Here is a 72,089-nt window from a genome sequence, read left to right on the forward strand (position 1 = left end):
TTCTCAATAACGTCCAGTGTTATGGTAAAAAGTTATGTCTCTGTACTACACTTATCCTCAAGGCCAAATAGTGTAGGAGCCATGAGAACTTCTTGAAATTCCTCAGAGCACATCCCGAGATTCTTTCCCTAAAATTTTGGTTTTAAAAACACCACGTAAGAGTTTTTAAGGTCATATGGCAATTTTTTTTTGAAAATTAAAACAGAATCATTGCAGAATGACCAGCCATTTCTACACTTTAAATAAGCTGTATAATGTCCTGATGTTATTGAAGGACCATCATGATATATAATTGCTACAGTTACAAAAGTCCTTCCTGATATTGACAACTGTGAAGCCACAAAATTTTTAATTAAAGTTGTCAATTTTGTTCCATCAGGCCTACATCGTTGGAACATTAAAATGACATACTGGCCATATGTTCGTATAAATAAAGTGGACATCATTTCAGATTTACATTGGCTACACTCCATGTTGTGTTCAGCTGCTTTTACTAGCTTATTAAAAGAGACTGATTTACTGTCTGGCAAAGTTAAATATATAAATCTTTCTGAGTCTACACTAGTAGTAGCTGATACCCTACAGTTCTCGCAGTCATGCTGCCATTGATAAGAAAGCCCAAACAGGTGATCTACATCTACACCTTCATCATGCAATACATCAAGCATATACATTAAAAACTCCTGACAATCTTGCTGACTATTTTGAGAGAATTGTGTTTGGCCTGAACATCTGTCTAACAGATTTCGAATTTCAGACACACTTTCTATGTTTGTTCTATCAGTGCTACATTTCTCTAACACAGAATTTAACAAACTGCAAAATCTTTGATCCGAATTGACCACAATCTGTTCTTTTAAAGTTTCTAGAGAAAAGACAACATTAACCACTACATTAGCATAGCAGTTGACACCAGAACTGTTTTCAAATTGAAAACCAACAACATCTTCAACAGAATCCTTTTTGTTTCTGCTTATAATTTCAGGTTCATCAACTTTTCGTCTTTTTGCTACAACCTCCCCAGTATTGGTCACATTTCTTCGTTTCCGGCCTACCACACGTTTCTCAAACAAAGGATACTGAGGCAAATGTGGCGCATACTCTCTTCTCAACCTATTGTATTCCTTAACACAATCTAGATCCGCACAAATGTTTGTGACATCACACTCAATCAAGTACAATCCCGATAAAGTCCTAACCTGTGACAATGCCACATATGCCATACCCTCCTTGAACACAGAACTGCCAATATTCACCAATGCACAGTCTACACTTAAACCTTGCGATTTATGGATTGTCACCGCATATGCCAAGCAAACAGGAAACTGCTTACGACGAACATATAAGTCTTTTACAAGCAAAAATCTAGCAGAACAACGAGCAATTAGCTGTACTTCCTCAATGCCATCAAATTTAATTTTTAAAAATTCAATTCCATCTCTATTTCTGTATTTCACAAAATCAACAACATTACCCATTGATCCATTTACCAGACCTCTTTCAACATGTAAATTCCTTCTTAAAATTATACGGCAGTTCAAGCACACATTCAGAGTCTTTTCAAAACCCGCAGTTTTAGATATACTCTTCTCTAATGAATCCAATTTTGTTTTCAGATTCTCAGACAAAATAATTGTTGATCCCATATGCTCTACTCTGTCAATAGCTTCCAATTTCACAATCTCTTGCTTTTCTAAATGCAACATTTTGTTGTTGAATTTGGCACATTCTGCAAGAGTTGGCATCAAACATATTCCAGATTTTTTCTCAGTAACTTTCTGAAAAATATTCTCAGGCACAACATCTTCGTCTGGATATAAATTTGTCAGTAATCGTGCATGTAAAGCTTCTTTCCCATGCTCGGTCACTTTTCCAATTCTAACATCTTGTAGAATAGTCTTGTAAACTTCATCCTTTGCCTGACGCATATTTTCATGCAGTTCAGCATAATTGAAGTTTAACCATATATTGACGTTGCCAATACTCCCTAAGCACTTCCTGGTATCTTCATGCGTGAGCATTTTGAACACAGGTTGCCCTTTCACTGGTGTCAGCTGCAGAAGATCTCCAAAAACAATGATGTGTTTGCCACCAAATAACACATCATACTCTGTTTTGAGAACTTCTTGCATTCTCAAATGCACAAAGGCAAGCATGACATTGGAAACCATGCTTACTTCGTCAATGATAAGAAGTTTCATTTTCCTCAAGACTCTTGAAACTTCAAAACAAGCATCTCCAGATAGCTTGTGATATTCTAATTTGTTGTCATGCTCCACTGGCAGCATCAGTAAACGATGTAAAGTAATCCCTTTAATGTTATGTGCTGCCAGTCCAGTTGGAGCGGTGACAACACAAGACAGCGATGACTCTGTCCTTTCCTGCAAATAACATGAAATTGCTTTAATAAGGAAACTTTTTCCAGTTCCCGCTTCTCCACTCACGTACAGTCGGACAGGCTTCAACGACGTACATGAGCACTCTTTCTTATCATGACTTAATCCATGATCAATTTGCATGGTAAGTTCGTCATATATTTTCCTCTGCTCAACGTTGAGTTGTCTTTCCAACTCTTCTAAGTTAACCGCATCCTCCTGAGCATGTGCCATGGCTCTTTCCAATTCATTCATAGCAGTGGCAGCTTCATTTTCGATAAGAGGTCCTCCTAGTGGATCCTGACTCAATGAAGCAGAACTCTGACTGTCCTGAGAACTGTCTCTGGCAATCTCGGCTGCAATCGTTGCTTCCTGCTCAATTTCCACATTCAACATTTCTACATATTTGGAAAAAGCAGGACATTCTATGGTCTCCTTGGCAGCATTGAAAGAGTCTTCGTAACAGAGGAAATCTCCAAGCAGTTCCTCTTCTGCACGCCAAGGCTTAAAAAGTTGCAAAAGTGCTAAATAGAAAAACTCCTTTTTTTCAGGAGATTCGCCACTCAATTTTCGATGGTTTATCAAGTGGCATTTTCTTTGCTTGACCAGACATCCCTCACTTCCTATTACAGCATACACTCCTTTCTCAGTATCTTCTTTGATGTTCCTCTTGAATATGTAATTTTGCAGAACCTCATACAGACAAACATTCTCGAGGTGACTGCTTCGATTTGGATAATATGTATCCAACATGTTGCTCTTCAAAATGTCGGTACTGTTTGGCTCCTTTTCCGCCAAATACTCAATTTCCCGCACAGGTTTCAGAACTCGATTACACGTTGCAGCAAGACCAACACTCGCCCAAACGATACTCCTGGACTTGGCATAGAGACTTGCTGAAGACAACCGGTCAGAACATTCGTAAGCTCCGATTTCTCGATGCGACAACATCTTCAGACTGAAACTGTACAACTTCTTGCTGAGGCTCTTTTCATGGGAAATGTCCTCCCACATATCCTTCAATTCTGTCTTCTCTTTTTTGGTGATGTAAGATGTCACATACCTAGCCACAGCCATACAGTTATCAGCCACAAACTGTATATCCATGTTAGCATTCCACATGGACAAAATCACCGGGTTGTAGTCGTTGATGTACTTAGACTCTTCGTTCCTCTTCAAATTGTATGTGTTTTTAGGTGATTTCTTCATCACATTATGTCGCAGCGAAGACATCAAACTGTTCACTCTTCCTTTAGAAATCACCGATCGTGGAAAGCCGAAACGACATTTGGTGTAGAACTTGTCTTTGTTCCGGAATTTACGACGACAGTACTTTCCACATCGATGGCTTTGGAAACGTAGAACTTTTTCTCTTAGGCTTTTTTTCTCCTTTGCGTTTGGAACAGCACACGTAGAATACTGTTCTATGAAACTCATCACTGAGTCGTCTGCATCCGTTCCAAATTTAGGTGCATCCTTGATCCACAGCAACATATGTATATGAGGAGCACCTCTTGCTTGGTACTCCTTCCTCCAGAAGAAATCCAACACCTCTCCAAGAGGTGGATTCTTCTTATTCATGATGAAAGACATCATACCTTCAAATCTATGATTGAAGTACCTACATACATTGACTGGATCCAAAGAGCACAGTTCTCCGGGTGTCTTGAATTCGATGTTTTCTACGTTAGCATTTGCCTCTCGTAGAAATTCAAGTAAGTCTTCCCAGCCATACTCAGCACAGCTCAAAGTGAGGAACCATGTGGGAGTTCCTAAGTTCCTCAGCATACATTTTAAATCACCATGACGACGGTACCAGTACTCATTAGTACCACGCTGACACGCCATGAGATTAATCAGGTGAGAATCCAAAATACTGTCTTGGACATTGACTTTATCCATAAAGTCACTTGCCGAGATGTTTTGCATGTGTATACCACTTTTCAAGATGTGGTTCACTGCATATGACAGTCCAGACAGATCGCTTTCAAACAGGAGATGAAACAAATAAGGAATGCATTGTCGAAACCTAGGATCTCCTGCATACAATCGCAAAGTCCGGTATTCAGAAGCAGGAATTTGATGAGGTCGCTCATCATATCTTCCTCCCTGACCTGTTGGAAAAAGCTGTGGGAAACACCGAGCTTCCAAACTTTCCTCCCAAACACTAATGGGACTCCCTTTCGCTTGTTTCATTTGAAACAACTCAATAGCATTCCCCATGACTTCCTTGGAATGCAAAGGATGAACACTATAATGTTCATATATTTCTTCACTAGTACAGGGTTCTACTTTCTCAATTTGACCAGCACACAAATCGCTATCCTCTTCCTCACTTACTTCCTCTTCTGCAACATATACATTTTTATAGTATTTATTATATTTTTTCAAATACAATGTTGCCCTTTTGACTTTCCTAACATCTACTAAATCTTGCCATATTTTCTTATTCTTTGTCGGAACCCCATTAACTAAGATAACCAGAGGTTCCTCTTCCACTTTTTCTACTCCAATTGTGTTAATGTTTTTCTTCAAATCTAGAGGCAAATAAACAACTCTTCCCTTTAATCCTCTCTGTAAATCTGATGGAGGCAATTTCCCTGTCTTTGGCTCCATTCTTACAATAGCCTGAAAGGGATGGATACTTTGAATCAAAATAGATTCATAAGTATTTAAATCCTTCAATTCAGAAGGAATTTCAACCAATTCCAGATTATTATGAACTGCTCTAGCAGGCATCTGGTTTTGATTTAATTTGTTACAACAATAAGTACACACACGTTGATCCAATCCCAAATCAAAACAATTTTCTACCATCAAGTATGTTGTAAAATCCTTCCATTCACTATTATTTTCCCTTTCACTTTTTCCATATAAATCCACTAACTTAGTCTGATTCTTATAATAAGTGCGTCGACAACACACACAAGTGAAATTTGGCCTCTCACTTGATTTCACCTCAAACGTCGCAATTTCCCTCTGGAAATTATCTGTACTGGAAACCTGTACACTATCTTCCACATTACTCTCTTCTTCTTGGTCAATTTCAACATTCTCCTCTTTACTTCCAAAGTAACAAAACTCAATTTCTTCACATATATTCTTCACATCTATTTCAGAACCATGCAAAAGAGCAGCGCATAATTGTTTTAGCATAATTGCTGGACTCTTAGCATAATACAACATTCTAACTAATTTCCTCACTTTATTATGATGCACTGCTAGCATCCTGAAATGATGAAAAACACTCTGGCATACTCTCCTGGAAAGACAAGCCAGTGAATGACCATGCAAACCTATCACTTCTCTCACTCTGCAAGGATCTAATTCTTGCAACAACTTCATTTTCTGCTTCAAACTTTTCTTACTAAATGACCGTATAAAATCACAAAGCAAATTGATGGAATCCTGTCGTACACTGCAAATACTACTACACTTCCAGGTGTACACAGGACCCTTAGGACGTCTCCCTAAAACCTCATTACCTAACACCTCTTCTATCTCTGTTCTCACAAGTTTTTCTTTTTCAACTGGACAACCATCTTTCACTTCATAAGCTCGACCACTGGTGTCAACTGCATGCACCAAATCATTATCCTGGAAATACCTCTCCTCATTAAAAAATGCCTCAGAGCTTGAACTATGCATCCATTCTCCAGAAAAAACTTCACAAAAATTACTACGATTAACTATTCTCTTCCATCTACTATTTCTTTTGAAATCATAAATTACCTTGTTTAGCTTCCTAATTCTATTGATTGTCAAAATAAATAACTTACGTTTAATTTCAAATGCCTGATCAATAACTTTCTCAACTATTTTTTTTCTCTTATAAAAAACCACTTTCTGCTGACCTTTCTTAATATTTTTTAACAAATTCCCAATTATCCTGTTGCGGAACATTCGTTTACGAATATCCCTAAACTGTTGTTTCCTTCTACTTTCATGCATAGAGTTATCTCTTACTCTAGCAGTAACATTTCTCATTGGCCTTTCCTTACCATTTGAATTCATTCTCCTTTTCTGGAGTGAAACATTTTCTGTAGTAATATTTTTTTTACTACACATATTTCTTATGACTGTTTTTCGACTCTTACCCGGTGCTTTCTTGGTGACTTGACAAATCTTTTTGTTAGAGGACTGCTGCAATATTCCATGCTCCTGCTGTCTTTGACGTTTTCCAGCCTTTCTTACTCTTTCTTTGCTAGGCATCCTAAAATCTTGAAATAATCTGCAGTTGAATCTGTGGTAAAATATAATAAAAAATGTTATTAACCACTATTACCCAACAGTAAATTAATAACAGTCATCAAAAACTTAACACACTACTTAAGTATATAATATACTGAAGCCTATCTCCAATTTTTCACTGAACAGGACTCATCTCTTCTTAACCTTGGATAAACCTCACCTACTCTGTGTCCCCTGCACATAATTAAATGTAAAGGGGCAGATTTATATTAACTAGCACATCCCCAGGGATGCACCAGTTAACGTGCACCGCTGCTCTGCCACCCACGGTGTGCCGCATTTACAATCAGATAGGACAAAGCTACATCAAAACCCTGCGCCTGCTTGAAGCAGGCATAGATCTTGACGCAGGTAGGCTGAAAGCTAAAGCAACAACTAAGTGTCGTGTGCAGAAGTTACAAAAAAGGAAAAATGGCGTTTAAACCAGTAATGAGACCATGCTAACGTAATACAGAGTAAAAATATCCAGGATCTACATCAGTTTGGGGTTCACGAACCTGGCAGGTACAAGGCACTGAGGCTTTCCACCGTGCATGTCTCATCCCAAAACATATGTTGTTTGTGAATGAAACAATTTCCCAGACCAAATGCTTTGGATTGGCTACTTCTAAAAAATTAAACACCCCTACTATCCCGGAGTTAGAGGAATACGATGGTTGGAGTAATTTTACTCGTTGTCTATTAAAGATTTACAGGCCCTACTCCGTAATTCTTCCTTTAACATTTCCAGTATAAATCCAAAAGGTTGACTGCTTTGGCAACGTGCCTTATCCACGGTTTAATAACGCTGCCTTTTGCTTTATATAAGTTTTCAAATTGTATGAAATATATACCAATAGGTCGTTATTAACCTTTAGGTAGTGGTTTTCTTCATCAAGTCTGGTCGCTTCCATACACATACAGATTTTCAAAGATGATCAAGAACTTTATCTGAATGGAGAGGAATGCACTGAGACGCCAGATCATTCACTAATGTGTAGGCACAGACAGTTACACGGTTCATGCAACAAACACCGACCAAATATGGCTTGCGTGTTGCAAGGCACGCCAGTTCCTGCTATCATCCCCACGTTCAAGTTCTTGGAAAATGGTAGTTATTTGATGCTCAATAATGAAGATTGTTCTGGGTTAATTAAAAGTATTCATTTTATCGTAACAGTAAATGAACGGGTTATTTGCTGCAGAAATGTTCTATTTCCTCCCACACATGAACATAGGGAGTTTTCAATCTGGCCACAAATACCAACCTTGGGAGCACATTTCAACAGCATGGCAAGAATAAGAGCTCTTTTGTCTCAGAGAGAGGTGGCCTTGAGTTCGGCCCGTGAAACTTTCGTGCTTCACATAGCGAACACCCGTACAGAGGTGCAGACCCTTTTAAATACAGATTCGACTTTGCATTTCAGCAAGATTACCCATTCATTTCCATGCAGCAGGAGGCCCATAGGAATGAAGGTGCAATTTGCGATTAGCAATTACCTCATCGCAAATTACGAATTTTTCCGACGGTGCAGGGGTATCTCAAGAACACCCTGCTGCACCCCTGAAAAAAAAATTTGGGGTCATATGGCGCACATAAATTTTGAAAACATTCCTTTACCTCAAAAACGATTTTCAACTCATAATTTGAAAACACTGCACATGGGGAAATGACTTAAAATGTCCTTAAGACACATAAAAGCATTTTTTGATTGCCTTTGCAGCATGTTTCAGTCACCTTTAACATGCCTATGTAACGGAAACATTCAAAATCTAAATTTGCCATGCACAGGTGGGAGCATATTTACAAGCAATTTGCTCCACAGACAAACTTCTTACATTGAAATGGGAAAAATAACATCAGAGACTCTCAATTACCTTATAAAGAAGCAGACACCATTATGTCCTTCTCATCAATATTAAAACCATTGCTTTTTCTCAAAAACGATTTACAAGTCATAATTTGAAAACACTCCACAGCTCCTATGCACATAAAAACCCTGTCAGTACTAATACTTCACATTTTCTCCAATTACAATTTCTCAAAGAAACAAAATCTATTTGTGAAACACTTGAGACAAAGCAACATTTGAAAAACACAACTTTCTTCATAATTTTCTCCTTAAAGCACACTATTTTCTATCTAAATTAAAGACATTTTTTCTCACCTTAGCAAATACTTTGAGTTTCAAAACAGTCTCAGAAACACACCAATTTGTCTTCAGCAGAGCAAAAGGTATGCACTCCAGAGTCTGCAGCTATCAAAAGCACAGAAATGCTGTAATTCCTCACACAGATCTCTCATGTCACCCAATCAAAACTCTTCCCTCACTTTTTTTCAAAGCAAAACCCTTCCCCCCTCTGCCCCCTCTCTGCTTTTTCTGCATAGCAACCACCTCTTGCAAGACCTCTCACACAACAATGTTGCAATTGAACTCTGAACTCTCAGTGCACCTGCATATCCAAAGCATTCTTTCATTTAATGATTTTTTCTTCGCCACTCAAAATACATCTTTCAACGAACTCATCCATGCACACTAACTTTCTGTTTTCAGCAATCAAAATCCACCAATCACTCTTACTGCTTCATTAACACAGAAACTCCTCAGTTTTTTTCATTTTACACTCTCATTTTTTCAACTGCCATTTCATTGCCACACTTCATCTGACTGCAGGAGAACCTTCTCTCGCCATGTTTTCTGTCTGGATTGTTGGACATAGCTACATCTATTGGGCTCAAAGGTACGCTGAAAACAGGAATTTACCTAACCTCAATTTACAAGATGTGGAAATTAAGTGGTTTGGCCACAGAGGATTAAAATGTCACCAATTGATACCATTGGTGAAAACCTTTATGCATTTGCCAAAACCTGACCTGTTAATTGTGCACTGTGGAGGTAATGATTTGGGCACTTTGACTGGGGTAGGTCTGGAAATGCTTTTAAAGGACACCTTTGAGCAATTGATGGCACTTTTTCCTCAGACTGCCTTGGTATATTCAAATATATGCCAAAGACAGAAATGGAGGTGGTCGAACCAATTTTGTCCACAAATTGAGAAATCGAGGAAGCATGTAAACAAATCTGTTTCAGCTTACATGAGAGACCATGGAATGGGCTCCCTGTACAACAATAACTTGCGTTACTACATGCAAGATATCTACAGAGGAGATGGAGTTCACTTCTCAGATGAGGGCAACAGAGTTTTCACTCTGAATTTAAGAATGTGCATTGGTACCTACTTATAAGTACCTAAATGTACCATAAACCCAAAAGCTCTTCTCAGAGCTACCCTACATCTGATCACTCACAATTATTATTGTACTCTAACTTTTTTCACTAATTTTCAAGAAAGTACGCTCCCCAGAACGCTTCCCGGTTCGCGAACCGAGCGCACTCCACGCAAAAAAACTAAAAAAACGGTATATATTTTTTTGCCCTGCGAGAACCTTTCAAAGCCTCCACATCAAACCTAGGGGGTCAGGGACGATCTACTATGCCCCCTTATGGTCATTTGCCCCTTCGCTTTGGCCTCCTCTTGTCTCTCGATCCTACCGAGAGACAAGATGGCGGCCGCTACGGACTGTTTGGAATGTTTACAGACGCCGAAAAACCAATCAGCTTCGCAAACCTCCGTAACGCGAAAAGTACGCGAAGCGGAGCGCTGTTACAGATATATATCTTTTTTTGAACGTTAATTTCTCAAAATCCACTGGAGCACATATATTGAGACCTAGCAAAGGCACATCGGGCTACCAGTCCCTACAATTTTGCCAAGTTTCGTGCAAATCCATTCAGCCGTTCGATTATTATTATTATTATTTTTTTTGCCCCGCGGGGCCCTTTTAAAACCTCCACATCAAACCTAGGGGGTCAGCGAGGATCTACTATTCCCCCTTATGGTCATTTGCCCCTTCGCTTTCGCCTCCTCTTGTCTCTCGATCCTACCGAGAGACAAGATGGCGGCCGCTACGGACTGTTTGGAATGTTGACAGAGGCCGGAGAACCAATCAGCTTCGCTTCACAAAGCTCCGTTGCGCGAAAAGTCCGCGAACCAGACCGCTGCCTGGTCCGCGCTTACAGATATATATCTTTTTTTAAACGTTAATTTCTCAAAATCCACTGGAGCACATATATTGAGACCTACAAAAGGCACATCGGGCTACCAGTCCCTACAATTTTGCCAAGTTTCGTGCAAATCCATTCAGCCGTTCGGGCTAAAAGTGAGGCCAACCGCCCTATGGAAATTAACATGGGAAAAACGCGTTTTGGGACCCCCCTTTTTTCTCGGCCCCCCCTTGACGAACCCCCCCCAAATTTTCAAAGGCTGCTCAGAAACAAAATGTGCCATTTTCCTGAAAATTTCAGCCAATTCCGTCCACAAACGGCAAAGTTATTAGACATAGAATTTTCAAAAAACCCATAGAGAAAAAATCCTAACTATATATACCTACTGGCGACCGCCAGTAGGTAATATATATATATATATATATATATATATATATATATATATATATATATATATATATATATATATGTATATATATGTATATATCGTCACTCTCTCCCTCCAGTTAGAAAGGATAAATGGGCGCACTCCCTTCGAATTGCCACAATTTCATTTATTTTAAAGTTGCTTTAAGGCAAAGGAAAGCATTCGATCAACGCGTTTCGATGCTGCAAGCATCTTGGTCACGATCAACTTCCTGCATTTTTTCTAAACCATTTAAAGCATTCAAATGACTGTTACATCATTTCCTCTTTACATTCGCTGGGCATTGTGGTTATTGTAGTTTTTCATGTTTTTGTTATATATACATATATTTTTTATAACGTTTTTTTCTTTTTATATAAAATTAGTCTTTTTTGACAGTTTAGTTTTCAGTTCATCAGGAGAATAATAACAGCTTATTTTCCCAAATTGTTCATTCAACATGGGGTTTTCATTTTCCATGCTCATTTCCCTCCAGTGGGATTAGTTCCCTTTATGTCTTTGTCATCCCATTGACATTTTTTTATATATATACATATTTTATAGGCTTTTAAAGGGTAAGAACGGAACCGGCATGCCGATGCAAATAACAGCTTTCAAGTTGAGTTATGCATGCCTGACGCGTTTCTGTGCTGCCGCACTTCATCTGAGGCTTCGACAGTCTTTCGTGCTGTTCTGACCCATACACGCACAAGGAAAAAGGTCACCCTTCGATGGGATGCTCTTTTGAGCGTATTGACTTGTGGGTATTGTAGTCTGGATCAGCGAACTCTACCCTAATGGGTGCACTTAAATATTGCTGTTGCAAAAAAGTTCTGTAGTTCACGGAGCCACTATGTGGGACATCTGCTTGGGATATTGAACGGCACCTACATGCGGAGGCTCATCTGTGGGCTCGGAACATTTTGGCAACAGCAATATTTACGTGCACCCACTAGGGTAGAGTTCGCTGATCCAGACTACAACACCCACAAGTCAATACGCTCAACAGAGCATCCCATCGAAGGGTGAAATTTTTCCTTGTGCGTGTATGGGTCAGAACAGCACGAAAGACTGTCGAAGCCTCTGATGAAGTGCGGCAGCACAGAAACGCATCAGGCATGCTTAACTCGACACGAAAGCTGTTATTTGCATTGGCATGCCGGTTCTGTTCTTACCCTTTAAAAGCCTGGTGCTAGCGGATGTCTGAGTGCATCTTTGTTCCGGTGGGGAACTTTGGAGCTTTCATATATATCTATATATATATATATATATATATATATATATATATATATATATATATATATATATATATATATATATATATATATATATATATATATACATATATATATATACATATATATATATATTACTTACTGGCGTTCGCCAGTAGGTAGTTATAGTTAGGACCTATTATCCATAGGAAAACTGCAACATTCTATTGGCAATAACTTTGGCGTCGATTGATAAATCTTCTTGAAATTTTCCAAACTTTTGGCCAGCCCAGTTCCGCTCCTTCCCTGAAAGTTTGGGGGTGATTGGTCAAGCAGGGGCAGAGAAAAAAGGGGATCCCAAAATGTGTTTTCCCCATGCAATTTCCCATAGGACCTTTAGGCATGGCTACAGCCCGAACGTCTGAACGGAATTACACCAAATTTGGAAGAGAGGTAGTCCTCAGTTCCAACTTGTGCCTTTTGCTTATATGGTGTCAATCTGTTCAGTAGTTTCTGAGAAAATTACGGAAAAAGTCATTTATATATCTATGGGCGCGGTGGATCCGCGGATTGTGCGAGGATGGACATCGTAGCATAAGCGCACCGTCCCGATCACGCGCTCAATACTAATTGGCTGTCAAGTGGTTCTAAACATTCGAAACCAGGAAATTTTGGCAGCCATTTTGTGCCTCGGTAGAAGCAAGGGTGAAGAAGTCTGTGAAATATGTGTGCAAAACGTGGACAGGGGCAGGGTAGACACACCCTGGTCCCCTAGGCCTGCTCAGGGGGTCACATAAGGACCCGTAGAGCAAAAAAAGTAGGAAAATATATAGGATGCACGCATTTCGCCACCGAAAAAAACCAAAGCATGTATTTTTGAGATATACATCAAGTTTATTTACATACTCGTACTCCCATCATCATCGCAGGTTCTTCACCCACTCAGTGCTTCTGATACCACTAACTCAGTGACCAAAGAGGCCACACACGTAGTGGTGGGCCCCCCTACTCGGTGGTTTGGGTCTACATGAGGCGTTTGAATCACTAGGACGGGCCATCACAGCATGGATTCATAAAGGGGGTGGTGATGGACAGAGTATCTGAATTAAGCAGAACACTCCTACCCAGTCAAAAGATCAGGGCTTGATCCATCACCGTTTTTTAGCTCACTGCACCATCCCAGCTCAGAACCTGGCTACATGCAAATTAGTCTGACCCTGGCCCAGTGCATCATGGAAGCAACTCTAAATGGCGTAGAGCAGGTACGTCCCGTTTTTGGGGGGGGGTTAGGGTCACGTGTTTGTGACGCAGGTGCTGGATGGGTGTGGTGTGGGTGTATACCAGCCATGAGGGAGTGTGTGTGTGTGTGTGCCGTTCGGACAACTAGACCTGGAACTAAGAAATCACTACAATTAAATCTGGGCAATGTTTCGTTGTTGTATTTTCCTGGAAGCGTAAGTGTAATGGGCTGGACTGACATATACCAGTTGTGCGCAAGGCTCTGAACCATGATTCCAGAGCTATGGGCGTAATCCCGTTGTGAGCTATATGAGAAATGAAGTGATTGGGGTGTCCGTTTTGTAGTGCTGACGTCACTCGGGTCTTAAAAGCAAATGTGTCATTATATCTGTAAAGTCCCACAACTTGGCCAACATGGAAGGTACAGGGTATCACTGACTCTATATTCTTTCATAGTTGCATACATAAAAGATGGTAGACATTACGTATTTCTGCGATTATGAATCTTTGTTGTACATTCAGTGGAGTGTTGTAGCTGTAGTAATACAGGGCTGTGAAAGGTAAGGTTTAAGTTGAAGTTTTTGGCACATGAAGGGCAGCTAATATATATATATGTATATATATATATTTATAAATACGTATGTGGTTATTCAGGTACACTGTAGAATTTGGTGCTGGAAATCATGGTTCGAGCCTCGGAGTTGCGTCAGCATCCTGTTATTGTAGAGTAATGACGTAATGTACGCCTGCCCGAAAATGTATTAGTTTTGGGTTGATTTTGCACTATATAAATATGCTAAAAATAAAAAAGGAGGAATAGCCCACACTTACTGTCACAGGTAAGATGGTTGCATACATTATTTATAGCACAATATAGTGTTGTAGGGCGGAGGAGCAGCATTTTACAAACACAATAAATACACAAACACAGATTGATAGTTGAAGTGGGTACGGGCACGTGTGCTCAACTCCAGTTTATTACGTTGTTGTTGGTAAGAAGTAGAATAATAATCATGATAGCATATACAGATAATTAATCATAAATGGTTTATGACTTCTGCTGTACAAAGGTAGGAGCATTGTACGTCAAATAATACACAGAAGATTCTATCGTAAAGAGTTCATGAGTTGTGGTGCACGGAGGTAGGGGCAGTTTGTGTGGAGCCTGCGATGATGCGTGATCCAGGCAGACCGCACTGGTAAAAATGTGTTTTGACTATTGAATTTTGCTTTAACAAGGGCACTTGGATATTACTTACGGTGTACTGAGTTAGTGGTATGTCTGGTGTTTATCGTGTGCTCACCCTGCGATGATGAGTGGTCTGAACGGGCTGCACTGAAATCATTCTCTGTTGCATACTGGAGTATATGAACTTTGAGGGGGGAAAAAATAAACCAGCATCAATGGTTATCAATTGCTGTGAAAACTAGGTGTACTGATTGCTCCTCATAACAAATTACACAATTCCTCTTTACGCAGTGCATTATAACTTTCACAAATTGGGAACGTATCTTTGGTGGCGATCTTGAGCGTTATACCTCAGAGGTACTTGGTATTGCTGGTGGTTGAGGTACATTTTGGCGCAAACTTGTACATTGTTTGTTATCACAGTTCACATGATGCAGCTATTGAAGGTGCTTGCACATACTAGCAGTGCAACAGCACAATTTTTTCTCTGCTTTAAATAAATCGAGGCTGAATTTAATGCTGTCTGTTGTGCTTATGCGGCACTGATATCAAGCGGTAAACTCTTTAGATCACAGTGTACATTTGAAAACAGAACTCACAACAGTCATTGAGGAATGTTTTTTGTGGCGTCCTTTAAGAAAATATTTGTTGCCTTACATAAATCAAGGATATCTTGAAAGCTGTCCGTAGTGTAGATGGAAAGCTGAATGCAAGTTGTAAACCCTGTTGTACGAAGTGTAGATTTAAGACAGTAGTCGACACAAAGATCGAAGCATGCTATTTTGTTACAGAATCTAAGGACACAGTACAATTGTGTCTGCCTTAAATAAAGCAAGGCTGGATTCAATCCTGTCCGTAGTGTTGATGCAAAGCTGAATTCAACTGGTATCAAGTTGTCAACTCTACTGACCGCAAAATAGATTGTAGGCACTTTTCAGCACAGATACTGAAGACAAATTTAGATCCAAAGTTGAATTCAAGTTGTGAACCCTGCTGTCCGCAGTGTCGATGGAAACCACTAGTTGATACAGACATAAGTCTGCGGTGGTGTGGCGCTGAGTTCTTAATCGGCCTGTATCAAGGACGCACGCGATCATGGCGGCAGCCACGTTGCAGGGTGCGGACCTTCGCTGTGGCGCAGTCTCTTCTCTTTGCAGAAGTGAACCACCCCCCAAGGTGTAGCGTAATTATTTATAGTCTTACATTGACGTTGTGTACGTTGAATTAGCCCACTCTGCTTCTGTTTCAAAGGAGGGGGGTGAACACAGCTACTTGACCGAAATATTCCCTAGTGTCTTAGAAAATATGGTTGCGTCCACTATTCAGTACACTACACGTATCAATGTACACACTGAAAAGTTTTTGATTTCTATAGTGAATTGTGTATAGTATTTCACCAGTAGTCTCAGCGTTGTGTAAATTATTGTTGATGTTTGAGTTTTTTCCCTTATACATACTTGGTTGCCACATCTCTGTAGATTGAGCTAGTGTACTGTTGAGGAGATATATTATTTTGGAAAGGTCCGTAGTACTGTTTTACGCTGCCTCTGAAGTAGTAGGAAGGAGAGGACCGTGGGGGTGGTTGTAGTGGTAGTGGCGCTGAGTGTTGTGATTTTGTTGGGTGTCGGAAGTGTATAATTACAATCTGTAAGACATTTTGCTCTTTATACATGTGTGTGAGTTTGATGTAATTCACATAGTACATGTTCGACGTTCTTACAGTAGTTAAATCTTGATGTTAATTTGTTAGTGGTAAGTGGAACTATTGCCTGATTTTTTACGTAGCATTGCAGATTTGGTTTCTGGTTGAAAATATGGGGAAGAGTTCATCATAATAAGTAGAAATTGTCATTTTAAAAACCTTTGAAATTCACTGAAAAAAACATAGGTTTCAAGCAAGTAATAGTTAGGAATTAGCATTTAAAAAACCTTTGAAATTCACTGAAAAAACCATAGGTTTCAGGCAGGTTATAGTTAGGAATTAGCATTTAAAAAACCTTAGAAATTCACTGAAAAAAACATAGGTTTTAGGAATGTTATAATTAACTGGACATTTTACTCATACAAAACCATTGAAATTCCTCTGTTATAGTTAGTTGTACTAACTGTAACTCTCGCACACACAATCCACTGGTGATGATGTCACATATTACATCATTCATGACATGGTCAGTGACATCACTGATGACACTTCAAATGACATCACTGATGACATCATCCACATGACAATCAGATACACCTCATCATACACTACTATAATCTTTCATCACTCCCTATAAATAATAGAGTACCATATTTGAATCCATTGACACACTAATACAAGTATCTAAAACCCTCTCAGTCATTCTTAGATGTACACAAACATGTAATCAATTATCTATAGATTCATTCTTACATGCTGTCAATGATCAATAGAACACTATACACTTATATTGACTTTACACAGCAGCACACGTCCTATTTACTTATGCAGTTATCCTGCTCACTTATGCAAACAATGGATCATACTTATATTTACTGAGCTACACACTTACACAAACACTACCTTATTTACTCATATAGATAGTAACTCATACTTAGGGGTCGATTCCGATTCGGGAAAAACTGCTCCGAATAGCCGTACAGAGCATTTTTCCCGTAGGAATAGTACTCTGCAACGTCCCCCGTACGTACAACGAAGTACGATTCGTACCAGGAGCTGGACTCTGTACGAATCGTACAGAGACCGTACGAATAAAAACCCCGTACGAATCTGCCTCGGAACCCTCTGTACGCGACATCCGGACGGTTCGCGGCTGGTTTTTCCGACCCAGCAAGTACGATTTGTGTCAGGTACGCACCATACGACACTTTTTCTACGGAAGCCGAAAAGATGCGGAGAAGCAGAGTTCGCCTCGAAACAGGTATGGAACGCCCCCCCGGGTACGGTGCGTACACCCCATGATCACAGGGGTACGGTGCGTACCCCTGCGATCATGGGGTGTATGTACCAGACCCCGCTATCATGGGGTGTACGCAACGTACCCCATGTTCGCTGGGTGTATGGTGCGTACACCCTGCGATCGCGGGGTATGGTGCATACACCCCATGATCTGAGGGGTACGCACGGTACCCCTGCGATCATGGGGTGTACAGACCGTACGGTGTGTATGTGTGCTTTTCCGTACGAATCGCCCTTACCTGACATGGACAGTATGAATCTTGTCCTCATACCACGGTCCGGAATGTACTCGTCGGGTCATACGGCATGTTTACGATTTATACGGAGAGGGCTCCGGATACGAATCGTACGGACATTTTTTTTCCAGGATCTGAATCGACCCCTTAGTGTGTTATAAAATTACTATTACAAGTATACAGTTATCTATACAGTCCCTCACGCAATCACTGAGTCTTATGTATACTTATTTATATACAGCATATGTCATATACACTGCCTTTTATTATTCTAGTTTTTTGGACATGTACCATTGAGAGATATATTTGCTCATCAGCACATCCATACACATATTCACTCACCCAAACAAGTATTATAACATGTAGTCTTAACATTATATACCTACTGAATCAACTACTGACACATCTTTGGGCAGTCACAATCACCCCACGAATTACACACAGATTCACTCTCCCATACAAATAATCAGTTAACTAACCAATAAACTAATATAGACTTTCAGGTAGCTAGTAACTAACTGGTGCAGCAGTTTACACAACAACTGAGAAAGTAATACAGCTATTCACACAGTTTAGTCACTATCCAATATATTTAGTGAGACACTATAAATTAGTCAAGTAAATAGTCAATCACACTGCTACTAAATTGTCCTTCTAGACACTTATACATCCACTCATTCTTCAATGCAGATTGCTATATATATATAATACATATTTAAATATGGATCCAAACCACATTCACTGGATGATGTCATCAGTGATGTCATTTGAGATGTCATCAGTGATGTCATCAGTGATGTCATTGACCATGTCATGAATGATGTAATATGTGACATCATCACCAGTGGATTGCGGGCACGAGAGTTACAGTTAGTACAACTAACTATATCAGAGGAATTTCAATGGTTTTGTATGAGTGAAATATCCAGTTAACTGTAACATTCCTAAAACCTATGTTTTTTTCAGTGAATTTCTAAGGTTTTTTAAAAGCTAATTCCTAACTATAACCTGCCTGAAACCTATGTTTTTTCAGTGAAAAAAAATAATATATATATATGTATATGTACACCTCTAACATAATATATATATATATATATATATATATATATATATATATATATATATATATATATATATTGAATTAAATTATTAAAATATGTATTAATTTCTAAAACTACATTGTACACTACATTAAGTGCAACAGTAGGGAAAGTGTTGATTAGCGGAGGTGAATAAATTCCTATTCCCACTCCACCGAGTGCAACAGTAGGGAAAGTGTTGGATAGCGGAGGGGAATAATTTACTATTCCCACTCCAATTGATGCAACAGTAGGGAAAGTGTTGGATAGCGGAGGGGAATTATTTACTACTCCCACTCCAATGAGTGCAACAGTAGGGAAAGTGTTGGATAGGGGAGGGGAATAACTTACTATTCTCACTCCAATTAATGCAACAGTAGGGAAAGTGTTGGATAGAGGAGGGGAATAATTTACTATTCCCACTCCAGCAAGTGCAACAGTAGAGAAAGTGTTAGATAGCGGAGACATAAAAATTACTAATCCCACGCCAGCGAGTGCAACAGTAGGGAAAGTGTTGGATAGCATTGGGGTAAAAATTACTATGCCGACCACATGGAGTGTAACAGTAGGGAAAGTGTTGGATACCAGAGGGCAATAATTTACTTTTCCCACTCCAGCAAGTGCAACAGTAGAGAAAATGTTGGATAGAGGACAGATAAAAATTACTATTCCCACTCCAGCGAGTGCAACAGTAGGGAAAGTGTTAGATAGCTGAGGTGAATTATTTACTAGTCCCACTCCAATAAGTGCAACAGTAGGGAAAGTGTTGGATGGCGGAGGGGTAAAAATAACTATTCCCACTCCAGCGAGTGCAACAGTAGGGAAAGTGTTGGATAGCGTAGGGGTAAAAATGACTATTCTCACTCCAGCATGTGCAACAGTAGGGAACGTGTTGGATAAAAGGAGGGGAATCATTTACTATTCCCACTTCAGCAAGTGCAACAGTAGGGAAAGTGTTAGATAGCGGAGGGATAAAAATTACTATTCACACTACAGAGAGTGCAACACTATGGAAATTGTTGGCTAGCGGAGGGGAATACATTTCTATTCCCACTGCTATGAGTGCAACAGTAGGGAAAGGGTTGGATAGCGGAGTGGATAAAACCAAAGATTACAGCTATTGAACCTAAATCCCCAAACAAAAAAAACAAAAAACAATTACCAAAAATATGTATCAATTAATATATGAATATATTAATGATCAACTAAAGATTAGTTTATTTAAACTAAATTACTTTCCATCCTCTAACCCAATAAACTCCAAAACACACACCTACAAATATTTACACAATTTCCATAACTAATTTTACATTACTAAATTAATAACAATAAACAAAAAATCATTAATACATTTAAAAAAAGTTTCCTTCCCAACATTTACATCTATAAACACCACAACTCACACACCAAAATTATTCCACACTTAGCACATTTAATATTTAATTAATTAATTAATTAGCATTAATTAACAAAAATTAATTAATTATAAATAATTTACCTCCCACCATATTCCCCCATAAATGACACCACCAATGTTGTAAAACATGACACAATTAACATAATTAATTAAAAATTAATTAATTAATTGATAACAATTAACAAGCAACATAAAATCAATTAATATTAAAATAATTCACACAGTTAACACTATAAAATAACATTAAATAAATATTATACTAAAAATATTTTAAAATGTATTAAAAATTAAATTACTTCCCACCCTACTCCCCTGTCAACCCACAACCCTTTCCTAAAAGAATTACACAATTAACATAATTACCATTTAATTAATATTAATTAACAACCAATTAATAAATAATTAATAATACATTAATTAGCACTATTAATAATAACAAATATTGAACACATAAATAATAATTAATAAAAAAATAATGAATTAATTTTAGTTAAATTACTTCCCACCCTATTCCCCTATCAACCCGCAACCCGCTCCTAAAAAAATGACACTTTTAACATAATTATCAATTACTTAATACAAATTAACAACCAATTAAGAAATAATTAACATTAAATTAATTACCACAATTAACAATAAAACATATTAAACACATAAATAGTTATGAATGACAAATATTAATTAATTATAATTAAATTGCTTCCCACCCTACTCCCTTATCAACCCACAACCTGCTCCTAATAAAATGACACAATTACCATAATTATCAATTAATTATTAATAAATAACAACACTTTGATAAATAATTAATCATAAATTAATTACAACAATTAACAATATAAAATATTAAATACATAAATATTAATTAATACAATGTATTAATTAATTAATTATAATTAAATTACGTCCCACCCTATTCCCCTCTAAACTCACAAACTGCTACAGAACTAAAACGCAAAATGTAATTACAATAACCATAATAACTTCTAAAAATTATTAATACATTTATTATAATTAAATTACTTACCACCCTATTCCCCTTTAAACCCACAACCCGCTACAGAACTAAAACCCAGAATTAACTTAAAATAAAATGAATAACTCCTAAAAATGTAATACATATATTAAAAAACAAATGCAATACTTAAACAAAAAAATAGAACACATACATTTAAAATACATACTAAAATACATTTCACTAACTAGAAAAATGATATTTTTAACAACTATATTTTTGCAACGATAGTAATGACTTTGATATTTTTTAATACGATATTAATGACTTCAATATTGTTGAAAACTATATTACTTACCTTAGACTCGATTTTCTTTACCACGATATTCTGATAGTCGTTATTTTTGTATCAAAACAACACGTGGCTTACACCCAAACCCTGTGGATTTTTTGTGTGCAATTAGTGCAATATCTGTACTTATGGTAAAAATAAAATCAGTGAGTTTGGTTACAATGGTCCACAGCGGTATAACAATAGACAATTAATTAACTGTAATACTACCTTTGTTATCTATGTGTTGGGCTGCAGTTGTGACATTATATATGTGGGTAGCACAATGCGCTGTCTGAAGCTACACATTCAGGAACATCACAGAGCCATTTTTAATGGCGAATCTGGATATCCTATGCCAGAACATTATAGACAGATTCATCCAGATGATCTGACGTTCTGGTTCAACTGAATTGATAGGGTCAATGTGGTAGCGAGAGGGGGTAACAGGGAATTGCTCTTGAGACAGAGGGAGGCGAAATGGATTTGTCGCTTACAGGCTATTGCTCTTAGACACAATACAGACAAAAAATTACATCATTTTCTGGGGTAATCTGAAATAGAGACCGTTTTTTTCTCCGCAATTACGGTGCCTTGCTGTAGGGTGTGACAAATATATCTGATACCTGCATTAGATATGCCTTACTTAGGGACAACAGTGACTCTTTTATACCAAATAATTGGTGGAAAACTGGGATGTTCTAATGTAAGGGTTAGTTGTGATTCTGGATCAAGGAGGGTCCACACAGTTAATGATTTTGTAAATAGCTTTTTCGTATTCTGTTTACCATTTTTTTGTTTTTTACTTTTTGGGCATTATACTTTTTCCATTCCTGGAAACAGCTAATGATACTATGATTGCTACCCGATGGTGTGATGTCTTTGGTCACATTCTCGAACATGGGTGGCTTTTTTCAACATGATAACAAAAGGTTCTCTACCGTACAATCCGTTATATTATCTCTTCGGCATTTGGTGATAGATACTCTAATTGGGTTGACATTTACCTGATGCCCCGGCCCCCTTTAGTGTGCTACCGGCTTGGTTACATTTCATTTCAAATGTTTTTTTCTCATCTTTTTAGTATCACAGGCGCCATTGTGACATGTTAATATGGGTGCTTATGTTTACTGTGGGTTGTGCCATTATACATTTTGTCAATTTGGGCTGGCCGTTTCTTGACTTCTGATTATTACTGGTGTTATTGTGACGTGCTAATATGGGTCCAAATAGAGTTACCATTGTTTAATTACATATATGGCCTATTTTTGCTGGGCAATATCAAAGTTTAAATGTGGATTGTGAGGCTTGGATTTAATGGATAAGGAGGTTTTGGAATTTTCCACATTTACTAGTAGACAGTTCAAAATGACCAACATGCGGGATCGTTCCATGCTAATCCTTCAGGCTCGGGATGTTAAATAGCGAACCTGCCACTAAATTGGTATTCTCTTCCCTTAGGGCAGTACGTTGACTGCTTCGTTGGAGTCACAATTTGCAAAAAAATAGTTCACTATGGGACTCTATAATATTAGAGACAATGACAGAGCAGTAAGGATGGGATTTGTTACACTTCCCTTAAGACTTTTCAAAATGGTTGACACCCCGACTGTTCAACTGAGCCAAGTGCAGGCATTTTCTCTAGGGTGAGCGAGATGCTTTGACGAATGTTAGACTACAAGCGCTCCTCCTCTCCCGAGTTAAAGCTCATGGGGTCCATTTAAGGAACCTAAAATATTGTCAATGAAGAATTTGCTCATCCATTCTGTTAAGAATATTACCAAGTAGGTATTGAACGAATGGTTTGCACAGAAAACTATTAATACAAAACACCTAACAGGCTAACAGCACAAGGCAATAGTCAGAGTGGTAACAGGGATCATTGTATTTGGTCGTGAAGAAGAAGCTTAGGGATAGGCTTCGAAACACATCAAACAGCTAGGGAGCTGCTCATTAAAGCTTTTTCCCTCCTCTCGTAGCCCACTTTTTATCAATACCTGCTATAGGGAGCATTAAAGTAAAATTTTTCCATAAAGCCAGGTATTTTTTAATTCACTCATTCCTGACCCTTCCACTCTCACACCTTTACTTCAAAGTGCTCCCAAGTATCCATCGGTCGTAGCACGCCCCGCCCCGCAGCGGGCGGGAAGAACCCGATGATGATGCATGTCACCAAGGGACCTTTTGATGGGTGACGATATTTTAAGGAACTCTATTGCTTTGCCATTCTAGTAACCAAACGATTCCCTTGGGTTTAGTCACTTTTTGGCAGGTTAGCATTTCATTTTGTAACTCTGGGGGGACTTTTTGGAGGTCATTAGGATGGCGGGCGGACTTAGTCCGCCCGACATCCTATCGGGTATTGGGACTGCCCGCCATAAGGGCGGGGGTCCCGTAGGGGATATTAGGATGCGCCCGCCACTGTGGCGGGCGCATCCTGCATTGTTTGCATTGTGGCGGGTGGTGCTCTCAGCACCGCCCACCACAATGCTAAAAATGCACGAATGCATTTGCATTAACAAAGCGGCAGGTACCGCGCGGTGCCTGCCGCTTTGTTAATGCAAATGCAGGGGGGTACCACAGGTACCCCCCCGTGTGCACCCCTCACCTCTCCTTCACTCTGGGGGCCCGCAGGGGGCCCCCAGAGTGAAGACCGCATGCCTTTCTGTGGCAGCATCGCCGCCACGGAAAGGCATCTAACTAAGCCCATGGTAATATGGCCGGCGGTGTCTAATAGACACCGCCACCATATTAAACCTTTTCCTCCCCGGCCGCAAGGCAACCGGGGCGGAAAAGCGGCGGACGGTCTTTCTGTCCGCCGCGGTCCCCCGCCATACTATGGGTCATTTATGTGAGGATGGCGGGCAAATTGCCCCCGCCAGGCCGGCGGGGGCTACCGCCAGCCTGGCGGGGGCAATCTGCCCGCCATCCTAATGGGCGTCTTTGTTTTTTCATAGCTTACAGATGAGATTGAGTCCATGAATGATCTCTACACTCCCTTCTTTGTTTCTTGATATACTTCACTGTGAAAATGTGCAAATAATTAGTAAAGGAAAACGTTTCAAACAATGAATGACAATATATGGCAACATATCTTACACATAAACAGTCCATAAAAAAAGAGACATGTCTTTTTATATTACAGATATATGATATATATTTACAAGTGCTTTGTTCCTCTAACTTGTTGCAAATGAAACCAGATGTCTTGCAGGAGTATCTTGTGTCCTACTCTTGTTTATTGTTGGGACCATATACCCTTGCGTCCTGGCACATTTTTGTGCACTGACACTATTTTAAGGTCCAAATAGGGTCAGAGCTTTGAATAGATGGATTATTGTGGCGCCCTAAGTCGTGCCCGCTGCGTGCCTCTTGTGCACCAATTAATTGTTCATTTGGGCTCTTGACCTTTGTGTGGAATACGCCACCACGTTTCGACCTTCTGGAGTGGACCATGGTGGTGGTTCTGTGGAAGGTCTTCTTCAGGGTCAAATGTGTTCTTGAGGGACACGTTTTTTTCTTGTGGAGGAATCCAGATTTCTTGGGGTATGTTCTAGTAGCTGCGTAGAAGGCTTTCTTCCAAGGAATGTGCAATAGGCTTTGCACCTCTCTTTCTTAGCCTTTAACTTAGAGTGAATCCAAAGTTCCTTAGCAAGTGTCGCCTGTCTCGCTGCTTCTTTCCCAATCTCTTATTATCTAAATTGGGTTTTTGTGTTAGTTTGTGATGTTCCTTTTTGATATTGTCTTTTGGATTTTAATGTTCTAAAAATGATTTGTATTTATCTTTATTGTCTTTACCTTTTTCATCTTGTTTTGTAGTGTCTTGTGTCGTTTTGTTGATACATTGCTATATATATTGGTTTTCAGCCCTGATGAAGTTCCAAGTGTTTTGGAACGAAACGCGTTGGCTGGACTACTTTGTAAATATAAAGAAAGGACATTTTAAAAATAAAGGATCTGTGAAAAGATATTTGATTGGACTTCTTCACCGGGTGCACCTCCATATACTTCTTGTATCCAGGAATTGCAAACAGTGTCTGAGACACTGTTGACCAATTCCAATTTGCATGTTGAAAAATGACGCAATTTGCGACTTCCAAATTGGTAGGGTCGTATAAATGTTTGTGGGAGCTGTTGAAGGATGAGAACTTTATTTAAAGCTTTGCACTAGGGGACCAAGTGAGCAAGATGGTGGTGTGGGGCTGACCTCTACATCTCTCAGGGTCGCTCCCTTCACCGCCGCGCGGCCTCCATATGAGGGGCTGTGGGAGGGCGGAGCAGCTGGGAGGCAGGAGTGGGGCGGCCAATAGGATACCCAGGGGGCACGGGACACAACGGCGGGAAACGCGAGGGAGCGGGTGGGTGACACAGACGGCAAAAGGGGGCAGGGGGAGAGGGCACAAAGTGAAAACGACAACAACAGTAAACAAATCAAATAAGAGTGGCAGCAGGATCTTGGCAGGCGGGTTACTCCGTCACAATGGTGACGAATATCCCATCCGCCGAAATATAAATCCCACAGGATATAATAGGATTTAGATTTCGCCGGACGGGATATCTGTCACTGTTGTACGAGTCTGCCAAGATCTAAATCAGGCCCTCTGTCAAACTTGGCCTGATCCACCTTGGTAGCAAATTGCCTCATAACTCTAAACCAGAAACTAATCCTTCCATTAACCAAATTTATAACCAGTACAAAACGTTTTCACTACAAGCATCTTCATTAGGTAACCAGAAACCTCAGTAGCAAACAATTCGCTCTTGCTAAACCTACTGCCATACTAAGGGCCATATTAGCAAGAAACTGTGAAAAATGTCGCATAGCGCGCTTAGCGGGAAAATTTTCAGCGCCAGCTATCGCTGGAATATATCACCACGCTAACGCTGTATTAGCAACTATTAGCGCTATGGTGATATATATTCCAGCGATAGTGGGAGGGAAGGGCCAACATCGCGACAAAACCGGCTATGTTGCATGGGGAAGGGGGAAAACCTCGCTGATACGACCCTGTGGTCGTATCAGCATAATCTACCCCCCCATGTTAGGTATGGTGTAGTCAGGAAAATAGCAGGTGTAAAAAAGAAATGGCGATTACCCCAGTTAGCATGACTTTTCACGTCGCTAACCGGGGCCAGGACCTCCTTGCTAATAGACGATAGGCCTGTTAGCGGCTGTTTACTAGGTCTGTTGGTCTGGAACGCCTACTTTGCATGTCATTAGCGATGAATATCGCTGACATGCAAGGCGGCACGCAAACTGGCCGCTATCGCCAGAAAGCTTGTGCTAACGCCTGTTAGCGATACCTTGCTGATAGGGCGATAAAAAAATCGCTGCTTTAGCGGCAAAAAGTGCCAATATAGCGGCGATAAGGCCCTTGGTAATATGCCCCTGAATTTGAAACAATTACATTTTTCACACTTGAACACCAAACCTAGGTTTCATGTTTTTTTAATCATGTGCCTAAAGCTCAACGTCAAAAAGACAGAAGTCCTCGTCCTTGGAACCACCCCCTCAGCTTGGGACAACACCTGGTGGCCAACCACCCTTGGAAGCACACCTAACCCCTAAGACCACGCCAAAAACCTTGGCATCGTACTCAATTCATCACTCGCCATGACCCGACAGGTCAATTCCGTCACCTCCAGCTGCTTCAACACTCTCCGCAACCTTCGAAAGACCTTCAAATGGATCTCCCAGGAGTCAAGGAAGACAGTCACCCATGCACTCATCACCAGCAGACTGGACTATAGAAACGCTCTCTACACTGACATCAACAAATCCCTACTCCACAAACTGCAGACAATACAGAACACCACGGCTAGACTCGTCCTCGGTATCCGCCAGCATGAACACATCACCCAGCACCTGCGGAGACTCCACTGTCTCCCTGTGGAGAAGAGAGTCACCTGCAAGATCCTCACCCACGCCTACAAATGCCTACATAACAACGGACCAAAATACCTCAACGACAGAATAAACTTCAAAGCACCCAATAGAAACATCCAATCTGCCAACCTCGCACTAGCTGACACCCCACGCATCCACAGAACCAGAGCAGGTGGAAGATCGTTCTCTCACATTGCAGCCAAGACCTGGAACGAACTACCAACAAACATCAGACGCACTTCCTCCCTGGACACCTTCAGGAGGGCTCTCAAGACCTGGCTCTTCGGCTAAACGGATCTGCATCCACCACCCCCCCCGCACCTTGAGACCCTCACGGGTGTGTAGCGCGCTTACAATTCCCTGATTGATTGATTGATTGATGTGGGTATACCAGAATTATAGCTTACTTGCAGTGGAAAAGGCCTTCACTGAAATTCATTGATGGCCGGGCCACCAAAGGAAAAGTGAATGTGCACCTTCATTTTTTTTTTTACTTATTTTTATTAAGCAGTTTTTAAAACAGTGCAGTTATTTCAACAGTGTTGGGCATTGAGTCTTAGCTACATAATGCTGGTGTAACAATGCACAAAATGCACACATTTCATAAAAAAGGGTAAAAAGGAGCACTAAATGCATTTATATGAGGGCAAATTTGAAAAGGAAAGAAAGAAAGATTCAGGGGGAACAACACAAGCCTGCACACTGTCCCAAGATCACGCCACTCATATACGGGGGTCTGTCGTCTCTAACGGTACAAAGTGAACAGCAGTATTGCAGGCAAGTGGCAGACACCAAGGGAGAAGTAAGGGATAGGAGGGAAGTGGAGAAGGGTCAAGCCTGCAACTTTACGCAGTCAAACAGGGTGGCAAGTGGAGCAGCAATGACAGACTTTGAGTTGGGTGCACAGGTCTAAACTGGCCCTGCGCTGAGAGGTGCAGGCGACTGGTCAATTGGGAAGGGTTTAGTGGCATGTACCTCGGATTTAAAAGCTTCATGCAGAGTGTCCCATTGGTGTGTGAAATGGGGTATTTACGGAGACCTCGTAACTCCTCCAACTGTAGGGCTGTACTCTCAGCCATCAGCCACATCATCACATCATCAACGACCAAGCTTACCTAGTGGCCGAGGAGGGCCCTCGCTTTTCAAGAGCGTGTGAACCTCCCCTTAGCCAAAACAAGCGTTAGGTCAAGAAATCTGGCAACAGCCTTTTTTCTCTTGGGTCGCTGAAGCATACCAAGCGTGCAAACACCCCTAGTACACAGCGAGGGGACCCCAGTGGTGTAGGAGAGGCGGGAAGTGACAAACAGACAGCAATCTTTCAGGTGAGGGCATGACTAGATATGAGTATGAAGTCCAGTTATTACGCAAACAATGAGGGCAAGAAGCCTTCATGAGGTGGAAGAACTGATTCACCTTTGCAGGGCTGAGGTACGACCTATGTTGGATATAGAATTGTATTCATTTGACCTCCACATTCCACAAGACAGTGGCAGGGTAAGCCAGAGTTGCGGCCCACTCCGTGTCACTGAACACCCTTCCCAGGTTTGTGCTCCCTAGGTCACATAGCGTTTTGGCAGAGACAATCAGCTGTGTTCGTGCAGTGCTTTAGTAAACCACGTGACCAGGTAGAGCCCTTTATTAAGCAGATGTAGGTATTGAAGCACCTAACAAGTGCTCAGCTCAGGCTTCAGGGTTCCACAGTGTACTCATAACATATCAATAATTGAATTGTATATGATGAACTGCCCGGGGGTGAGGCCAGTTTGGTCACACAGAGCCACGAACAGAATAGGTTCAGCATAAAAGAAAAGGCTGCCCAGAGTATGGAGCGCCACCTCATGCCAGGGGGTGATAGCCAATGTCATGAGGCATGTCTGTCCTCTGGGCATACCAAGCAGTGGCAGTAGGGGAGCCTAGGGCACTGATGCATTGGTGAGATGTAGGTGAAGGCTAACACAGTGTAGTGCTACAGACAGGATATGCATGGAAAGAATGGGAGCGCGGGGTGGAAGAGGAGCAGCAGGTGCCTCAGAGTCCACAGGGGGATGTCGCTGCAGTTGGGCAGCAAGGTAGTAGAGTTGGAAGTACAAAGCTCCCAGCCTGCTGCTGTCAGTCTACAGATACGACTCCCCCCTTTTTCATCCAATTTTAGAATGGTTGAGCATGGGGTCCCTCAAGGATCTTCTATTAGCCCAATCCTTTTCAATATTTATCTAAGACCTCTGATTCCCATTATTAAATCTTGTAACATCAAGCTTGTGAATTATGCTGACGACACGCAGTTCATCCTGTCTCTGGAAGGCATGGAGTCTGCGTCACTTAGTGACTTTCACGAGTGTATGAAGAAGACTTCTAGTTGGCTTATGGATAATTCCCTGCAATTTAATGGTGGGAAAATAGAAATTCTGCACTACACAGTGAAAAAAGTCCCTCGCACACTTCCAGATTAATTTTGGCCTATCCAGATAGACGCACTTCCCAAACCAGCGGCTGATGTGCACAATCTGGGGGTAGTTTTCGACAATAAGCTGAGCATGGAGAAACATGTGAATAAAACAGTTGGCACTTGTTTCTCCCTTATCAAAGCTTTGGGAGGATCCTTCCCAGGTTGCCTCTGTCAGCCAGCGCTTTAAAAGTCAGAAGCGTCATTCTGAGTCGGCTAGAGTACTGTAATGCCCTGCTTCTTGGTGCACATAATTTTCGCACTAAGAGACTACAAAGAATACAAACAATAGCCGCCAAGTTACCCTTAAAGAGGAGATGGTTGACTCTGCATCTGCAGCTCTTACCGATCTTCACTGGCTTCCTCTGGGCCAGAGAATCCAGTTTAAAGCTGCATGCATTGTGTTCAAGGACCTCCATGGGCTTGGACCCCGGCTCTTGCAGAAAAAAATTGCTTTGTACTCCCCACCACGAACTCTTCACTCCTCTGCTGCTCACCTGGTCCGCACCACTAGACCACGAACTTCCAGATTTGGTGGCAGAGCATTCAGCTGCGCAGTGGCACAGCTGTGAAATAACCTCCCATTTAACATCAGAGAACTAGAGGATTTCGTACAGTTTAGAAAAAACTTAAAATCCATCTTTTCCCAAGGGTGTAGTGTTGCATCACTTGTGGTCGGTAATCTCTGCGTGTATAGTGGCACCGTCTGTCTTTTCAGCGCCAGGAGACCCGTGGGGTGATAGAGCGCTTTATAAATACTGGATACATTACAATAACGCCACCTGACAGTGATTGCCATGACATATGAAGTTGCCCAGCATGCACTCAAGCTTGACAAAGGATTTCAGCAGTTATATAGGGACGGCATTGAAATAGTAAAGTAAGTGCAGCAGAATCACCATAGTAATGTGTCTGTCACAGACAGTGGCAAGGGCTTCCATACCAATATTTGCCCACAGAGGGAGGACAGCAGCTGGTGTACAGTGCCATCCTCCAGTGCCGCTGATCATAGTATATTCGTATACCTAGGTAGCGGATCATATCTGGCTATCACGGCACCATTTCTTCACCCAGCTGAAGGGCAGGATTTGCCACCTCATCAGACGAGTGAAGAAGAAGCAAGGTTTGCACCAATTGATGCACAGACCGGAGGCACCAGCAAGTGAGGTTAGCTGGCGCTTGAACGCGGGCAGGGGGACAGTGATGTCCCGCAGCCGCATGTAGAGAAGCATATCATCGGTGTAAAGTGAGAAAGCATCTACACCGTCTCCGAGTGGGATCCCCGTCCCGTCCTTGGTCTCTCAGTTTATGGCCAAGGACAGTAGAAGAGAGGAGGGCGGCAACACCTGGTGGGTGCCTCCGCCTATGCGTGAAGGTGCAGAAATATACTGCCAGTCTTAATGCAGGCCAGTGGAGCGGTGTAGAGACGCTTTTTTTTAAACATATTTTATTAATTTCCTGCATTTTATCCAAGAGCACTGTTATACAGCAGACCTATCCAAATGAACATTCAAGTGATAAAAAGTGATTATTGCATAACATTGTGTCCATGATTTACTGTTGCGGTTCTAAGTTAGTCTTTGTAGTGCTTTTCCACGCACATCTCGTACACACAGTTGGTGTCAATCCTGCTGTTACAATAATAGGATGGCAGTGTGTAAAAAACTATAATATAGCAATCAAGAGCTGGAGAAGTGTGGCTCAATGGTTAGAGCGGCAGACCCTGATGCAGTGGTCTAGCCCGGGACCAGGGTTCAATTCCCCGCCTTGGCGGGTCTTGGGCTCAAAATTCCACGGACCTGTTAATTCTCGCCTCGTGCCTATTCCAATCATGGAGTCCCACTCTGCAACTCTGGGCAATAGCTTGCTTAATCTCCACAACGGCCCCCACAACGCTAAGGATGCCTTGCCTCCACCTTGGGGGTGCCCAGGAGTGGACACCTCACAGGGAAAGCCAGGATGGGTTCCACAGCATTATTCGTACAAGCGCCTTGAGACCCTTGCGGGTGAGTACTGTCCTATACAAGTATCAATTTTTGCTCTGGGATCGCGTCTATAATCTGCAAGGTGTACTCTCGAGGTGTTGTATTCTTTTTGCCCCCTGCATGGATGTCGAGTGTTAGATATGGAGGAAGGGAGCAGCTAAGTTTTTAGCTAGTTTCCAGGAATTAAAATATCAGTTTCTTTAAAGGACGTCACCATAATGTCCCAGCACATGGCTATAGGATTTGTTTCGTAGTCCTCTACTTTCTTCTCTGCGAATAGCTACACTTTCAGCTAGTTCCCATTTTATCACTTCTCCCTTTCAGTCGTGTAATGTTGGGGCTGTTGGTGATTTCCATTTCCTAGGTATGCCATGTTTGGCTAATAGTAGGGCCAAGTCTGCAAACCTAGCTTGTACCTCATGATCTTTTCGTTGTTTATATAGTCCTAAAATACATGCTTCAATTGCTTGGAATCCTCCATCCTCTAGTACTTCCCCTAGAACAGTGACTATCCCTTCCCAGTACCTTCGTAGTTTGGCACAAATCCATATTATATGAACAAGGTCTGCGTCGTGTTCAACACATCTGGGACATGATGCTGTGGCATTTGAATATATGGAATGTACTTTATGTGGTGTTAAATATGCCCCTTGAGTAATCATATATTGGATGAATTTAAAATGAGTGTTGCAGGATACTCGTTTTGGGTATTCTAGTACAGCAATCCACTCCTTGTCCAGTAGTGATCTATTTCAATCTCGCTCCCATTTACTGCGTACTGAGTTCAGTGGGGATGGCTGATGTGTACGTATCCCGTGGTAAAACCATCACGTAATGTGGTTACCTGTTCCCATAAGTTACATTAAATGAACTAGTTCATTTGTTGTGGGTTCAGTTGCTTAAGGAGCCCAGTTTCTCTTAATATAAGCTATTAGGCTTGCATGAGTTAAGAACAGTGTTTCTGGCACTCGTCGCTCATTAGTGAAATCAATATGTGTTAAGAGTATTCCCTCTCCAAAGACACCATCTATTGTGCTCACCCTGGCTTGTGTCCAGGGTTCGAGCTGCCGGTTGGTCAACGTTCCGTTGGGGATGCCTAATAATGGTATGTCGGGCGCATATGCTGGGGTGTTTTCTGTATACTTTAATGCTCGTTTCCAGTAAATTATTGCAATTCATAACAACATTTGGGACAGGGGCGGAGACATGGCATTGCGCCATAACAAACTGTGCAATCTACCTTGCGAGAGCATTTGTGGTGTATATGTTATTTCATGTAAATTTCGACCTGCTGCCCAATATGAGAGCCATTGTAGTTGTGTAGCAAGGCAGTATGCATAAAAGTCTGGGGCTCCCATTCCTCCTGCATCTGAGAGTTGCAGTTTCTTTAAACTCAATTGACGACGGCCCATGCCCCATATTAAATTAATTAATAATGTGTTCAGGGTTTTAAAAATACGTTTGGGTGACACATCACCACAACCATGCAGAAAACCCACTCAGGAGCCCCTACGGACCCCTGCCCACCGCACATATTCCACAGGGCCACTGCCGCCATCTCACCCAAACTGGGACGGACCATCAACGCCTCCTTCATGTCCGGAATCTGCCCAGACGACTGGAAGCAGGCGGAGGTAAAACACCTCCTCAAGAAACCGACAGCCGATCCAACGGACCTGAACAACTACCGGCCCATCTTTCTCCTCCCTTTCACGGCCAAAGTCACAGAGAGACTCGTGAATGCCCAGCTGACCACCTTCACCGAAGTGAACTCCATCCTAGATGCCACCCAGTCTGGATTCCACAGCAACCACAGTACCAAGACTGCTCTCCTCGCCGCCACTGATGACATCTGCTTGCTACTTAACCAGGGACACACCGCGGCCCTTTTCCTTCTAGACCTCTCCACAGCCATCAACATCATTTCTCATTGCACCCTTGCAGCCAGACTTCATGATCCAGGGATACAAGGAGCCGCCCTCGACTTGATCAGATAATTTCTCTCCGACAGAACCCAGAGGGTCAAACTCCCTCCCTTCCTCTCCGAACCCACCAATATCAGCTGCAGAGTACCCCAAGGCTCATCACTCAGCCCCACTCTCTTCATCATCTACATGGACCCCTAGCGGCCATCGTCAGACAGCATGGGCTCAGCATTGTATCTTACACCGACGACACCCAGCTCATCCTCTCCCTCACAAAGAATCCCGAAGACACCAGACTCTGCCTCCAGGAAGGAATGAAGAACATGGCAGCCTGGATGAAAGACAGCTGCCTGAAGCTCAACTCAGAGAAGACCGAGGTCCTCATCCTCGGATCCTGCAACTCTGCCTGGGACAACACCTGGTGGCCCTCCTTCCTCGGGAACCCACCCACTCCTACTGACCACGCACGCATTCTCGGCATCATCCTCAACTCCTCCCTCTCCATGAACCGCCATATCAACACCGTCACCTCCACTAGGTTCAACTGCCTGCGCATCCTCCGCAAGACCTTGAAGTGTACCCCCCCGACTGCAGAAAGACCGTCACCCACACACTCAGAACCAGCAGACTGGACTATGCAAACGCCCTATATGCCGGAATCAACAGAACTCTACTACACAGTCTCCAGACCATCCAGAATGCCGCTGCCAGACTTGTGCTAGGAATTCCGCATCACAAACATATGACCCAACACCTACGAGACCTCCACTGGCTCCCCGACGAGAGATGGTTCACTTTCAAAGTCCTCACCCATGCCTACAAATCCCTCTACAACATCGGATGCAAATACCTCAACTAGAGAGTATCCTTCCAAGTACCCAAGAGGAAACTCAGCTCCGCTGACCTCGAACATCAGACGCTCCCCAACCCTGCACACCTTCAGGAAGGCAATCAAGACCTGGCTCTTTGACTGATCCAGAGCTTCCCCCCCCCCAGTGCTTTGAGACCCTCATGGGTGAGTAGTGCGCTATTTAAACCCCTGATTGATTGAAGTTCATAAAGAAGTATAAAAGATGCAGTAGCATTACCATTTTTGTTATTGCCAGTCTGCCTGCAACTGAGAGTGGTAGAGACGTCCAGAATGAGATTTGTGTTCTTAGTAAGCTTATTGCCTTCTGCAGGTTCACTTCAATAATGTCTTGTGGGTCCCGGTATACCTGTATTCCCGAATATCTAATGGTGGTGTGTGCTATTGCTATGCTCCGGTTTCCAAAGAGGATGGTTTGCACATCTACGTCGTTGCCAAAAGGGAATGCATATGATTTTTCATAGTTTATGGGCAGTCCTGCAATAGATTCAAGTTGTGCAAAGGTCTGTGCCATGCTGCTTGTGTTATCCTGCAGGTTGCTAGTGTAAAGCATAATATCGTCAGCATAAAGTGATATGGCATGATATTTATGATTGAACTTAATGTCCCATCCAGCAGATTCTGCTCGTATCTTGTGAGCTAAGAGCTCTAGCGCCAGTGCAAACAATATAGGGAAGAAGGCACAGCCTTGTCTTGTGCCTCTTTGTATTTGGAGGGGTTTTGATATGTGTGGCACGTGCGCACCCTGGCGAATGGGAGGTGATAATGTATTTGTATCCATTTTGTATATTCCTGGGAGATTCCGAATTTCGGTAGCATGGCTAGCATGTACTCCCAGCTTAAAGTGTTGATGCTTTGGTGATGTCAAGTGAAGTACACCCTGCCTCTGGTATGTCGTTGGTGCAGGAAAACATTATATTGCAGAGTCCGCGTAGTAAGGGATGTATTACGTGTTGGGACAAATCTACATTGATCGACATGAATTAGGCCTGTTAGGAGGGGTTGGAGTCAGTTTGACAAACATTTTGCTAAGGATTTTATATTCAGTATTCAATAAGGAAAGTGGGCGATATGCATTCAATTTAGTGTGGTCTCGTCCAGGTTTGGGTAACAAAGGTATTAGAGCCTGCGCAGTAGAGGGAGGTAAGGTACCTGTTTCATATACTGCAGTATATAATTTCTTACGGTGGGGAGTCAATTGTTGCATGTAGACGACATAGAACTCTGCTGGTAGGCCATCCAATCCTGGGGTCTTATTTGTAGGCATTCCTTTTATCGCTGCATTTATTTCCGCTGCTTTAATGGAGCTAGCTAGGGTTTTCCGGGCATCTTCGGTTATTTGGGGTAGTTTCACCATGTCCAAAAAGCAGTGGGGCTCTTGCGGGTTCACTCGTCGTGAAGCCGTGTACAGTACTTGATAGTGGGTGTAAAGGCCTCATTAATGTCTTCTCCTGTATTTGCTCGAGTGTGTATAATTTCTACTATTGGTGTTGAAGGGGGAGCATCTCTAATGATTCGCGCCTACAGTGCGCCTGGTCTATCCGCTTCTGTGTGACCCTCTGCATATAGGAATGATAGTCTATGACTCGTAATTGATCTAATAGTTCCGCGTATTGTATGTGGACTTCTTGTAGTGCCGCTTTTGCAGCAGGGTCAAGGGCTGCTTTTGCCTACAGTATGTCTAATTTATCTTCAACAGGTTTCAAGTCCCTATCGGTCTGTTGATGGGCTTCTGTAGTGGTGTTGATGGCGGCGCCACGCAGCACCACTTTGAATTTCTCCTATTCTATTTCAATCGGAGAGGCGATGCCAGAATTTTCAGTAAAATATTTATAATGGTATTAGTCATCGTATCTTTGAAAACTCCATCCTCCAGTTGTTGAGGATTAAGTCTCCATGTGGGTGGTGAAAAAGATGGCATACAACCCCATGCAATCGAAATTTCTAGTGCGCTGTGATTGATTTGCCTACATAAGTGGAGCGTGTAGTTTGTGTTAACTGTGATATACTGCAAAATATATGGTCAATCCTAGTGTGTAAATCACGTACAGGTGAGTAATTCCTGCATCCCCTTTTATGACTTCACCATATTTCTCTCAGGGACCAGCCCTGTGCCCAATTTTGCAGTAAATTAGAAATTCGTTTTGTATGGGCCCGACTAGGGGAGGGTGAGATCGGTCCAGAGTGATATGATGAATGAGAGACACATGCGCAGAAGATTGTGCCAGCTGCGTGAACTGCCAAGTGCCTCAAGGGAAGACACATGGGTCAAGGTCACAATGAACTGTACACTCCTGTCACTGTGCCAATGTACCAGTGTTTATGGGAAAGTGTCATCCCTGTGTGCGATGTGAAAGAGAGACAGGAAATTGAGTGAAACATTTTGTTGCAGGAAATGTTATGTATATTGTTCTTAACATTATGCCCTTATTGTCAGAACCAGTATCGGTTGGATTTGGAATGAGAACAGGATGATGATACCGTCATGTCACCTATGCTAACCAATCACAGTGCAAGTTTCTACTGAAACTGGGGAGGCGCTAGGGGGCACACAGCGGAATGGCTGCCTGAACTGCAGCTCCGCCGGGCGATATCACACGATGTGATCCATTGCCACTGAAACCCCATCATTCCACACTGCGCGACCAGCATTCGGTGCGGGAACATGTGGAGCGGAGGCGGACAGGTGCGGAGGTGATCGATAACCCCTGGGCGCGATTAAAATTCCGAGTAATCTGCGGCGCGCGCCGATCTGCCTGACAAGATGGCCGGCGGACGACTGCGTGTATGGAGCAAACGACACAGGTTAGGCAGCGCACTGCCCGAGTAACCCAGCGAGTATTGCCCGAGGGGGAGAGCGGATAGCCAGGCCAAGCGCGCCCGTTTACGTCGTTCTGGCACCAAGACGCAGGGGCGGAGAGCGCCCGGACTTCAGCCGGCTGCCTGACAATATGGCGGCGCTCATTGCCGTCACAGCGGACCCTGGGGTTTGGCGCCGGCGGGCTCCTGCACGGAGTACTGGACTCACTGCGGGCGGACTGGCGGGGCGGTGAGCGGGATACACCGTCAGGCGCTTGGGAAATTGAGTACATCACAGCGCATGCCTCCTGCACTCCATAGATCCAGCTAGCGGTGACATTTACATACATAGTGCCGGCAGGTGTAAGAGGCGAGATAGCACACGAGCGAGGTGGCGACCCTTTGACGGGCTGATCGTGCTGTGGCACCTCACGTTCACGGGCTCATATCTCTCCCTCCCCTCAACGTGCCGCAGGGGTGACCAGACCGCTCCCCCCCGGGGTACTCAAACGCTGGCGTAATTCTACTGGCGGAAGACATCTTGGAGGAGAACTACCACCACGAGCGGAGACTGGCCACCACTAAGGAGGAAACACGGCGACGGCGACCAGAGTAACGAGGGCGTCTGGACCCACTTTGAGGAAAGGGCAATCACCGGCTACCACTATGGGGAAGCCAGACAAACAGCAACTTAAACTTTCATTCGACAACAAAAGGGTGACTAAACCAGCGGACGACATGTCGGAGGCTGGCGGTTCTGCGGATCCACCGCCAACTACTAACATTGAGAAGATCTTGCTGGCTATCCAATCTAACCTGCAGGACATCAATGGCAAGCTGGACAATCTGACGTGCAGGATGGATGGCATGGCTGCCCGACAAGATAAACAGGGCGAACGGTTGGACGAAGCTGAAGCGAGAATATCTGCCGTCGAAGATGAGGCACATACGTCCACCACTAAATGCGCAGGTTTTGATCGCATTCTGGCGGTGATAAAAGCGAAGGAGGAGGATTTGGAAGCGCGCTCGAGGCGCAATAACGTGCGAATCACGGGCCTGCCAGAATCCACCAACACAGGACGCATGGAACACTACATCGAGGGTCTCTGTAAGGATATCTTTGGGGCGGAGGCCCTATCGCAGATCTTTATTGTGGAAAGAGCCCATAGATCATTGGGCCCCAAGCCGCCGCCCGGCGCGACTCCCAGACCGATAGTGGCGCGGATCCTCAATTACAGGGACAGAGACGTGATCCTAAGGCTGGCAAGGGAAAAGGGCAAAATCACCCATCAGGGCAACTCCCTGGAGTTTTACCCTGATCACACGGTCGCTGTACAGCAGGCACGAAAAGAGTACGCCACAGTGAAGGCTAAGCTGCGAGCATTGAACATTGGGTATTCTATGCTATATCCTGCCCGACTTCGAGTGGTATGGAGGGAACAAACGACAGTGCTGGCGACACCCAAGGCGGCCCTCGACTTTGTCAAGAGGATACAACGTGAGGCGAGGTCGAACTCCCGGGACGACCAAAACGAAGTCTCGGACTGATGTCACTGTAGGTATCCAACTTTACGCAGTGGTGGGAATGGATGCACGGATGACAATGTGGGGCTGCATTGCGGCCCTCCTCAGCTGCATTGCACAGGGAGAGCGGACACGAGGCTACCACAGGTGAGAGAATGGCGTTTAATGTTGACAATGTGTGGTGGAAGGGCAGGGATCAGCGGGGATGGCAGGGTAAGGTCCGCTCCTCTGTCCTGGACTGTCATGGATATTCCTAAATTGACCTTGCTGCTATGCCTTCCCCGCTGAATTTTTTTGATCACACGATGGTGTCAAATTGTAAATAACGCCACCACTACGAACTATGGCTCAGGACCCTTTGTTCTAAAAGTGATCGCGGACCCTCGGGTCTGAACTCAGGATAGCGGAGGGAGTGGCAGACCACTGTACACAATGACTCACTTTGCATTGCGCTATGTAGACTAACGGTGGTGACATCGCCCCCCCACTCTGCTGTGTCCTGTGCGATGTATAACCAAATGTTTGCTATATGCGGGGAGGGCTGTGCATTGGTCCTATTAGACCTAGGCCTTTCCACACACGTGTGTTCGCTGTGGGACGCTGCAGCAAATCCTCTAGTGCTACTTCACTACTTGCACCCAGCATGAGGATGGTGAGGGGGAAATGGAATTGTGGATTGATGGACACATATATTGCGATTATGTCTGATTCTATCAAATATCGCCTGTACCCGTACATCGGGTGTAGAGTTGCGCTACTGGCGGACCTCCATGAGGGTAATACCCGACACAAGTTCTGCCATGGGCACCGAGTTAGTGTTTCAATGGTTGAGGGAGTGGTGCTCAGAAGGGGTATGGCTTCGGCAGGTTGGGGATGCTGGAGTGGGCGGGTTTTGGGGAGGGGGGATGTTTAACTGTTTACTAAGACCTATTGCATTGCAAATGTACACGTCATTCAGATATTCCTTGAGGGGGATTGTGTTTGCAAATTACGACCATGGTAGAGGGTGGGATCAGGATCCGGGTAGGGTACTTATGTGTACGGATATGTGTGGTATAACGTCATTTGTGTACACCAGGTTCTAGAACTGGCAGCGGTAACTGTCTAAACGTCCTCACTTGGAATATTCGTGGATTTTCTCGCCCACAGAAAATTAGGCAGGTATTTGCCAGTCTCACTAGATGGAATATTGATATAGCCTTCCTGCAGGAATCGCACTTAGCACCGCACACACACGCTTCATTGGGGTCGAAGTGGGCGGGCACTTCATACAGAGCTTCATACTCGTCTTATTCCCGGGGGGTGCTTATACTGATTAGGAAGGGGGTCACTTTTGAGGAGGAGCATTTGACACAGGACCCGGCTGGTAGATATGTACTAGTCACGGGTACGCTAAGGGGCCAACACATCACGCTCCTAAACGTATACGGCCCGAATATTGACGCGCCGGAATTCTATCGTGACATCTGGGGACACCTACAAAAACATGCTTGCACGCACATTTTATGCGGGGGGGACTGGAACGTGACACTATTGGACGGACTGGATCGCTCCTCACAATCAGTGGAACAACACAAACAGTCGAGACTCATGGTGGGTCACATGATGGAGGATTTAGAATTGGCAGACATCTGGAGGCTAAAACACACAGACGACCCAGGTGCTACACACGTCACGGCATCCCACAATAGTTGGTCCAGACTGGACTACTGGTTAGGTTCCAAGGATGTTGCTTTATGGGCGCGTAAGATACAGGTACTACCACGCACGCTATCGGATCACAACCCGGTTCACTTACAACTGGACATACCTCATTACACACCCCCCCCATTCCAATGGCGTTTCAACTCCCAGGCCCTCACGGACCCAATATATGTAGACACCCTGACTAAGGCAATCAAAGACTATTTTGCTAATAATTCTCAATCTACTGATGACTCTTGCCTCCTGTGGGAAGCCTTTAAGGCCACGATAAGGGGAATCTGCATTAGCACTACCATAGGGGTACTCAAAGACATACGGTGCCAAATTCGCCGCTGCGAATGCCAGATGAGGGACTTAGAATTGCAGTATGAACAAACGCAGGACGTCATGTTGTTACCCAAAATACGCGAATTACACACAGAACATGCCGATTTTTCAGCGGCAGAAATCAAATACCTAGATCGCAAACACGAGGCCAGGGCTTTTGGGGAAGGGGGTAGACCAGGGAAAGTACTGGCGCAGAAAATATGTGAGGGACGGGGGCACTCAACGATACTCCGAGTCAAGTCAAGGGAGGGGATTTTGCAAACACACCCAGCAGACATAGTCGAATGTTTTGTAGACTCCTACAGCACACTATACCAATCCCAACCAACAGCTACTACTGAAGAAACATATGACTACTTGCATGAGGTGGCGATTGGATGGCTGTCGGATGCCCATAGGGAATATCTGGCACGACCGATCACGGTTGAGGAGGTCACAGAGGTGATCGCCTCGCTCCCCAACGGAAAGGCCCCAGGCCCTGACGGGTTCACATCCGAATTTTATAAAAAATTTGTGGACATCATCGCCCCCTATTTGGTGGACATGTATGGTAACGCCTTTGAGGGATCATTGCTCCCCCCCACTCTGCGGGAGGCAATGATCATTGCACTCCTTAAACCATCCAAAGACCCGGAAAACTGCGACTCCTATAGACCCCTTTCCCTAATAAACGTAGATTCAAAAATACTCGCAAAGTTACTGGCCGTTAGGCTGTCCCCACTGATGACTCGACTGGTCCTCCCGGATCAGGCAGGGTTCGTGCCCACTAGATCCACCTCGCATAATACCCGAACCCTGTTCGCGCTGGCACACTATTTGAAGCCCTCGGTAAAGGCGGTAGCTGTCATGCTCGACGCTGCGAAAGCGTTCGATTCGATCGAATGGCGCTACATGCTGTCTATCCTCAATAGGATGGGGTTCCCTAAAAGGTTCGTCCAGTGGATTTCCTTGCTGTATACTAAACCATGTGCAAGAGTCCGAATCAATGGTTATGTTTCAGCTCCCTTTGACATTGGGCGGGGCACTAGACAGGGCTGCCCCTTGTCGCCCCTACTCTTCGCGCTGGCTTTAGAACCACTAGCGTGCATAGTGCGTCAAAAATATAAGGAGTCGGAACTGCAATTCATGTCCAGGCCACTGCACATATCACTCTACGCGGATGATATGCTATTGTATGTTCGAGATCCAGAGACACATCTGAACCCGCTGCTTAGAGAGTACATCCGGTTTGGAGGGCACTCGGGTTTAGCAATAAACTGGTCCAAATCCTCACTTATACCTCTCACCGATGCCACTGCCCCCTTTGCGATGGACTATCCACTAGAGTGGCAGCAGGAACCGATTCGATACCTAGGGGTCATGTTCCACAGGAATCCAGACGAAGTCATGCGTGCAAACTATGGGGTGGTACTCTCCAAACTGGACGATAAGGCCCGTCGTTGGATACACTTACCCTTATCAATAGCTGATCGTATCGCGATAGTTAAAATGAACATCCTGCCCAAACTTCTATATCTCTTCAACAACATACCCATCACACCTACGAGAGAGGTCTTTCAACACATAAAGTCATTGGTACTGACCTTGATATGGGCGGGTAAGCAGGCTCGAATTGACCTACAAACACTGACGTTCCCGATAACGAAAGGTGGTTTCGGGGTCCCAGACTTTCTCCTATATTACCTTTGTGCCCAGGCACAGTACGCGGCATACTGGTACCATGAGGTCCCCTATCTTACTCACGTGGCCATTGAGGAGGGGGATGCCCATCCAGTTCCCCTGTCGGCGATACTATCACACACCAGACCTCCACTCCACGAACAGGACATCAACACTGTAGACGCCACGATCAAAGCTTGGAACAAACTAGGACAATTGGCTCACAAAACCCCATTGTATGCACCGGACATGCCATTACAGCACCATCAGGCTTTGTCAGTCACTAACGAACAAGTGGGGATGTCTCTGCTGACGAGAGCTGGAATCGACAGGATGTGTGACGTGTACCAGGGGGGCACATTTATAGACATCGACAATTTACAGTATATCCGGAACCAGTCTTCTATGTTCCAATTCACATACTACAGGTTGAAAAGGGCATTGAGGGTACACTACCCATCGTTTCCAGCGGAACCAGAAACTCTAGCGCCCTTACAAATGCTGATCACCACTAGGGATCTATCTCACTTGGTGTCCAGGTTGTATAATGCTGCACAAACGGAAATAGCGGGTCACACACTGAAAGCTAAGGAGAGATGGGATGCGCAGTTTGATACTCCTCTGTCAGAAGAGGAATGGTACAGCACATGCGCACTGACACAGATGTTGACACCTAATGGGAATCTGAGAATTATACATTTCAAGTTCCTCCACCAAGCCTACTATACACCGGTGAAAATGCGTAAATATGGGCTACAAGAGGACGACAAATGTAAGCGCTGTGGTAGTGAGGGTGCGGACTTTGTACATCTGGCGTGGCAGTGTGCGAGGGTAGCGGATTATTGGGTGGAGGTCACGGTCGCACTATCGGCCATGTTGGGAGGAGAGGTGCAGTGCACGCCACAAATCTGCCTGCTGGGGATTATACCTCAATTCAGAGCACTAAAACGCAAATTCTGTGCGATTGCACTACTGCTAGCAAAGAGACAGGTGGCGCAATGCTGGCACAGCCGTAGAGTACCGTCTACGACAGTGTGGCTACATGACATGTCCGTCTGCCGGGATAAAATACAAACCTATGAGGAGGGCTTGCCTGCAAAATCAAAGCCGAAGGACATGTGGGGATTTTTATCAGACTATCTGAATTCTTTGCAGGAACATGAGGAGGAATAGCTGATACACTAGAATGACTGGAGTGTGGACGACTGATGGATGCATTAGAGATATCGGAGGGCGGCACTGGGGAATACCGGGATACTGCTCCACTCACTGTACAGGTTGTATTAGAATGCACTGTAAGGTCTACGGTTGGGGAATGTTATAGTTCTGTTTCTGAAATTACAAAATGTGAGACTCATACCGGCTGACTGCTAAGAGCTCTACGTAGGGTGTAAGAGACGGATCTGCCTACCATATCTGCACAATTATTACGACATTACATTTGGTGTACTGGACATACGTATTAAAATGGCGAGCCGGCCTCAGGGTTGTAGGCTCATGCAGTGTAATATGCTTTATGTTAATAAAGGTCTTACAAATTAAAAAAAAAAAAAAAAAAAAAAGTTTCTACTGAAACTGCAACATTATTAGAGTATAAATAATGACCCTAAGGGGGCGTGTCAGTTTTAGAGGAGGGGAAGCAGATATGACCAGACATCATATGGGTTAGGTACGTGAACGTCGCGGAAGCAGCCTGGGAGGAGATTGCGTTCGAGGAGAAACAGACAGAGGAGGGGTCCTTGCTCATATTTTTTTTCAGAGAGGCATAGGCTAGCCTTGCACATCATAATCTTGGCAAGGCAGATCACATCCTTCTGTGGTCTTGTGAAGGGAGGGCAGCCTCTCTGTGTGAGACACAGAGAGACATATGAACAGACCAGGCCAGCGAGAGCAGCTGATAGAACAGGTTTAGATTTAGATGCCAAAACCCCAAGTTTATGCTTTGACTAACTAGTTTTGAAAGATGTATTTGTCTTATGCATTTATTTCTCTTTCTGGGAGATTTTTGCCAATTAATAATTATTGATTAGCCTTGCAAAACTCACTCTTGAATTATATTTTTCCTGAACTCTTTAAAGAATTCTGACTGACATTTGATGCCTCATTCCCTTCCTTTATGGAATGCCTTGTATTCAATCTGTAATATGTTCGGTATTAATTCTATTTTTCCTATTTTCAATTCTGTAACCTGATTGATATTTGACTAATGAATGGTCAGAGAACCTCACATTTTAACTAGAAAAAAAAACTTTACAAATACTAACAATTCTCTTTATTGGCCTAAATATTAATTGCATTTAGATTTTTCATGTTTATGTAAAGTCTCCTGAAGGTGATACATGGTCTCAAAGGTCTGTCACCTTTAATGCAGTAAACTAGAGGTAAATGATGTTTTGCATTGAGAAATTACCATGAAATTACCGCTGGATCAGCGGTATAATCACCGCCTAAGATCCAGGGGTATGCAGTCCATCCTACAAGTACAGAATTCACCTGTGCATAAAAGGGTTCTTGGTCTGAATTAGGGGCGTATTACCTGCCTATCACTATAGGACTACCATGCAGTGCGCCTCGTAGTAAAACATATCTGCCCTCTTTGTCTATTCGTTTTTCTTGCAACAAAAAGGGCACTCCTAATCGTAGCCACACTGTCACTCCCCTGGCAAAAGCTGAATAAGTTGTCCGATATATTTGTCCTCTCCACTTTTTTTGTAATTTGGTGGCCTCCACGGCATTTAAGTATGTCTCTTGTAACAGCACTATTTGTGCTTTACGTCTAGTCAATTGAGCGTGTATTCTGTGTCTTTTGTGTGGTGATCCCATTCCCCTTATATTCCAAGTGAGACAATTATAGTGTTGCATTGAGTCCATGTGTATTGGTATTGTACCACAATGATGACTTATCCAGCCTAGAAATAAACTAATTAGAGCTCTTCAGCTTTCCTGTAAAACTACCCAATACTCGGTCCAACTTCAGAACTTTGTTCGACCAAACTGTTTAAAAAAATCCTAACAACTCTATAATCAAACATTTTGCTATTGCATTCGGGGTTATGGTGATGTCGTGGTATGCTGGGTTCTCATAAAATCCCAATGGTTCGTTCACTAGGAGTGTCGACCCCTGACCGGGGCACCCGTCCGACCCCCGCCATTTGCCAGAGTTCAAGTTTATGGGCCGTGGGCTTCAGTTTGTCCTTCAACGCGCCTGTGTAAATTTCCTAATCGGTGCGAGCTTCCTGCGATCTGCATTGGCAACTGTCTTACCTCAGGCTATGGTGAACATCTGGTTTTCACAGTGAGGCTCGCTGCACAGCTCAGCTGGGCATCTCACTCTCTCCCCATCAGTAGGTAAGTACCAGGCAGCTTCATTTAAGGCTGCTGAGGTCTCGAGTGGCCACCTGCTTCCGTGTTCCCAAAGGCCAAACACTCAAGACGGCTGTTGAGATCACAAAGGTTTGTAATCCCCCAGTCCTCAATTAAGCAGGTCTGTGATTGTTTGTGAAGATTTGGATGAGAAGAGCAGTTGGCTGTTGTCTGGCTCTGAGTGTCAGCCGTGGAAAGTTCCTCATCTGTTATTGCTCTGTTCTCACTGAATGTGGCTGCACACATATTATGGTCAGTCGTCTTCCAGCTTTTTGGTTCTCCTGCGCCGTTGTTGTGTCCGTCTTCTGGGTAGTGAATCTTCATTTTGTCAGTGGGCCGAATTAATAGGTAAGTCAGAAAAGCAATATTCCAGTCATTTCCACGCTTTATCCAGGGTGTGAAAGAAATCGCTTTTCTGATGATGTGAAACATTGAGTTAGGCGTGGTATAACAGTGCATATTTCAAGTTTATGGTTTGCAAGTGTTTCTTAATCCCTTGGTATGCTACCCTTTGCTTTTGAACTTGAAGCGTATAGTCGGGAAACAATGAAATCCGCACATTGTCTTTCATTATCGAGGCTTTTCCACGTGCCACTTGTAGGATCAGGTCTCCATCTCTATAATTAAGCACTCTAGCAACAATTGGGCTAGTTGGTGTACCGGGCACTCTCCGCCTGGTGGGAACTCTGTGAGCCCTCTCGACGCAAAAGGTGTCTGTCAACCATCCCATCTGCATCAGTGAACGTAGCCATGTTTCGATAAATAACGTAGCATTTTGTCCTTCAAAGTTTTCGGGCAATCCTATAATTCGAATTTTATTCCGGCACGAGTGCCCTTCTGTGTCCTCTATACATTCTTGTAGGTTGTGATCTGGTGCTGCAGGTGCCCGAAAACAGCAGAGTGCTCCTTCTTTTTCGGGATCAGTTCTTGCACTGCCGCTTTAGTAGTATTTACTTTATTTTCGGTGGTCGTCTCTGATTAGAGCGACTTCTGCAGTGAGTGAACCGAGTTGTTGCTATATTGATGTTAGGGATTGCTGGATTTCTTGAAGAATAAGGTCCAGTTTATCTGGTTGTGAATTCTCTATTGTGGGGGGACAGTATTCGCAGGCGCGGCACTAGAGGAGGTGTTGGTGTCTTCAGTTTCTTGATTCTTTCCCCCTTTTGGTCATCCCATCGTGGTGCTGCACTTATGGTCAATTCAAGTGCGAATTGTGAATGGATATATTGAGGTCTTGGGGCAGCGATCTGGTGGTCGTTCTCCTTGGGGTGTGACACTTTCGTGTTCGCACCGAAGCACTTGTGATGAGAGGATGTGTTCATGTTAAGTGAAGTACCTTTTTTGTTTTTGTCATAGAAAACAGCTCATCTCCTCTCCTGCCTCAGCAGTGATCCATAATCGTGTTGCCCCTGTCGCGACTAGCACTGCTATGCAGTTACTTGCTGAATGCGCAGTTTTATTCTGTGTGCGGGGTGAGGGATTATGGTTGATGCGTTACATCTGGGCCTCACTCCCTTGTTCCCAAAGGATATTGTATTGGGCAGGGGTATCACAGCGCCCTTTGTCTTCCTATCCTCCGGGTAGGCTCATGACCTCCAGCCAGTAAACGCGACAGTCCCACCCGCTTACTGCTTTGAGAAAATTGCTGGTGACTGGCACGAGGATGCAGGTCCCCACAATGTAGGTCAATCGTACTTCTGCTGGCCCATATTATTCCTATTCACCCTGCATTTCCAGGCAGTCCGAGTCGCACTAGGCCCGGCAGCAGTTCTACCACCATTGGCGGCACCACAAGTCCAGCAGAGTAGTGATCCCTCCATTTAAGCACATGGGTGTTCGGATGGGGGCCTTCACACTGTTAACCAGCAGTAAACCGGGGTGAACGACTCTGCAACCCCCCTCTAGCATAGTGTCAGACAGGTAGGTGCGGTGAGTAGTAGATCATGTTTTGTGGCCCTGCGGAAACCTCAGTGCAGCGCTGTTGTTTCCTGCATTTCAGAAGGGGAAGGGGTCCGCCATTTTGCTGCCCTCTCATCACCAATGTCGCGCCGCGGAATCAGGTGTGGATGTTGGGCACCAGTGATGACTCCATGTAGTCCTCTGGGTCCGGCAGTCCATTGTGCCTTTTCGGATAGTTTGGCAGGGATGACAAGCTCTGGGCCCGGATCCCAAAAACTATGCGTCCACCATGTTTGGTGGGTAGCCACGCCCCCCAGTGTAGAGAAGCTTAATGAGCTAAGCCTGCAGGGGCCGAGACCAAATTTGGACAATACACCGAAGAGGTAACCCCCACTCCATGGAGTCAGAAGCCATCTCCAGACATCCAGACAGTGGCCATCAGCCCGATGCCTGCTCCAGAACCGGGAGGAGGCGGCAGAGGTTCAGAGAAGTGCTGCTACCCAGTACAAAGCTGTTCTGATCTTTGTGTACCAGCCGCAGGATCACTGTCGCCAGTCTAACCGCCAGGGTTCTCCTGAAAATTTTACTGTAAGCGCTAAGCATCAGCAGGAGTCACTCCCCCTCTCCCCCGTTTAGGGATGGAGATGATCAAGGCTTCCTGGAGTGACTGGGGGAGGCACAAGTAAGAGAGCACCACATCATATAAGATTAGGAGGTGGGGAACCAGCAGCATAGCATATGTTTCATACAACTCCTCAGGGATCCCATCCGGGCCTAGGGTTTTTCCTGATGCTAGGGAACAGCAGCTTCATGGACCTCAAAAGGGGTGATTGCGGTATTGAGTTCTAGTGCCAAATCAGGGATACACAGGAGGTCCACGTCTGACTAAAAAGCCTCAACAGTGGAGTCAGTGATTTCTGCCATTGCATAGAGGTGCTCGTAGTATTGCGAGAAAGCTGCTTGAATCTCATGCTGTGTATTCAACTCTGTGGCCAGAGACACAGTAATGGATGGCCTAGTGTGGTGTGGGCTGTCCTATATAATAAGCCATGGTAGGAGAGTACTAGATTTGTCTGCCATCAAGTGGGTCAAAGCGGATTGCACTGCATCATTAAGACAGAGTAGAAGCTCCAAGAGAGCTGTGTGTTCCTGACATGTGCCAGTGAGCTAATGTCTGCCCCCAGATGAGGAGACAGGCAGTTGCTTGAGGCAAAGACAGCTATGTTCTGCCCATGTGATATCCTGGTTCAGTTGTTTTCTCATGCCCATCACCACACTCTTGCAGTGGCCTCTGATAGTAACCTTAAATGTGTCCCATTCCACCAGGCAGGATGACGCAGTACCAGGATTTGCATCAAAGAATTCTAGGCAGGAGACACTTAGTTATGTGAAACACTGCATCCTCCAGCGCCTCTGGGCAGAGGTGGCATGCCAGTATAGAAGGGGTATCATTATCCCAGCACACCTGAGTGCGTTTGGGGCTGTGATCAAAGCATGTTCTTCACAGTAGTAAGTGTACATTATAGATGTAACGAGTTCGGCAGAGCAGACAATGAGGTTGAGGAGCACATGTAGGTTGTGAGGGTGAGATAGAAGGCGTACATCCTCTCCTCTGGGTTGCTATGGTGCCATATGTCCATTAGTGCCCAGTGGTTTAGCCAATTGCTCAGGTGCTTAGCGTTGGAATGTGTGAGAGATGGTGGACTGGGGGGCAGGATCTGTCCTGTAGCGTGTCCAAGATGCTGTAAAATCCCCCACCTAGCTGCTTAGGAATGCCTCCCCATCATGCCAGCACCCCCAAAAGACTGTCAAGGAAAGCATGCTGTTCCGAATTTGGGGGGATATCATTCTGAGCAGCAAGCAACAACCATCTAGAGGTAACGGGCGTGTGGGTCGATAGCTGAGTCAGTGGCCACAAAGAGATTCCCCCACCTCCCTGGCATAAGAGGAATAGTCAGTTGTGAAACCCTGTCCTCTCTAGCAACAGAAAAGGTGAGCAGACTCTACCTGGGTGATGTGTGTCTCCTGTAGAAACGCTATGTTTGTGTGGAGGTGATGCAGGTAAGAGTATATTAAGTATCGCCTGGAGGGGGTGTACATCCCCCTAATGTTCTATGTAATTACAGTAATGCCTTGCATAGCAGGCATCAGGTTGGGACCTCAGGCTGGTGCTGGTTGGCGCAAAGACAACAGAATTCGGGTGCAGAGTGCAGCAGCGTTTGTGTGTGGGTGACAGTGTGTGGCCTAGATCAATGCAACTGGGGTGAAAATACTGGAAGCAGGGCGCAGACAATGCCCTATCCAAATTGAGTGTAACCACACACCATGTCAACAGTGCAGTGAAGGAGACCTGGCATGTGTGGCATGTGTGCCGCAGGACAAGACCTCATGAAGAACAGTAGAGGTAATAGAGTAAAAGGAATTTGCAGAGGCAAATCTACGTAAGTCAGGAAGGGTCGGTGGCAGGAGCCACCCAGTGCAGGGGACCCCAACGGTATATCACTTGTGCACACAGAGGGGGGATTCATAATTCACATAGTGCACAGAGGCAGGCAGGCAATCAAGGTCTGTGTGCCTTTGAGGCTGCTAGTCCACTTGGTAACTTTGTAATAAGACAATAGAGGTGCGGGAGATGTGAGTAACTCAGAATTACATAAGGGGATATAGAGCTGGATAAGGGGGGGCAGGGAGGGCACCGTTTGTGGCATAACTGCAGGTGGCATGATTGAACTTTGCAGAGGAGAAGAAGATCTTGACAAGCTGCTGTCTCCCTTAGAGTACCCCTGATGTCTAGCATCCTAGCCTGTGTCTTTAACAGTGGCCTGGATAGATTCTGCAGCTCCAGGACCCACTTCCTCCCGTGGATCACCTGTTCCAAGTCAGGTGGATGTGGAGATTTTCCCCATGACGGTTCTGCTCGCAACGTAAATTGCAGGAGACAGTAGTCCAGTCTGAGGTGGGCAGCGAGGTAGCAACATCGCCTGTAGCATGTCTCTCTGTCCAATCCCAGCCCGCCGCTGGTTAAGTGAAGTAGCATTTGCTGTTGAGGACCACTCCTAGGGGTGCAAGAAATAGCAAAGAGTACTGTGGCTAGAGTTCTTGCTGGAAGTTGGAATGTAGCCCTCTGTAGCATATAGTCCAGGAACAGCATCATGCGGTGACTGTCCACCTTCAAGGGGCCTGGAGAGTATAGCATCTCCGTCTCTGAAGTTCAGGAGCTTGAGGATCAATGACACAGGGGGACCACCGTGGGGGTCTTCCAATAGGCACCCTGTTCGCTCTCTCAATGGAGGAGTAGGGCGATAAGACGTCAGAAGGCGTGAAGAATCTGAGCCAATCTTCCATGTAGGTCACAGCGTTTTGGCCCACCGCATTTTCGGGAAGGCCTACAACACGCAAGTTGCTCCTATGCGAGTGTCCTTCCGTATCGTCCGCTTGGGCCTCCAGTAGCTTAACACGGTCCTGAAGATATTGCAAACTCTTGTGAGTGGCTGCCGACGCTGGTTGGAGGTCAGCTATCTTGCGCTCAGTACCAGCCACTCTGTCTGCTTCTTTTTTTTGTTTGTTGAAGTCCATCGCCAGGGAGCTGATCTTGTTTTCCATGGAGATGCGGGACCTCTTGATTGCCACAAGCACTATATCTAGCTTCTCCTCAGGAGGCAGCTGCATCGCAGACACGCCACCTGGAGGATCCATCCCAAACTCCGCAGCCCTGCGGTTTCCAGTGCGTGGAGTCTGGGAGGAGGCAGATTATCTGAGACACCCCATCGCAGAGGGTCCAAGCACCACGTTGGCAGGCTGGGATAGGAGAGGGCTCCTGGGGTAAGGAGAAGTTCCAGGGCACCGGGCAAATGGGTCCCCCCTGTTACTGACAGGGGATCCCTGGAGAGCAGCTGAATCAGTGGGTCCGCGCCAAGGTCAGAGCCAATGGGTCCAGCCGGGAATACTCCTCACATCACAGCTGTCCTCAGGCCAGGTGGTGGGTAGGCATTCCCATGCAACAGCTGATCTGTCAGGAAAGGGGTCCCAAGATCACAGTTGCCAGCTACGATCAAGGGTTGTGCAGCAGCCCACCAGGGGTGAGGAGGAGGGACCAGAAGAGGGCAGCACAATTAAATGTCAGGGTCAGTGGAGGGGGTCTCCAGCTGCAGTGTGGGCTCCACCGCACCACTCAATGAAATATAGAGCAAAGTGTTCAGCATGGAAAGTTAGCTCGATCAGCCTGTTCATCTCCAGGACACGGCAAGGGGAGGGATTGCCTTCAGCCTCAGGAGTCCTAGTATCCGCGCACACCTCAGCTGCAAACCCAGATCCAGTAACTCAATTGCCTCACTGTTTGTCCCCAGTAGCAGAGCTGGGGAGCCCAGGGAGGAGGGGGAGGAGCTACCGGCTCCAAGCCAAAGGGAGCTTCAGGTTAATCAGACGTAGCAGGGGCCACCTCCCCTCTCCCTGATTTACCTTGCATCACAGCGGCGTGTCTCCGCCGACAATCTCCTGTGTTGTCCCCACAGGCACTGGAGTGGAGGAGAAGTAGACAATATGTCCAGGGGAGGGATAGGGGCCCACCTTTGCAGCACTTGCAGGCCTTGTAGGCTTAGTCAGCCACTCTTAGTCCGCACACCTCTCCTCTCTTCCCGCCACTTTAACTTGGACTATCAGGGGCTTGAATTCCCCTAGTAAGAGGCAGCGTCTATGGAAATATCATGGGGATCACTATTTTGATCTGGTGACTTTAAAGGAGACACATTTAAGACGGAATGAGGACCACCGCTCAATTTACAAAGTGTATCCCCTTAATTAAAAATCATCCGCCACAATCAAGCGTAATGGAGAAAGGACTGGGTTTCGTGCCCACTCAAATTCCAAATGAGCTGTGAGCTTAATGAATTCATCAGGAAAGTAAAATTGCGAGTGTTCTTCGAAAATAAAGGAGCAATTGAGATTCAGAAAGGAGACACTGGCCTTCACCGGAAGTCAACATTCACACCTCCTTCAGCTACCCTACCAGTAGATTTACTGGCTTTTGCGAAGGCAGTCCTGAGGGAAGTGAGAGAAATGGACCCAACAACCATGAAAACATTCCATAATACAACGAAACAGGAACACAAAGCCATTAAGATTCTGGCCAACAATAAGGACATTACCATAAAACCGGCAGACAAAGGTGGAGGTATTGTTTTACAAAGCACAGGAGCATACCGCCAAGAATGCCTCAGACTCCTGTTGGATGAAAGAAACTAGAGACGCATTAGAGATGATCCCACTGAACGGATTAAGATTGGAATCACCAGCATGGTAGAACAAGCACTCGCCCATGACTGGGAAACCAAGAAGGAAGGGGAATTTATGATCAGCACCCAACCGATAGTACCCTACTTCTACACAATCCCTAAGATACACAAGTCAATAGAGATTCCACTGGGACGACCGATTGTCTCCGGGATTGGATCGATTCTGGAACCACACTCCAAATTTGCCGATGCCTTCCTAAGCCCACTGATACAAGACACTAACACCTACTTAAAGGACACCAAAGCAGTACTCTGCCTACTGGGGGATCTCCAATTTGACCATACATGCAACATCCTGATTGGCCTTGATGTGGAAAGCCTTCATACAAGCTTACCACACAAAGAAACTATGGATATCCTTGAAGAAATTCTGTACGGGTCAACATGGCCCTACCATACACCACAACATGTGGTTCTAGAATGCTGCAAATGGGCTCTGACAGAGAACTACTTCCGTTTTAAAGAATCACTTTTCCAACAACAACATGGAACTACCATGAGTAGTACTTTCACGCCGAGTGTGGCAGGACTGTATGTCCATCATTAAGAGGAACAAAAGATTCTGACAGACCAAAACCCACATCGCCAGAAGATTGTGGAATGGAAGAGATACATTGATGACATCCTGGTGATATGGAAAAGTGACGAAACAGAAGCCAACACCTTCCTTGAATGGCTCAACCTACAGGACCCCTTCGTAAAGTTCACCAACACAATGAGTAAGTCGGAATTAGATTTCTTAGACCTTAACTTCTTTGCAGTAGAAGGTACGTTCAAAACCACAACACACTTTAAACCAACTGCAATAAACTGCCTCTTACTTTACAACAGCTTTCATCGATGACATCTGAAAGAAAATCTCCCCTTTGGACAGTTCCTAAAACTCAGGAGGAACTGCACGGAAACATCAGATTATGATAAACAGGCAAAAGACCTATCAGAAAAACTAAAAAAAATTGAAAAACCCTTCCAAAACTATTGCGAAGGCACAGAAAAGAGCACAAAATAATCATAGGGATGCACTTCTAGAAACTTATGAAAAACAAGAGACTGAAATTGACAAAATACCCATCTGCATAACAACCTTCAGTATAGTGCCAGATAAAGGCTCCAAGTTAGTGAAAAAACATTGGCGGATTCTGAACAGTAGTAACTTGAAAATACTAACCCCAATGTTCTCACAGAAGAGGGGCAAAAATCTGAAAGATATACTGGTGCACACCCACCCAAAGCCCCAAAACAAAAGTAACCAACAGGTAATCAGTACTTTACCAACAGGACACCACCTGTGTGGCAACTGTAGTGTGTGCCACCTCACTACAACTACCAAGAAGGTTGTTTTCAATACAAGAAAATCATGGGATTCGCGAAAATTCACCACTTGCAACACCATGGGAGTTGTGAATCTTATCACGTGCTGCTGTGACCTACAATATGTGGGGATTACCACCAGGAAAGTAAGCACAAGAATCTGCGAACATCGGAGCAACATCTGATGCCACTTGCAAGCACCAGAATGACGGCACACATCAATGAACAACAACACACCCCAAATGCATTTCGGTGGGTAGTGTTAGAACACATAAAACCCTGCGAAAACTTAGAACAGATGCTACTAGAGAAGGAACAAAGATGGGTGAGGCTTGAATGATAACATACCATGGGGCAAGTTCACTAAATAAATAAACCCCGATATATGCACCCCAATATCTCAAACATAACAGGTATTTTTCCCTTTTATAAACCCCTTTTTATCCTTACCAACTAGGAGCAGGAACAAAACATAAGCTCACAAGTTAGGTCAATTGTAATTGTCACACACACCACTCCCCCTACACTGCACTACACATATTCTCACAAAATAAGTGTTCCTACGTAACTCCTCAAGTCGCAGCACACCCCAAGCAGTAGATGTTTGGGATGACCCCAATGATGAAGAATGTCACCTAGGGGCAACCCTGGGTGAGTGAGGGGACTCAAAAAAAGAAACTTTTCTTTTCTACTAGTAGATGCGGTTCACACCAAATTGGTGAACCCCACTTTTTCCTTGGCTAGGTTCTTGTGATCCGTCATCTAGGGATCCTTTTAGTGTACTCTGACTTTAAAGGAGAAACATTTAAGACGGAATGATGACCACGGCTTAATTTACAACGTGTATCCCCCTAATTAAAAATCATCCGCCACAATCAGGCATAATGGCGTAGCCTTACTGTTCTGCTCCTCAGCCCATTTCCAGATCCCAGACTCCAAAGTTGATAGAGAGAGGTGGTATCTAATGGTTAGGGGGCTTCTAAAAGGCTGCACTTGCACTCCAGCTACGTTATATGCTCCTAACTCGCGACAATCAGAGTTTCTCCTCTTAGTGCTCTCCGCTCTGGGTGGCTTTGCTACAGGGGACATAATATTCCTGGGGGACTTTACTCTGATATGGGACTCCCTACTGGACACAACTCACCCCCATAGGTCCTACATGGGGATCTTCATGAAAGCGGCCAAGTCAGCCCTCCATCGCCTGGAATTACTTGACATATGGAGGACCCTAAAGCCTAGTGTACAAGATTATACCTTTTTCTCCCACTCCCACAGGACATACTCAAGAATATATAACGCTTTCCTTAGCCAGAAAATACGTCACACTGTCCAAACACTGAAGATACATTCGATTATCATATCAGATCACATTCCCTTAGAAACATTTTTTGACTGGCCCACCCCACACTAGAAATTGAAGATGGTATTTCTCCAACATACTCAGGAGAGACCGTCTCTTCCGTGACGAACTCCGAAGGACGATACAGTAATTCTTTCAGATGAATGACCTCACCGAGACCTCCTACTTGACTACCTGAGATGCATTTAAAGCGGTATTGCATGGCAGGTGTATCTTGTTGGTCAACACGCTACCCCAGCAAAGTGAAAGGCAAACACTGGAGGAGAATCTCCCAGGTGCTGTAATGGCTCACAAATCATCACCCTCTCTTGCGTTACAGAGGAAGGAGGGGACCTTGAAGCGGAAGCTACATGCAATCTATACCAATAGGGCTGAGAACACGGAATTTACCGAATCGGAATTTACCGAATCGGAATTTACCGATTCCGAAAATACCGAACTCTAATTTACCGAATCGGTAAATAAGAAATAGTAAAAAATGAGAATAGAGATGTAAGTAACATCTAAAATACCGAATTTCATGAAATTCGGTATTTAAGAGTCAGTATTTACCATGGATTGAAAGCAGGTGGTAACCTGGTGCAGGATTTTAAAAAGGCCCCAAAATGCAACAGTGTGACCAGAATGGGGGCATTGTACGTGATAGCAAGGCGGCTACGGCTACAGGCAGCAGGAGAGAGGGCCTGGAGACGGGAGGAGCAAGTCTACAGACAACGGATAACGCTCTTTCAACTCACTGAGGCAGAGATCTTGCAAAGCTACAGGCTACACCCCACACGATCCTGGACTTGATTAGGAACCTGCACCCACTCCTGGAGCACCCAACACCAAGGGCGCACGCCATCCCACCCCATGTGCAGGTGCTCTGTAGCCTACACCTGCTTGCATCTGGGAGTTATCAGGGGGTGATAGCTCGGTAGGTGGGGTGTCCCAGAGCTGCCTATCCCGTTTCTTCCGGAAGTTCCTAGAAGGCCATGATGCAGAGAATGCATCATTACATCAGCTTTCCTGACACACATGCGGAATTGCTAAAGACCAAGACTGACTTCTATCAACTGGCACAGTTCCCACACGTCATCGGCTGTATGGATGGCACCCACATCCCAAACTGCCCACCTGCTGCCACAGAGTACATTTACAGAAACAGAAAGTCAACCCACTCTATCCATGTGCAGGTAATCTGTGATGCTGCCAACATTATCACAGACATTGTGGCCAAATTCCCTGGAAGCATCCACGACTCCTACATCTTTCAGAACAGTGGGATCTACACACGCCTGACAGCGGGGAAATTCGGAGAAGGATACACTGTGACACACCCTGATAGATATTGCAGGTGTATGTGTTGGTGCGCATGTGATTAATGGCTCTCTCATTTCCAAATAGGTGATAGCGCATATGCTGTCCGCTCATTCATCCTGACACCCTACCTGAACCCATCAACCCTGAGCGAGAGACGATACAACGTGGCACACAAATCTACTAGGAATGTTGTGGAGTGGACCTTTGGGCTGTTAAAAAGCAGGTTCCGCTGCCTCCACAAAAGCGGAGGTGCACGGCAGTACTCACCACTCATCTGTTGTAAGATCATTGCAACTTGCGCAATGTTGCACAACCTTGCTATCAAGAAAGGTACAGAAGTGGAATAAAGTGATTTTGAGGACCACGATGATGAATGTGCACAGCCTGAGCCCAACACAGCAGGAGTGTTACCAGCAACAGATGGGAGACAGAGATGGGTAGAGATCACACACAACTACTTTTAAGTAAGTAAAGAGACACAGCCAGGTGAAGTATGTACCCAACGTAGTTTAATTTTTGGCACTACGCAAGTACTCAAAGGCACAAATGTGCAACACCATGATTTTCCCGATGCCTTTTAATTAATATTTCTATTATATGTATATTTCCTATTAATTGCAGTTATTTTGCTTAAATTGTTCTCTCCTTATTGTATAATTTTGCCTTGTATTTTTTCTTGTTGATTAATGATATTTTATTCTTCTTTTACTTATATGAGATGTTTTTACTTGATTGTAACTTTTGATTGTTTCTTCATTTTCTGTCCTTGCTTCTTTTTCTTTCAATAAACTCAAACTTAAAAATTTAACCTGGCTTTCCTTGCATGCCCTCCCCAGAGGATAAACAGGGTAGTCCTTGGCCAGGTCCTGCCCCGAGGGGGGGCTTCTTTAGCACTTCCGCCCGCCCCCCCTGTACAAGAACAAGGTACTTTGTCATCTGCTATTGTAGTTTCCTGCCAATCAAGTTTTGTTGTAATGTTTTTGTCCACTTCTTACGAAACATTTCTTTACGGTGTTGTTTATTTAGAAGGGTACCTCCCAATATACATTTGTAAGTTTAACAACTGCAATGATCCCTTATTACTATGTATGTGCAAGTCGATCTGAGCTAATTTTTCTGTTTTTTTGGAAAGCTGAAACTGTCTATACCATACTGATACAATTGGCCTAACGAATAGATTGTTGCATTGCAACGTCCTGTTACCCTTAAAATTATTTTAATAAAAACATTTTGACACAAAACACGCTGAAAGGCTGTACCATTCATGTAATGACTAGAGCTTGCAAAAAATATACTCGTTACCTCAAATATCTCCTTTTTACTGATCACTGTTCATGTTAGAAAAACGGATTAGAAGAAAGGAAAAACAGTGCTCATTCTCGTAGTTTAAAGTGCAGCTGTAATTATGCTCTGTAGCCTGTCCTTCACAATGGCTGCTGGTTCTTGCAGGAAACATTATGACATTATGTCAACACCAGCGTCATTTAATTATTATAGGGGACTAGAGATGACACAATTTGACAAATTAGGAAATTAGAGACAAGCTTTTATACTGGGAAAGTAGGCTCCCATGTATTATACAACTATTGCAGTGCCCATAGTGACTGTACATTAGATTAACAAAAGTTATCACCTGGGTTTGGATATTTTCTAAGTTTATAGCCACACTATAAGCATAGTAAAAAAAAACGAATCACCCTCACCCTGGCGGCCTCCATGGAAAGGTTTACATGCGAGCTCAGTGCACCCCAAAACAATTCTAGAGTTAGAGACAACTACCAAATATGCTAATAGAAAATACAGGTTCATATAGTGCCCATACACGCCTTTGGGTGCCTCTTAAAACCTGGTTTAATCTACCTCTCTAGCAAGTTATGTCACAAGATTGGTATCCACAAGCTTTGTCACTAAATATAATCGCATGAATTAGAAATTGTAGACAAAATGTTTTGACAAGTATTCTCACTAGATATGCAGAAACAGTCAGGACCTGATGGGCTCGCCAGCTTTGTTGCTGGGGACCCGCCGGCTACGTTCCTATTTACGGTGCTTCTTAATAAACAATGTAAAAATGAATGGGTTGAAATTGCTTTAAGCATGCTTTAAAACCATTGTTTGTTTAGAAGCTCTGCAAGTAGGAACGTATCCGGCATGTCTTAGCAACAAAAATGCCCGTTAGTCAGTCTGGCCCTGGAAATAATGCTAACAAACAATTGCATTTGTCCTACTAAGGGCAATTAACCAATCAGTCAATTTATAGTGTACTGCTCGTCACCCATGAGGGTATCGAGGCAATAGCAGGGTCCAGTGGTTCAGTCCGAAGTGCCAGGTCTTAAGAGACTTTCTGAATTCCGGCAGAGATAGGGAGGTTTCGGAGGCATATGGGAAGGTCTTTCGGATATCTTCTCTGCGAGGTAGAATGAGCATCCTCTGCTCCCACTTCAGTGGATTTCGGTGGATGCAGATGTGGTAGCAACAGGGAAGCAGAGTGGAGGCGTCTGGTGGGCTGGTGGAAATTCAGGTGGTGGTTGATGTAAGAAGGTACACAGTTGTGTAAGTCCTTTTATGCATGTGTTGGTATTAACACCAACGTTCTGCCCTACTTGTACAAATTACAACATGGGTCGTGACTTTCATACACAACTTTCAGAAATCACTGTCTTATATGAGTCTAGGTGCCAGCTTAAAGAATCTACCATCATTAACCCACTCTACCCTACTAACATCTACACAAATTGGAAGATAATGATCCCGCCTAATTAAACTGATGTAACATCTTCTGACAATCAGTTTGATTCATTAGAACAATTTAAATGAGTTGAGAAGCAGATTCCCCCACCAATTTCGCCAAGTATGCTCCCCCTAAACATGTTCTACCACAGCATACACTCTTCACAGTAGGTGTCACTTATATCAGTTGGTAGTTGAATGCATGAGTGGATGGTGCTTTCAGCAGGCATGTCCAAGGAAATAAAAATGCAGGTAAGTTGGCTTTGCCCTGCTATTGAGACAACTAGATCACTCAAACAGCACAACCTACATTGATTTCCACTGCAAACTAATGGCCTGATTTAGATCTTGGCAGGACTCCTGTCGTCCCTCCTCAGTGAAGTATACAAGTACAGCACAAAGCTGACGGTATACCGCCCACTGTATTCAGATGTGGGCTGGCTAAACCTCCGTCCACATCAGCAAACTGTTTGCCATCACATAAGCGGGGCACCTCCATCGACGCAGCAGACTCCTCTGCTGGCTAACAGTATTTCATCACCGTCAAGTTGGGGTGTTGCACCAAGCCTATTTAGATGTCCCCATTGTGCTGGCATTGTACTGGCAGCATTATGCTGACGGACTGAGTCCCTGGTGGAGTGGAGCCTGGTAAATACTACTTATTAATATATCAATACACTATTGAATGCACACCCACAGGCACCACAAGCACATCACCCAAAAGCACCACAACAACATAATGTTTCTTAAAGTGTCAATACAGGTGTGTTCTTTTTACTTTGATAAGTTGGAAAATGAACACCAATTCATTACATATAGGAAACAAATTGCATGTAAGAGCAATGTAAAAACATGCAATGCCAAAGGAATTGTCAACACACTATTCATAGTACGACAAGTGTAAAAGAAGCTTACCTTGGATCCCGGAGGCAAACGGAGTTAATCAGCGTCGTGGTCAAGTAATAGTAGCAAACAAAGGACCTGGACAATGGGGTTCAAGACATAAATGGAAGTGGGAAACAGAAAACAAGGTACGTTTCTATCTCATTGCCTTCCAATTCTGCCAATTCAAAGTAGGAAGTATCCCCACCACAGTTTCCTTGACGGAAAGGCACATCGTGATTGGACCGGCGGTAATCTTGACTGGACTCCCGCTGACAGAAGCTTCTGCCTATGACGCCGTCAACACGGTAAGAATAAATCAGGCGGAGTCGGCATGACCCAAACAGTCTTTTTTGTCCATGGACCCGCCAACATCTAAATCGAGTGGGCAGAATGCCAAGTAGGCGGGAGGTGAAACCGTCGAAAAAGTGGCAGCTGGACCATTACTGCCAAGATCTAAATCAGGCTCTAAATCTGAAAACATTTGATCAGACACCAGGCCTTTATTGAGCTCTCTGCCCACATTGAACACCTTGTCACATATGCCATTCATAGTGTTGACTTTTAAGGGACATTGGGCCTGATTTAGAGTTTGGCATTTAGGGTGCCAGGGTACTCCATCGCAAAACCCAATGGAGGAGCCTTCCAACCACACCCATGATCGTTCCGCCTCATTTACAGATGGGCAGACCTTAAGTATTCTGTTAACAGAGCTCCCGATGGCTCCATTAATGGAATACCACCTTGAATGGCACAATGAAATAGGTGCCGTCAGAGAGAGGACATTACACACTTGTAATTGCAGTATTTAGCATAGATAGTGTAGTGCCTTTTTTTTCTTCCCCGCACAGCCAGGAAAAACCTACCAGGAAAATTCCCATGATGTAAGGTTCATTAGTTTTTAGTTTTTCTGAAACAAACACCTGTGTGGAAATCCCGCCTCCAATTTACAAGTGCCATTGGATATAATACACTTGTAATACAGCTGGCGGGATATCCATCATGTTTGTGACAAAGTAACCTGTCCACCATACTCAAAATTAGGCCCTAAAACAGGTCTATAGTCTCTTATAATACAAAACGTGAACAGAATTCCAACATAATACGTATTTCATGATATCTGCTTGATAAAGTGGACAGAGCCAATCTCCTATTTTCACTAGCATAAAAAATTAAAACAACTGACTATATGCTACCGTCAAGGGCAGGCAGTTCCTGTAACTTTATTATGGAAGGCATTGAGAATCAACTCTTTCCTCTCACTGAACCCCTTGTGAAAGGCTCCTTTGATAAGGTGGCAGTTTGAAATCCAAACTAAAACTTAAAAAAAATAATAAACAGTTTGTGGTGTGAAGACTGTCACCTAGTAAAATGTGAAAACAGAGGAAATGGAATTAATCCAAACTCCCTGAAGATGGCATGCATCAAGACCTACCTTGGGGTAAAAACAAATCATTTTCCAGTTATGTTTAAGAGGAGCAGGACATTCCACCCGTAACGAATAAATAATTAAATCAATGCAATTCACCCATCACCCTGCAAAGTCCACATGACCCATTTTGTAAAGCAGCTATGTCAAAATGTATTACACGGTGTCCTCGGGCCTCCCTGTGGTTGAGACGTGATCTCCGCAATCACCAATAATCTCTGTGTTAATTCGATGACAATGAGTCTTGAACTTCACACAAATTGTATCAGCAGCAAGAGTAAAATTTTAAATCCAAAATGCAGCGATTCGCACACCACTGGAGAACAGCAATTCTGAAGTGAAAAGGAGCTATATGAGCTAATCAGGTTCGGTTTTTAAATTCAAAATCAGTTCTCAAACCAGAATTCAATGTCAGGACTGAAAGCTCAGATTATGCTCTCATTCTTTCTTTATTTTAGCTCAGTAGCCGTTCATTGAAAAAAACTTGAACCATAACAACAAGGACTACAACTCCCGTGGGTCCAAGAAGAACTTTCCAATCAACCAATCATGACGATCTGCCCACATATAATAACATGTTCAAGGAACATCACTTCCTCTTCTCTGCTCAGCTGCCAAATAAGTGGTTTTCCTTGTGCATGCTATTATTCAGGTTTTGTTGGAGGCTTTTATTAGGCTGAAACTTATTTACAGTGTTTAGTTACACGAATCACCTTATTTGCTTTGAGTTGTTGGCAGGGTTTTGACTGTTTTTGCCTGCCGCTGGTTGAGTAAGCCCCTTCCCTCAGTAGACTGAGAGCGCAGTTCTGCAGTCTGCTCCTAAGGGCTTGTACATGGCCTAGGAGAGATGGTGTTCTCTGTTGATAGATGCCAAGCTCATGGAATTGGCTACCACTGAGGCTGGCACAGTAGCAGATGGTGGTGTCTTTGGAGGCACGCTTGTGAAGGAGCTGGGTAACTTTGTTTCCACCTCCTTTTCGTTGGATAAGGCCCAACAATCCATGAAGGTGTACTTGGGCAAGCATGATTTTAGTGGAGCAGTAAAAGAAGGAGACGCTCTTTTAACTGTTCCCTATTAACCCGACTCCCAGAGGTTCAAAGGCCTCGGCCAATGCCAATTTCGGGAACAGCAATGCTTCAGAGGCTTCTTCTCAACACAAGTCGTTTGCCACAGATGAGCGGGCATTGGATCATTCCCCAGCTTAGCCAACACCCCAGGCGGAACCTTAGGTAAGGAGTACCCCTTCTTTCCATCTAAAGGTGGGGGCACTTGGATCTCTTCCAGACCAAATGAAGGGAAATTACCTGGGATGCTTTGGTGTACCAGGCAATCTCAGGTTTCCAAAGAGAGTTCTGCAGCACCTAGATACAGAATAACTGACCAAGACCACTGTTTTATTTCAAGGCGGACAGCCTACAAATTACTCACAAGATCGATTCTTTCTTACACAAAGGGGCTGTCGCACCCTCTACCTTACACCCTCATGGATTTTTCAGCACTCTCATAGTAGTTGGGAAAAGGATAAAGGCATGTGTCCCGTGATCAATTTGAAAGTGTTCAATGACTGGGTGGTGTACCTGCATTTCAAGATGGAAGATCTCCAACTTTAATGGAACATTCTTCTTACGGACAACTGGATGGTGAGGTTGCATCTTTCTTTCTCATCGCAGGCTCCTACAAGTTATGTGGGCTGGTGAAGTGCAAAAGTTCATGGCTCTTCCATTCGGCCTCTCTTACGCCCCTTGGTGCTTCCACAAGGTGTTGAAGCCAGTCATGCAGTGGTTGCAGTTCAGGACAGCAGTTGATAATTTACCTGGACAACATTCTCCTGCTACATCAGGACACACCTCATCTCCTAGAATTTATGCAGATGGCTTGCTCCTTCCTGCAGGGCCTTGGCTTCATGATCAATGAGCAGAAGTCTCAGTTTACTCCATTACAATCAATGTGTTTCCTGGGCTTTCTCGTGGACTCGGTTCAGCCGATGCTCAAGCTTCCTCATAAGAAGATATCTTTAAGCAGGCAGGAGCTACGATGGGCTTTGAGGAAATCATTTTTTCCTCTCAAGTATCTTTTCAGGTATCGATTCAGGCAATTTTTCCTAGTCCTTTGCATTTTCTGACTTTTCCACATCTGAAAGCATCTCATCTGTGCAGAGCTGTCTCGTACATAGCAAACATCCGAATATCAGAGGAAGCCAGAAAAGACCTTCAATGGTGGATGGCCCACATGTTGGTGTGGAATGGTAGGGCCACCTTTGGATCCACCCCAGATGTAGTCAGCAAATCAGACGCGAGCCTGTCCAGATAGCGGGCTTGCTACGGGGATGTCACACCTGGAGGACCTTGGTTGGAGCACAAAAAGAGAATTGCACATTATTTGCTTGCTGTATTGTTCACAGTGCACTCGCTCACAAGAGACAAGAGACTTGATTCACAAATGAATCAGGCCCAAGGTGTCGTGCTCCATCTTGCTAAAGATGGACAATATCAATAAGATTGAAGGTTCTAGCAGGTATCGCTAAGGACTTTTAGCATTTCTGCCTTGACCACAAGATCTCAGTCACAACAGAATACCTACCTAGTTCAAATGGATATCAGACTGGAACTCCAGATACCTAACAGACTACAGTGCATGGAAATTGGAACCAGGCATCTTTCGCACGGACATGTGGCCATTGCCAGTTGGATCTTTTCGCATCCCACCTCCATCACCAACTGTAGTGTAGTTCCTATATTCCCAATAGGCTCTGCGCATTGGAATAATATATCCTATAGATTTGAAGTAGGACTTATGTCTACTAGATCTCTATCGAATATATTAAACTTAATTGTGAGTGCTCAGAGGTCACTAGAAACTTTCTCGAATAAACAAGAAGGGATTCGTTTCTGACAACCGCACAAACATGACAACTTTGTTTCCCCAAGAATAAACGTATCTTCAGACTCGTGGAAACAATAGATAGATATTTTAATCAGTCAATCGTGCATGCTTTGTTTCATAAGAGGTGCAGAGAAATAGAGAGATGGGCGTTTTCAATAAAAGGGATTTATTGGACAGTCTTCTTTCTCATGCAAGTAAAGTGAACTGCTACAATCGTAATACAGGCTGCAAAGTATAATGTGTACAGCAAGAAGAGTATTATAAAATAATACTGTAAAAGCATTGTATGTTTTCTAAACCATAGATAAATACATAAATAAATAAATAACAAAGGCTAAAAGTACTCAACTGGTGCTTCTAAAATACGCCTACCCCGATGTAAATGTAGTGTAAATGTAGTAGTGCTTATATAGCGCACGTATCACCCCCGAAGGGGTATCAAGGCACTGTACACATACCGCTGTGGAACCCTTCCTGGCCTTTCCCTGTGAAGTGCCCACTCCTGGGGACCCCCAAGGTGAAGCCAGGCATCCTAGCGGTGTTGGGGCCGTTGTAGAGATTAAGCAAGCTATTGCCCAGAGTTACAGAGTGGGACCCATGCTTAAAATAGGTACCGAGGCGAGAAATATCAGGTCCGGGGAGATTGAGCACAAGACCCGCCGAGGCGGGAATTGAACCCTGGTCCGAGCCAGACCTCTGCATCAGGGTCTGCCACTCTAACCATTGGGCCACACTTCTCTACTACCTGTAACTAACCTAAGTCTAGTATGAGGGAAGAAGTAAGTGTGGTGTAGCATAGATTTAGTTTCTTTACCAAGAATCAATCAATCAATCAATCAGAGAACTTGTAAAGCGCACTACTTACCTGCGCTGAGGGGGGGGTGCTGCTACTGCTCGAAGAGCCAGGTCTTGAGGAGCCTCCTGAAGGTGAGCAGGTCTTGGGTCTGCCGCAGATGGGTGGGGAGGGTGTTCCAGGCAGCGAGGAAGGAGAAGGATCTGCCGCCGGAGGTTGTTCGTTGGATGCGAGGGACGGCAGCGAGGGAGAGGCTAGCGGAGCGGAGCTGGCGGGCGGGGGTGTAGAAGTTTAGGCTGTTGTTCAGGTAGGCTGGTCCGGTGTTGTGAAGAGCTTTGTGTGCGTGGGTGAGGAGCTTGAAGGTGATCCTCTTATTGACGGGGAGCCAGTGCAGGTCTCTCAGAGGGGAGGAGGTGTGGCTGTGGTGGGGGATGTTGAGGATCAGCCGGGCAGAGGCGTTTTGGATGCGTTGTAGTCTTTGCAGGTGCTTGGTCGGGATTTCTGCGTAGAGTGTGTTGCCGTAGTCCAGCCTGCTGCTGACGAGAGCTTGGATCACCGTTCTTCTGGTTTCGGTCGGGATCCATTTGTAGATCCTGCGAAGCATGCGGAGGGTTTTGTAGCAGGGGGAGGAGATGGTGTTGACTTGTTTTGACATGGAGAGGAGTAGTCGAGGATGAATCCTAGGTTGCGTGCGTGGTCCGTGGGTGTTGGAGCTGTTCACAGAGTGGGAGGCCACCAGGAGTCGTCCCATGCAGAGGGGGTGGGGCCGAGGATGAGGACTTCCGTCTTGTCTGAGTTCAGCTTCAGGCGGCTGTTTCTCATCCACTCGGCGACGGCCTTCATTCCCTCGTGGAGGTTGGTTTTGGCGGTGTGTGGATCCTTGGTGAGGGAGAGGATGAGGTGGGTATCATCGACATATGAGATGATGTTCAGGTTGTGCTGGCGGGTCACTTGTGCGAGGGGGGCCATGTAGACGTTGAACAGAGTCGGGATGAGGGATGAGCCCTGGGGTACGCCGCAGATGATGTCAGTGGCTTCAGAGCGGAAGGGTGGGAGGCGGAGTCGCTGGGTTCTGCCGGAGAGGAAGGACGTGGTCCAGTCCAGGGCCTTCTTCTGGACTCCGCCTTCTTGGAGGCGTGTTCTTAGTGTGCTGTGGCAGACCGTGTCGAAGGCGGCTGTCAGGTCCAGGAGAATGAGGGTAGAAGTATCGCCGTTGTCTAGTTGGCACCTGATGTCATCTGTGGCGGCGATGAGGGCTGTCTCGGTGCTGTGGTTTCGTCTGAATCCGGACTGGGATGGGTCTAGGATGTTGTTGTCCTCGAGGTGGTGGGTCAGCTGTATGTTGGTGATTTTCTCGATGACCTTCGCCGGTAAGGGGAGCAGGGAGATGGGTCGGAAGTTCTTGAGGTCTTTGGGGTCCGCCTTGAGTTTCTTGAGGAGGGCGTTGATATCGGCATGCTTCCAGCTATCCTCGAATGTTGCTGTGTCGAATGAAATGTTGATGACCTTCCGTAGTTGGGGTGCGATGGTTGCGTCTGCTTTGTTAAATACGTGGTGTGGGCAGGGGCCTGACGGTGATCCTGAGTGGATGGAGTTCATGAACTTGCATGTCTCGTCGTCGTTGACGCAGGGCCAGGAGGTCAGCTGGTAGTCTCGGCCGGTGTTGAGAGTGTGGATGGCGTTGGCGTTGTATCGGAGTCTGGCATTGTGGCGTGCGCTGGGTCCAGGGATTCTGGTGCTGGGCGCGGTCCAGGCACAGACAGGCGTAGATGGGCTTGCCTTTGGTGTGCCAGCAGCGTGCCCGCTGAGTGCGGCCGCGGGGAAGGAGGGAGGAGCAGTTGGGAGGCGGGAGGCGTGGAGGGGGAGTGGCCGCAGGGGGCAACGGCGGGAAAGCGGGGAACTGAAATGAGCTAAGAGGGGGTCAGAAAAGGCAACAAAGGGGGTCAGAGAGGCCAGAAAAGGCACAAACAATACAATCGGGAAAAAATCCAAGGAGACGAAAAAAGCACAGGAACGGTACAAATGCAGAAGCTCAGGGCAGTGAGCCGCATCAGAGGGGACACAGCGGGCTCAAACTCGTGCTCAAGCAGGAGCTGGTGGAGCTGTTCGGCAGCAGGGGGGGTGTCCTGGCCTGCAAGCAGGGTTAGGGGTCACTCCTGCTGTCGGGCAGCGGCCACCATTTAAGGCGGGGAGGGAGGGAGGAGCCGCTGGTAGGCAGGAGCGGGTGGGGAGGGGGCGTGGCCACAGGGGGCAGCGGCGGAAAAGCGGGGAACCGAAATGAGCTAAGGGGGGTCAAAAAAGGCAAAAAAGGGGGTCAGAGAAGGCAGAAAAGGCGCAAACAATACAAGGGGCAAAAATCCAAGGAGACGAAAAAAGCACAGGAGCGGTATGAACGCAGAAGCTCAGGGTGGTGAGCCGCATCAGAGGGGCACAGCAGGAGCGAACTCGCGCTCAAGCAGGAGCTGGCAGGGAGCCGGTGGAGCTTCTTCGGCAGAAGGGGGGTGACCTGGCCTGCAAGCAGGGTCAGGGATCACTCCTGCTGTCGGGCAGCGGCCGCCGTTTAAGGCAGGGAGGGAGGGAGGAGCAGCTGGAAGGCGGGAGCGGGGCGAGGAGGGGGCGTGGCCACAGGGGGCAGCGGCGGGAAAGCGGGGAACCTAAATGAGCTAAGGGGGGTCAGAAAAGGCAAAAAAGGGGGTCAGAGAGGGCAGAAAAGGCACAAATAATACTTATTTATTTATTTTAGACATTTGTAAAGCGCGACTATCACCATTGCAGGCATCCTGGCGCTGAGAGATAAAAGAGACCGGGAAGACGCGGGCTAGCAGGGGAATAGCCAAGTTTTAATCCTCCTTCTGAACAGGAGGAGTTCACTGTTGTGCCTAATCTCGATGGGGAGAGTGTTCCATAGTCTGGCGGCAGTCACTTCGAAGGATCTGCCACCGGCTCTGACCTTCCTGAATCTGGGAACAACTACCAGTTTAGCGTCAGAGGATCGAAGCTGTCTAGAGGGGGTATACCAGGCAAATTTAGATTGCAGTGGAGCTGGGCCAGCTCCATGGAGAGCCCTAAAAACTATACAGAGGGCCTTAAAATGGATCCTCTGCCTTATGGGAAGCCAATGCAGTTTTGCCAGTGCGGACGCTCCGTGAGAACTTCTCGGAAGCCCCAGAGCCAATTTGGCAGCAGCTGATTGGACACTTTGGAGCCTGTCCAGCAGGAACTCAGGGGACCCGAGCAGGAGGGCATTACAATAGTCCAACCTGCTAAGGATGGTACATCTGACCACTTGAGCGCGGGCATAAGTAGGTATGAGGGGCAGGACTTTCCTTAGGGAGCGAAGGATGGCAAAGCAACAGGCAGACGTTTTTTGAACATGCATCTCCATGCTGAGCCTCTGATCCAACATGACCCCAAGGTTACGAACAAATTCCACCGGCCGTACAATAGCCTAGTTTCCGGGGGCCAAAGGTTAGTTGGATATGGTTGGGGAATCCTAGTGCCTGCACTGAAAAGCACCTCCGTCTTTACTGCATTAAACTGAAGGGAGTTATCCTTCAGCCACCTAGATGTTTCACACAGACAATTGTGTAAAACCTCCAAGGAAGTTGAGTCCTCGCCTTCCAGGGAGAGGATCATCTGGGTGTCGTCGGCGTAGTTCACAATCCTGATGCTGAAGCTTGTAATAAGAGAGATCAGAGGTCTAAGGTAAATATTAAAAAGAATAGGGCTGATTGCAGAGCCCTGAGGGACTCCATGTGATACCAGGGAAAAGGCTGACTGGAAAGGTGGCATGGAAACTGCCTGCTGCCTATCCTGCAAAAAAGAGTGGAACCAAAGCAGCGCGGTATCTCTCACTCCTGCCTCCCACAGCCGCCGCATTAGGATCTTATGGTTCACCGTGTCAAAGGCGGCAGACATATCAAGCAAGATCAGGAACGCTGCCTGTCTTCTGTCTGCACGCCTTTGAAGCTCGTCCATAGCGGTGATGAGAGCTGTTTCGGTCCCATGGGCAGGCCGAAAACCAAATTGGTCCCCATCTAATAATAGATGGCGTTCGAGATGATTGGAAAGAGTGTTGCTGACCAAACGCTCAACTATCTTGGCGGGGAAAGGCAGCAGGGAGATGGGCCGATAGTTCTTAGAACAGTCAGGGTCTAAGGAGGGCTTCTTTAACAAAGGAGAAACTAACGCCCGTTTCCAATGAATTGGGACATCACCAGTCCCCAAGGATTGGTTGCAGATTCGGTGAAGAGGGGGGAATAGTCCTTCCTCAAATTCTTTCCAAATTTTGGGAGGCACCAGATCCAAAGGAGAGCCGGAAACGAGCCCTCTGGCTAACTCAGTGAAAACCTCATAGGTAAGTAGAGGGAACGCAAGTAACATTTCACTTGTAGCCGAGGCAAGGCCAGCCGATCGTTCTACCGGAGAGACAGAGCTCAGGACAGGTGGGGGGACAAACTCCGGAGGCATATCCAGATCTTTAAGGAAGAGTTCAATTTTTTCCTTAAAAAATGCGGCAAGGTTGTCGCAAAGGTCTTGGGACGGGACAATCGCGTTCTTGGAGCACTCCGGATTAGTGACGCTGTTTAGTATGTTAAAGATACTCCTGGAGTTGTTGGTAGTGTTGCAGATCAACGAGGAATAGTATTCAGCTTTAGATTTTTTAATCAGACTCTTATAGGTAGAGACCTTAGTTTTCCAGAGCTCTTTCGAGGGGTTATTGTAATCGCGTCTCCACCTTCTCTCAGCTTGTCTACATCCTTGCTTTAAGTTTTTTAGTTCATCATTGTACCAGGGGGCAGAGTCTTTGCCCCTGCAGCTACGTGTTTTTAAAGGGGCATGGGCATCGAGGACCGTAGTGATTCTAGTGCAGAGAGAGGTGTAGTTTTCATCTATGCTCAACTTCTCATTGAAGAGCTGTTCCGGTTGGAACACCTCACCGGTAGGGTGCCGACGTATGAGGGCCCTCCAGTCTCTGCACTTAATTTCTCTAGACAACGCGGGGGCTTTGTGAGGACCACTGCTCGTGTATATAAAAAATTTAACGAGTGAGTGGAGAAGTGTGGCTCACTGGTTAGAGCGGCAGACTCTGAAGCAGAGATCAGGCCCGGGACCAGGGTTCAAGTCCCGACGCGGCAGGGTCTTGGGCTCAATGTCCGCGGACTCGATAATTCTCGCCTCAGCGCCTACTCTAATCATGGGTCCCACGCTGCAACTCTGGGCAATTGTTTGCTTAATCTCCACAACGGCCCCTACAACACTGGGATGCCTGGCTTCACCTTGGGGGTGCCCAGGAGAGGCATCTCACAGGGAGAGCCAGGACGGGTTCCACAGCTTTATACAGCGCCGGGACGACCCGTTGGGGCAGCTGTGCGCTTTGCAAAATACACTACATTTACACATTTACAGTGGTCAGTCCAATCCATAGTTAAGGTTTCCCCCATCGCCACCAGGTCCGGGGCCGCGAAGACCAAGTCTAAGAGATGACCAGCTGTATGGATGGCTTTAGTGACAAGTTGAGAGAGACCGAAACTATCACAGGCTTGAGCTAGGTTCCCGAGACCCGAACCAAGGGTCCCGTTACACCAGAGATTAAAATCACCAAGGATAAGAAGCTTATGATGGGAGAAGGCGATATTAGTTAGGGTAGTTAATAGTGCTTGTTGCTGCTGAAGGCTAAAAGACCCAGGTGGGCGATAGCATACTACCACGGTGATGTTAGTCCCAGAGTGGGTCTGTATTGATAGTCCTAACAGCTCAGTGCCCAGAGTAAGGTCTAAAGTCAGGGCCTTGATGCAACAAGATGCTCTAAAAATAACTCCCACTCCCCCGCCTCTACCAGTAGGCCTCGGGGTGTGAAGGAATTTAAACCCCGGAGGACACGCAAATCCAGGGTCAACCAAACAGTCAGGACGGGTCCAAGTTTCCGTCATAAAGAGGATGTCCAATTCGTGAGTCTCAATCAAGAGTTGGATCTCAATACTATGTTTAGGCAAGGACCTAACATTAAGAAGCCCACACTTTAAAAGATCGACACATAGAAAA

This window comes from Lissotriton helveticus, chromosome 2_1, assembly GCF_964261635.1.
Source record: "Lissotriton helveticus chromosome 2_1, aLisHel1.1, whole genome shotgun sequence".
In the NCBI taxonomy this organism is placed as follows: Eukaryota; Metazoa; Chordata; class Amphibia; order Caudata; family Salamandridae; genus Lissotriton; species Lissotriton helveticus.